This window comes from Myotis nattereri (genome assembly GCF_964212035.1).
Source record: "Myotis nattereri genome assembly, chromosome: 2".
In the NCBI taxonomy this organism is placed as follows: Eukaryota; Metazoa; Chordata; class Mammalia; order Chiroptera; family Vespertilionidae; genus Myotis; species Myotis nattereri.
This window is the reverse complement of record NC_138076.1, coordinates 135,156,209-135,228,297: the sequence shown is the minus strand read 5'-3', so window position 1 is coordinate 135,228,297 and position 72,089 is coordinate 135,156,209.

Here is a 72,089-nt window from a genome sequence, read left to right as displayed (position 1 = left end):
ATTAATGCACTTAGAATTTAATGGAAAACAAGTCCTAATTTGTATAAATTGATTCTCTAATTTTTAATTTTCTAAGAAATACAACAAAGTTAAAATATAAGTAAAATGCTTACTTTCTCTTCCTTGGTCGTATGCCTATCTCAAATTTCATGCCTCTTCCCTACCCTGTTGTTCCCTGGGAAGGGATATCCATTAGAATGGCACTCTTCCCTACTTAGCCTCTTCGTCATTCATTTCCACAAGGAAACAGTGTATTTTCTTCACTTCTCCTTGGGAGTGTGATGGTCTTCCAAGGTTTGGACTGAGTGTGTTTTTAGGGAGAACTCTAGCCAGCCCAACTGGCCACACACTTATGCAATCTATGTACTACAGCTAGCTTTCATCTGTAACAAACCTTCAACTTTGTCTCTGACTCTTTTCTATCTCTTGGTTCTAAACTCTGGCATAGAGCAGAGAAAGAAGTCTTATTTCTTAAAAACCCCCAAACTGCAGAATTGTATATCCCCTTACATTAAATGTGCATATGAGAGTCAGACCCAAGCAGCTTACTCTTTGAGTATATATCCTCTGCACCTTACCCTGGGCACCTCCCAGCTTTCAAAGAACATCTTAAAATAGACACATTCAGTTATTACTCAAAAGGTGAGAGTAAAATAAGAGAACCTGTAGAGGCCCAGGAGTCTGAAACCCCCTAGAAGACTCCAGTAGAGCATCACTCTCCATGCTTTCCTGGAATGATGCACTCACTCCTGCAGAGGCCTCAAAGGACCCTGCCATGCCAGGTCTACGGTAGAGATAATTATAGAGCTGAACATCCTCCAGTTGTTGTAGGTCTGTGATACTTTAAGCCATGTGCGTAACCAACGTGGCCCTCCACCTTCCTTCCTGAGGTCCAGCATTTTAGAAAGAACAATAGCTTCTCCTAACTCTTCACTTCTCTCCAGAAGCTTTCATGGTTGTTGGTTCAGAAGAATTCTGAAAGCCGTGAGAAATAGAAATGCTTTTCTTTTTGTGATCTTAGAAGAATTCTCAGTGATAGTTACCTTATATCCTTACTTTTCTCATTGAAAGTCTCATTCTTTCCCTCAATCCTGAGTGTGCTGTATGTACATCTATGAAAGAGTAAAAGAGTAGTTTAAAAACATTTCAGCTTTTTGTTACCTGTATAACAGTCTAAAATAGATTCTTTTTCTCTCCCTCTCCTCTTTTCTTCTCTTTGGAGGGGAATCTTTCTGTAAAGTTTTAGGATAAAAAACCCCACAAAAATAAATTTCAGTTATTTTTAAGAGACTATTTAAAAATAGAACCTCAAATTTATATAAAAAAAAAACCATTTAATTTTAACCAAGTCTTTCTAATGTCCTCCTGTACTTTGAAGAAAAGTCTTTATCAATTTATTGAAGTTCTCAGTATTGGAAAATTACTAAGAGGAAACATTATAAGGAGTTGACATTTCCTTTTGGGGATTTTGCTTGGAATTTAGTAAAATAAATGAGGCATGAGAGAAAACATTAATAAGTAGTGTCAGCACATTATAAAAATGTAACTATGACCCTGGCTAGTTTGCTCAGTGAATAGAGTGTGGCCTGGGGACTGAAGGGTCCCAGGTTTCATTCTGGTCAAGGGCATGTACCTTGGTTGCAGGCTCCATCCCTGAGTCTGGTTGGGTTGCATTCAGTAGGCAATCAATCGATGTGTCTCTCTCACATTGATGTTTCTCTCTCTGTCTTTCCCTCTTCCTGCCACTCTCTCTAAAAATCAGTGGAAAAATATCCTTGGGTGAGGAATAACAACAAAAAAAGTAACTCTGTATTATTGTCTAAAACTGTATAACAACATTTAAAAGGGGAGGATTTTAAAAGATGAAGGTCACTATAGCATAAAGAACAGTAAGAACTCATTATAAAACTTGAAGTATACTAATAAACCAGAGTGACATGAGTAATTCTCTCATGAAGGAAAAGTTGGTCAATTATTGCCAATCAGATCCACTTCTATGTCCCTCTATGGCCTTCTTTTCCCTTCCTCTCTCTGTCTATGGCACCTGGAGGGGAATTGGAGGACTAGATATATGTTTCCTTAGAGCCAGATCCTTGTTGAAACTCAGAACAAAGCTGCCTTGCCAGCAATTTCTGAGTTATTGATCATGTCCTTTCATCTGTCCTGCTTCTGTGAGATAACTTTAGAGGAGAATGGAACATGTGAGGGTATTTCTAGGCATCTGTGCCTCCTCCATTGTACTACACATTTTTGAGCCCAAAGGAAGAAAAGTAGGCTCTGTTAGTAAAATATAGAGCATTTTTTGTTGTTGTTGGATTCCTGAAAATTCAGTGTTCCCTATCTGAAATGTTCAAAACCAAGGCTGATAAATGTAGCATATTAATTAAAGTATTCTAGGAAAACACTATATACGCTTGTCCAGATTAATAAAATAAGAGGTTCCATAAGGATAATTTAATTCCCCAGGAACTGTTCATGTTATTTAAATATTGTTTTGATAAGAATGAAGATATTCTTTATGTGCACATCAGTGTAAGTAAAGTGAATCCCTTTAGAACTTATAGGGATTTTTAGTCTTATCAATCTGGAAAGCCTGGACTAAAAGTCAAGGTGTCATTGCATACAGAATTTTTTTTAAAAAAGACTTCTTTCATTTTTTACTGGTACAAAATACAAGTGACTGAAAACCTGCCGAAGAACTCTACTCATACAGCATAGTTCAGCCTGCCTGTCAGGGGAATATCTGAACATAAATTTTTAAAAAAATGCTTTAAGCCCATAGAAACATGTGTCTCACTCCCCACCCCCCATCCCTGCACCTACAAATGTCTAAAAAGCAGCCTGAGGACTACTATTGGATTAGTCTATTATGGTTTGGAGAATAGGATATAAGATCAAATTTTTTTTCTTTTAGAGTTTAAAAATGATTATCTCTCTTTTCCTGTTCCTCTTCACAGTTTATTTTCTTGCAAGCCTAGAGTATATTTTTATATTGTTTAGCTTACAGAATTGGCCACTTGATGACACAAATGATAAATCATAATATTAAATAGCTTTTTCTTGACCAATCAGAAAAAAAAGAAAGAGAATGGTTGCCTTTATTTTATTTTACCCCAGGAAGATAAAAATTAAATTCAATGAAGGTCCTAGCTCTACTAATAAATGGACATGATCAGACGCAGACTGCCTTGGAAAGTCAGAAGATAAAATTGATAAAAAGCACATTTTATTTTGAGGGAAATTTTATTCCTAAATGCTAATGAATTTTTTAAAAATGGTGAATTATAAAATACATAAATGTATAATAACTATATCACATAAGAATATTTTTAAAATTGTGTCTGAGTAGAGATGGAGGGACATCTCTCAAGGCAATTATAAAAATTCCCCAGTCAACTATGAGTATATGCAACAAAAATATGTGTTGCCTCTGTACTCTATGGACAGTGGATAAAAGATGGGGAACCATTAATTCAGAAAATAGACCATGAACTATCCTCCAATTAAAAGTCAACTAATTAAATGGACAGTGTCAGGAAATAGACCATTGCTTCTCCCCTGCACACCTCAACCATGTGCACGAATGAGCTCAGTGCACTGGAGATTGGAATTTACTCTTTTGGTAATTCAGGTCAGAGAAAGGACAAGGAATATACAATAGTACCTGAAGCACATAATTTTTTAGGGGAAAAAACAAAATACCCTCATGTACAGTCTAAAATAATGGTCTCCATTTGGAGAGATCATGACTTGAATATTTGCTAGGATTAAATTTTACTGAATTAAAGTTTTCATTATTCATATATTAATAAAGATTCACATATTAATAAAGATTAATAATTAGGCAATTTGCTATGACTAACATGCACTATGACTAACAGTGCTATTGCCTTCAAATTAAATATAAACACTAGGAGATACTCATCTAAATTGATGTAATCATAATTTAATTACTATAAACAAAGACACACCCATTACAAAGTTTAAGCCTGCGTTGGCCAAATAATAGATTAAAAATACAATGTGATCATACAAGACTGGGTAATAAATTTATTTGTTAGATGTTTAAGAAAATATTTTAGTAAAAACTTTTGGGTTACTTGTGATGAAGAGAAAAAAAAATCATTTTTCAAATTTAGAATCTCAGTTTTCCAGATTCCATTGTTTCTAGTTTGATGATCACTTCGTTCGGAACCAATTGCACTATTGGCCTTCAGAATACAAATAGAAGCTTATGACAACCTGTCCTGACTCCCATGGGTTCAACAACTGTATGTCTAGGTGCTCTCTTCTATTACATAAAAATAAACAGAAATTGAGCAAAATATTTTTACCCCTCAGTACTTTGAACAAGGAACATTTATGATGGGAAGTGCTCACTTAATTTTACATCATGGGGGAAATTTGCTCCCACCTTTTTAAGATCCCATCTCAATCCTTAAGAGAGTTACCTTACTAGTTAGAACAATTAAGTTGTAGGATAAGAGACCTCTCTTGTTAAGGTACAGACTTAAATAAATTTAAGTCTGGATGCTTTTAGCAAAAGTTATTTTTATTGTAAATTTGGTAAGAAACACTTTCGAGCTAAGCCCATTAAATTTCAATTTAATTCCACCAAGTTTTATAGAACATATAGTATTTCTTAAGCATAGTATTAGAGGTTAAAATTAGGTCCAGGCACCAACCTAGAGACCCACCAAGCTATAATCATTTGGTCAAAGTTCTCATCCTTAAAACAAAGCTTACTCTGTGAAGGTCACAATCCACAGAAGCTTAAGCAAAAAGGGATTTTTAGCATGCAAAGACAAGGACATGGATGCAATGTTCCATATGCTCTTTGTACACAATCTAAATGTCTTCCCTTTAAGTACAAGTTACTCCAGAACTTGGGGTCCCAATTATCCACATGTCTGCCCTGCAATATCTACACACCCCTCCCTCCTTCTTGTTCTTTATTGCCTTCAAGAATCATCCCTAAAATAACTAAACTAATCAGAACTTTTCATTACATGATTCATTCTATCTCACTTGTTAGCTGCAAAAGTCCTACTTCAATTTAAGACCAGATGAGGTAATTTATCCTTTGAAACCACTACCTCCATCAGGACATGTTGCCCCATTTCTCTAAATTTCCATTGTTTATTGCTGGTATCATTGCATGTGTGTTTACCACAATATGTTGCAATTCAAAAGTATACAAGTCTGTCTTTCTCTCAGAACAAGAACATTGTGTTATTTTTACGTTTTTGTACTCAGTAGAATATCAGGCATATATTGTTCAAAATATGGTGATGTTGACTGAGGATATTTTTCCCCTGGAGAAACTCATGCTCTAACTAATGCAGTGGTCGGCAAACTGCGGCTCGGCAAACTGCCGCTCATGAGCCACATGCGGCTCTTTGGCCCCTTCAGTGTGGCTTTTCCACAAAATACCGGCTCTTCCACAAAATACCGACTTCTACGCATGGGCCACGAATTTTCAATCGCACTGTATGTGCACGCCCACATGTGGTATTTTGTGGAAGAGCCACACTGAAGGGGCCAAAGAGCTGCATGTGGCTGGCAAGCTGCGGTTTGCCGACCACGGCTCTAATGGAAAAATAAACATGGAAACAAACAAGCCAGAAGACTGTAACAGAAGTAGCAAAGCTAAGTTTTATTAAGTCCTTACTCTATGCCAAATATTGTACTGAAATATTTTTAAGAATGTGTTATTATTCCCATTTTATCATCCCCCCTTTGGCACTTCTTGTATGATGATGACATTTCTTTCTTTCGTACCCATCTACTCATCTAGAATGTAAGTTCTTTGATGACATGGACTGTACCTGGCACTGTTTCATTCCCAGCATCTGATATGATCCCACCTGCCACCTACTAGATAATCAAAATGTTTGTTGATGCATTTGTTAGTGCATTTGTGCATTGATCAAAGGATTATTTTGCCCAGTATTTTAAAGATTAAGCACACATTTTATGCAGTGCTTATGCTATGCCAGATGCTGTTCTAAATGCTTCACAGATATGAGTTTAGCAAACCTTGTTACATCCTGTGAGCTAGCTTCTCTCACTGTTAACAGGTAATGTTTTACAGGTGAGGAAACTGAGGCACAGCTAGATAAAGCAATTTGGGCAAAGCTATATAGCCAGTTATCTATCTCAGATGCTTCTATTACTGTGACTTGAGATTAAAAACCTGAACTATAATATGTCAGCCATATGTAATATACTGACATGGTGATTCATGAGGACAGTTTTAAGTAGTTTGATGATCATGTCTCATCTTTCTGAAACGGGAAAGTTGGACTGGAACACATGGTGTTCCTCTGGGCAGGATGGTTCCAGGGCTCTTTTCTGGTGGAGTCAAAGAATGAAGCCATGGTCGAAAGGTGGTATAGTAAAAAGTGGAAATTTATTGAGAAATAAGCACAGATTCCCACTAAGTCCCTTTTTTCCACGGTTTATAAAGGCTGTAGTTCTTTGTGCCTTGACATCCCCTCTGATTGGTCACTATCCCCTTTGATTTGTTCACTATAGCAACTCCAGAGCTCAGACCTCACATTAGGTTCTCCTCTCCTTCTCCCTTAATGTTCTCCTATTTTCTCTGGGTTTTCCTCTTCCCTCTCTAAATGAGGGGCTTCCTTCCCTTTATTCTGTAAATGTATACCTTCTGCAGCTCCCAGCTCCCTTATTCTATGGAAATGTGCCTTCTACTATTTCCACCTCCCTTATTCTATGGAAATATATCCTTTGCAGGTCTGTAGCCCTGTGCTTTATTCCATGGACCCCTTAATTCCTAAAATTTCCTAAATTTGCCTAATCCGCCCCTAAAAACTTTTTTCATTTCTTACTTGGTAAAGCTCTTAGCCTACCCTGGTCATTTTTCTTTATTTTGGTTCAGCATCTCCAACCTGTATTGTCGACATAGCTCTAGCTCTTCTTTATTGATCCAAAGTTACTATGCTCTTTGAAAATTACTTTTTTTTCACAAGGCACATGATTTCTTCCTGATGCTGATCCTTAAAGAATAAGATCTTGCTTACAACTATCCAGAGTTCAGAGGCTATCCAGTGGGGCCTAGGTTCTTGAACTTCATTCATTCTGGAAGGCTGTTCAAGTAGTGATTTGTTTGAAATCAAGTCCCCTTTTCCCATTAGAAATAATGTAAGTTGAATTAATCCATTCCAGACCCCCAAGTGATTCCCTGTTTTAACCTTCCTTATATACAGTACATGTGTACTGTACTGTTTAATCTATAAACAAACACTTCTTTTCTTAAATTTATCAAGCCAACCTGCACTAGGCTTACAGGAATCACTTTCAGCACTGGTTCCAGGGGTGTCTTTTAGGTCAGGAGGCAGCATCTTTGCCTTTTCCCATATCATTGCTTCCAAAATGCTGTCACTGGTTAACTGCTTTCCTCACCAAATCAACAACAGTTTTTCTGCCTCTTCAGTTTCCCGTGGTCATTGTTTCTTTCACACCCTTAGCAACATTAGCACTCTTGATGGCCTCTTTTTGTTTTAAAATTGTGCTAACCTTTGATTTCCCCAGCAACAAAAGCATTCTCTCCTTTGTTTGTTTGTTGCCTGAGAGACACTTTTTGTCATGCTGAGGGATCAGCATAAATAGGTTGTCAGGCTGAAAACCAAAGTTTGGCTCCACAACCAAGACAGTTTTTTCTGGGAACAACTTGGTTGAGAACCAAGTTATTCGAGATGGGATACATTCGATGAATGAGGTTTGACTGTACTTCAATTATCTTTTCAATTTTGGTTCCTAATTACTATTCACAAATCTTTGTAGAGTAGAAATTGCAGGAAATGTAACCTTTCAAATGTAAATATAGCTGCTGTGATAATTAGGCTAGTGGGTTTTTAGATCATTGCTATTCTAAAAAGGGAAAAATAATCCATATACATTTTTCTCATTGTTGAACATTTCTTTCTCTAGTATAGTTGCTTCCTAATTGTTTCAAAAGTGTTCCCATTTCAAAGGAATTGCCTTCTCTTCTGTGTTTAGCCCAGTAGGTTGAAAAGTGTTGTTGTTTTTTTCTCTTTAATATATCCATCGATATTTCATGTGCATTAACACTTCTCTTTTATATAGTGTACATCTACTAGTATTTTGTGATTACATCGTTTTTATGCACATGGATCCATTTATTGAACAGCAATAATCATTTATTTATTATTGAAAAAGTTGGTTCTAATGGTTATTAATACTGTAGAGAGTGGTTTATTGGTGAGTTATAGCTGAATGCTAACGAGTTTTCCTACCCAATAAACATATAATTAATGTAGACATTTAATAACTCTCAAAGGTGTGTTACTAGAGAATAACATATTTTAATGAACATTTAAAACCCATCAATCTCAAAGATTAAAATATGTTGGACATACAAGAACATTATCCATTTTGTAATCTTGGAATTAATTTTTTACTCTAAAGAAGACTGAATGTACTATTGTAGCTCTTTAAATAGTCCTTGTGTCAATAAAAAATTAAAAAAAAATAGTCCTTGTGTTTGTTTTCTATTGCTAAATAATAAATTACCACAAAATTTGAAGCTTAAAACCACACTAATTTATCAGTTCATAGTTTTCTATATGAGAAATCCAATCCAGCAAGATGGAGCTAGGTAGCATCTCTGCTTAAGCACAAGGCTGAACTCAAGATGTCATCAAAGCTGAGTTCATTTGAATGGCCTGAGAAGAATCTGCTAGAGCTCATTCTGGTAGCTGGCAGCATTGAGCTCCTAGCAGTTGCAGCACTGAGATCCTGAAGTTTTGCTCTTCATGAGTTTGTATAGGACACTTGCAGGTCCTTTCCTCATGGCCTCCTTTCCTCACTGTCAAGCCAACAAGGGGATTCAAAATCATTGTTTTCTTTCAAATCTCTCACTCTCAGTTCTTTAATTACCCAAGGGAAACACTTTGCCTTTCTATAGGGCCCATGTGGCTAGGTCAGGACCACCTGGCTAATTTTACCATCTGAAGTGCAATTGTGCCATACAACATAACTTAATCATGGTTGTGAAATCCATCATATTCACTGTCTGGAGGATGATTCGGGTCATGTACACCAAGGGCTGGGGATCTTGAAGAAATTTTAGAATTCTGCGTAGCACAGTCCCCAAGTGGAAAAGGTCACCAGTGAATTTTAAAGCATACTTTCACTTGCCTGTGAATGACTGGAAAAATTTTTATATATCCTTTTTAATGATACTATATGGTAACATTCTGACAACTTTTAGAGTGCTAAAACTTTAGGGTTGGCTAGTGATAGATGGTATTTCTCTTCATAGTGTACATGTCTGTGTTGTTTTATGTATGTACACATAAGCATCAGAAGTACTGATAGCACTTTTAATAAATATTAATAATTAAAATCTGCTGATACCCTGACTACACAAACTATGAATAACTAGAGGCTTAAGGAAAGAATACAGTACATATGTATTACCAAAATCTATCATTGCTGGATTGATACGTAAAATATCTTACTATTCTGTACTAGTCAGCAAGCCAGCTAGTTAGAGAGGGAAGTAGGGGATCTGGAACACAGAGACCAATGTGAGAAAGTGATGGGCCTAAGCCAGGGCCTAAAGAAGGAAATTGCCCATATGAAACATCATGTAGTAAGCAATAGCTCATGAATTTCCATAAAATGGCATGTCTAGCATTGATTTAGGAGTTATTGCATTTTTTAATAATTCCATCACTTTCCCCAAGAGTTTCTGTAAAAGACAATTATATACAAAAACCTTGAGTTGGTGGTGATTTGCAGAAACTATCATAGATCTGGAATTGCAGTCAAGTGAGAGGAGTCCCAGGTTCAGAGTGATGGTATAAAAACATGGTGCCTGGTGAACTGACTGCTTCCTTTTCTCCAAATATAATTAGGAGAAAGTGGCCTTTGAGAAAGTGTGTGGGTATGGTTAGACCTTCTTATTGCAGAGGAATGGGGGTATTAAAGAGAAAGGAAAGGGTGTTACATCAAGGGAGAGTGGTAGTGTCATTGACAGGTCAGTGCATGTTCTGATATAGACACTATTTGATCTTTAAGAAAAGGGAGACATCAGTGTAGCTGTTGGACAAACAGTTGTCCAGAAAGTATGATTTACATAGTGAAAAAAGACTAAATAAAAATAAATTAAGTGAAGTATGGATATGAAGGCTGACTAGAAATAAATATGCATCAGCGTGGGGGTAATCATTGGTAAGGTGAGAGGAGAGTTGGTGAGGATATAAATCCAACTGGAGTGATAGATTCGTATTGTGAGTCACAAGGAGTAGAGAGCATTGGGCAATTATTCACCATGAAAGCATCAGCAAGGGAGCTTTTGTAGGCTTTTGAGCCAGCAAGACTTACCTGTTACAGGCAGTTAGGCAGACATGAGCAGAGCAAGGACAATGGGCCAGGGCCAGAAACTCACCAGGGCAGAAAGCCCCAGATGCCTGGCAAGGGGCAAAACTGGGAAAACAAGAACCCCCTCCCCACCCGAGTAACCTATCCTCCTATCCTCCCCTAGCATACCACTGGTCATTTGCTTTGGATCCCCTGACTTTTCATATTATTGCTAGTCCTGTGGCTTAGACCCCTCTTGAACGTCTCCTCCCTAAAGATAACATTTAGGCTTCAGTTATATTTCAGTTCCAGGCCCAGAAAAGCAGACAAGTGATGCCTTGGCCTTCTCAGGACTGGCTGGATTGACTAATGACTCCCTGCCCTGGGGCCAACCAATCAGTGGAGACCAGGACCCTGAAGAGCACACATGGACAGCTGATGAATATTCTATTGAGACCCTCCCCTGAACCTCCCCTAAGATTTCCACCTGCAAGAGAGATACATGTGCTCAGGATGGACCCAGTGAGTGCTCTCCCCCAGGGGACCCTACCAGCATATTCCCTTTCCCCTTCTTTCCTCTAGGGCAGTGGTCACAAACCGGGGCTCGCGAGCCACATGCGGCTTTTTGGCCCCTTGAGTGTGGCTCTTCCACAAAATACCACGTGCGGGCGCGCACGTACAGTGCAATTGAAACTTCGTGGCCCATGCACAGAAGTCGGTTTTCGGCCTGGGCGAGCCTATTTTGAAGAAGTGGTGTTAGAAGAAGTTGGGGGGGGGGGTGTCGTTTGGTGGGTTGGTTGGGCGATGGGAGATGCGGAGCAGGCCACGGGATACGCATCGCGGGGGAGGCGTGCGAGATTCATGCACGAGTTGAGTGAGCCTGTCAGTCAGCAGCCTCATTGTGCAATGGTTAGTGCCAGTCGCATCTGCAAATTGTGCGCTGGTGACAAAAGTACCTACTCGAAGCATAAAGTTACCTGTATTTTTCCAACCAGCTGCAAATCCTACAGGTATTTTTGCCATCAATTTAAGAATTGTAATTATTTTGTGTTGGTGGCTTTATTATTATAAAATGAAACTTACCTGCTTAGAGGGGTTTAAATACCTAACCTTGCTAAATAACTTCTCTCGCTTACTGTTTATTTCCTTCTTTAGCACACATGACAACTGCAGTTATTTGATGTGACTATTTATTTATTTAAAGTTGATCTTCCTCACTAGAATGTAAGTTCCAGAAGGATGTCATGTTATCTCCAGCCTTAGACACATAATAGGCATTCCATAAATATATTAGTGTATTGAACTCATGTTGTTAATACTAAGTACTCAATCCAAAATTATTAATTAAGTTAATAACAGTGTACCTACCTATATAGTTTAAGTTTAAAAAATTTGGCTCTCAAAAGGAATTTCAATCGTTGTACTGTTGATACTTGGCTCTGTTGACTAATGAGTTTGCCGACCACTGCTCTAAGGGACCCACTAGACTTGCAATCAGGGGAGCAATGGGCAGTGGCAGTTCCTCTGGGCTAATCCCTTGAATCTGTCTCCAATATCTCCTTTTCTCTGACTTCTCAGTGAGCCAAAGCAGCCCAACCTAGGCTCTCCTGTCACTTTTTCTATGCCTTTCCTTGTTTCACTGTCCTAAGTATATTTTGCTGTGGTCAATACATTCTTACTTACTTTGCTACACTTTGTTTTTTGATTGAAATCTTTCCTTCAAGAAGACAAGAACAGAGATCTCGGCATCTCACTGGCAACATATTTAATCACTAGAACCTATAACTAGCCCCTTCAAAATGTCTTTCAGATTTGCTATTTTCTTCTCATTTATTTGTCTAAAAAATTCCTTGTCATCATCAAATTCTACATTATTATGCTAAATTCTCTTAAAAATCCACTCCTAACCCTTATGCAAGTATTTCTCCTTTCTCTAATTCTTGTCATATACAATGTCAATTAATAAAGCTCCATTATCATGTTCTGTTAGTTATGTTGAGTTGAATCCAGGACTTAAGGGCCATAGTGAACCAGGGCCATAAAGCTGAGAAAAACCATGCTAATATCTTGAAACAATGAACATAACCTTAGGTGCTTCAAAAGTGTTTGCTACATGTAAGGTTTGGTGCTGAGGATTACTCAAATGCACTTGACTTTTAAATGCCTTGCTCACCAATTATGATATCTCTTGAAAAGTACTTTTTTTAAATTAAAAATAATTTATTGATTTGAAAGAGAGAGAGAAACATCAATTTATGGATTTATGCATTCATTGGTTGCTTCCTGTATGTGCCCTGACCGGGGATTAAACTCACAATATTGGCATATTGGGAGGATTCTCTAACCAACTGAGCAACTGTTCATCTTACATAAAAAGGCCAGTTTAAGAACTGTGGAGGGAAGAAAAGCACAGAATAGAAATAAGGACAGTAAGATGTAAAATTTTACTAACAAATACATCATTGCATCTAAAAAAAGTAGGAACACAAGATTAAAGTTTTTATATTGATTAGAACCATCTCAAGAAGTTATTTCTGTCAACTATTTTTGGAAGGCAATGGTGGGCAAGAAGTGAGGCATATTTGAAGATAATATATAATATATATGTGTATTGTATGTCTGTCCGTGCATCTGTCTATATATGTGTGTCTATTATATATTTTATAAGAATACCAAGCAATAATTAGAAGTGTATACATAGCAGTCTAAAGCCAGGTTCATATTTCTCTCAAGGTGCTAAGTATTTTCAGTGTTTGGTCCTGCAAGTAACATGTTTTCTAAAAATAGTATGTAAATAGAGTGGCTATAAATTTTAAGTCAATTTTTTTTCTGTATTTTTCTTTGATAGTTGGCTCAAATAAAAATCATTTTATACATTTAGAAATGATTTTAAATGAAGATTTTTCCCTTGAGAATATAATACTGTTGGAAATCAGCTCCAGTCACCTTCAATAGTTCTGTTGGGTGAGTGAAATTTTGTTCCTCATCTGTTGAAACACTTAGAGGTAAGTCACTGAGGGGAAGCAAGGTTTCCCACCTCAAAATAGGCCTTTTGCAATATTGACTATTTTAAGCTGGTTATTGTCCAGAAACAAAAGACTTAGGAAAAACTTATGGCCTTTTCCCCAACTGCCTAAAATAATTTAGGTAGAGAACCTGCTGTTCCAGGAAGGATAACTATAGTTTAATGTGAATGAAGTGTGACAGCAGGGAGAACCTAGCAAGGACCCTTTTATCAAAATGTCCTCTCTGGGTCCCAGTGTTGATGGCCCAGCAAACATTTATTTACGAAACATTTCTTTTTCATCTCCATGTGAATTGCCTTCCTTCCCTTTGAGGTCCCAAACCACCACCATCACCACCCACCTTCTTCTGAGCTCCAGATGGCCTAGAAGTCTTAACTGCCTGTTCTGTTCTCAGTTTCATATTCTTATGAAACCCCTGTGTGCACATCTGTAACAAATTTGGTTATTTTCTTCTCTCATTCTGTCTCATGTTAATTTGATTACTAATCCAAGCAGAGGAGTTTAGAAAGGTAGAAGGAAAATTACCTTGTCCTATCCTACATAAATATTAGTGTAGGCTTATATAATATCTTTGAAGGAAAAAACACTATTTAGAAATTCTACAATTTTATTGACTATTATTTTTTGAGGATGTTTGTCTATGAGGGTCTTTAAACAAAATACAAGCAAGTTTTACAGTTGGTTTTAATATATAAATTATGGTTTATTAGACCAAGAACACTTCAGTACATTATTTCCAAGCAGTTATTGTTTTTTAATATTTGTTTCCCAAAAAAACTAGAGTTGAGACTTGACTCAGCTTGGGGGGGTCCACTAATGTTCTTTTGAATCATCTACTTCTCCATAATTTTTATTCCTCTACATTAAAAAGCTTACTGCATATTGCCAATTTTACACTAATGATGCATGAAATGTAATGAGCTTCTGAGTGTCTAGATTATTATATGAATAGCCTTTAGACTAAAGTTTCAATGTGAATTCCAAACTCATATTCCATAATTGCAGAGAGATAATTTTTTTAAAAGTATAATCTCTCAACAAAATAGCATACTAAATTTTACTATCTTCTTTACCAATTTAGTTAATAAATTTTCATCAACATGTAAGCACAACCACTTTTTAGCTATATACCAACACAGGTGTTAGTGAGAAATAAAACCAACTGTCAATTAACATATCCTAATTATTCTGAAAAAAAAAATCAATACTGTCAATTAAAACAGAATACCTCAAAGCAGGTATATATTTTTGCACTTTCAATTTATTTCATATTACCTAATATTCTAATTTCCATTTTATTTTCTTTGTAACAATTAACTCTGAAATTACTGTATCTTGTTTGTTTATTGGCTATTGTCTATTTTCCTCACTTGAATGTAACATCTGTGATAAAAGAAGACCTCTTTGTCTTGTTTAGTGCTATATCATCATGGCATGGAAAGCAACTGTCAAATAGACTTCTAATAAATAGTCATTTGGCATCTTCTGCAATTGAATGCTAGATTTTAAAGCTATATTTAATCACACTAATAGTTCTTTTAAAAAATTATGAGAGCATTTTATTAATAAACAATAAACATGCTTGCTAAACTGTGAATATAGTAAGTCACATTTTTAGCTACCTGTGATTATCATGTGTCCATATTCTAATCATTTCTAAATCAAATGGAGACTTAATTATTTAATTAATATACAAACATTTTCTAAAAATTAGAGAGGACAGTATTTTCATCATGAGCTTAGGATAAGACACAGACCTCACAGAAAGAATGCTTTTCTAACAGAAAGATAATATTGAAGCATTGATAGTCATAAATTAAAGTAGATTGCAAGGAGTTAGAAATAAGCAGAACACATTTAAATCAGGAAACTATCAGTTACCTTTAGGACATTAAAAGACAAACTGAAACATATTAAAAATTAAGAGTTTATTTGAGCAAAAATTGACTTGCATAAAGGTAGCAGTCAATGGAGTCCTAAACTAGTTCTGAATTATGAACCCAGTGCTGACTTTTTTTATCAATTCACTAATTGGTCTAAAGAGGAAGCTCTTAGTGGAACTGTCGTTCACCCATCCTATTTGTGTCCCCTTTTTTTGAGACCCCTAAATAAAGGTAGTGGCATATAGAGACTCATCTTTGTGCCAAACGTTGCTTCTATAAAAGACACAAATTGAAAATTTTATCAATATTCTCATTTTGTTTTATACTGTCTATGTGGTAAACCTGGGGACATCAACAGTAAATGATCTGTTCCCACATTTCACTGCATTTTGCAAATGCACTTATTCGTGACCCATTAGGATGATCACAAATGTATGTGGTACCATGGAGTGGTATGATATGAAACTGACCTATAGCTCTCTTTCTCTTAAACCTTTTTCTAATCTGTCAGGTTTTTGTGTGTTTTTTTAATGTTATTTTTTATAGTGGCTAAGATGAAGGTAAGTCTCTCCAGGAAAACTACCTCCTTGGCCAATATGGTTCCTCTTTCCCTCCATCCTGCAATGGAAGAGGTCCAGCTGTGTTTTTAGCAGAGCTAGGATCAAAGCTACTGCCCAGAGTTTCTGTTTGATATCTCTGCATTGTCCAGTCAACCATCAGGCAGCTTAGCTCGTGTTCCCCGCTGCAGTCCGTCAGTTCATTGCATGTGGATTCCGTATGGCTGTAGGCCATGTGACTTCTAGGGCCCCATGGCTATAGAGGGAACACAGGTGGGTGTAAGGAAGTAGGAGCAAAGCCAGAGGAACAAGAGAGAGTGAATTCCTTTGTCTGGGAATTATGTATTCCCAAATTTTGCAGGTTTGTCTTGACTCCAGCCCCTCTAGCTAATCCATAACCTCCCAGGTTAGACTGCCTGTCATTATCCCTATGGCACCTGTACTTCATTGTGCATGTGTCCATCTCTACTTCGTCCAGTCCCTTTCCCCAGTGACCTGCAGGGAATAGACTGGTGGTTCCCTGGGGAGTGTGAAGTTGCAGTTTCCTGGTGAAGCTACCCAGATGACCATGCTTATAGTCTGGCCTTCCCTTTGCTCTTTTCTATTAATACTAGAGGCCCAGTGCATGACATTCGTGCACTGGAGGGTGTGGGGGTCCCTCAGCCCAACCTGCACCCTCTCCAATCTGGGAGCCCTCAGGGGAGCCCTCTCCAATCCGGGAGTTTCTGTCTGTCTTTGCAATCATATGAGTGAATTGTCTGAAACCTCAACTCAGTTTGGTTTGTTGCTCACAGAATAATAGAGGCTTTTTTTTTTCTTTGCTTCATTGGTGGAGATTTCCTGGAAGTTTTAGGATATCTTCCCTTTAATTTTCCCTAGACACTCTGATTTTACTTCTGTTTCTCACCTTTGCTTTCCCTTCATCCCCACTGCAACAGTAACTTGCTTCAGGCTCACTTTGCTCTAGTGCAGCAGTTCTCAACCTGTGGGTTGCGACCCCTTTGGGGGTCGAATGACCCTTTCACAGGGGTTGCCTAAGACCATCGGAAAACACATATATAATTACATATTGTTTTTGTTATTAATGACTATGCTTTGATTATGTTTAATTTGTAACAATGAAAATATGTCCTGCATATCAGATATTTACATTACGATTCATAACAGCAGCAAAATTACAGTTATGAAGTAGCAATGAAAATAATTTTATGGTTGGGGGTCACCACAACATGAAAACCATATTAAAGGGTCGCGGCATTAGGAAGGTTGAGAACCACTGGCTTAGGATATATACTTGGGTTGTGGGCTTAATCCACAATGTGAGGTATGAAGAACGCAGCTGATCAATGATTCTCTCTCACCATTGATGTTTCTATCTCTCTCCCTCTGCCTTTCTCTGAAATCAATAAAAATATATTTTAAAAAACCTATCTGGCCAAATATCTCTAGATAATTTATAATACCACTAGCAGTGTAAAAGTTTGTAGTTGTAGTGCAACATTACAAGAATTGTTTTTAAATTGTGTTAAGAAACAGAATTCAGCTGAATAAATTTGAATATCTAATTTACTTTATTAAGTGATTCAGGAGTTAGGCAGCATCCCTCTAGCAACTAAAAGGGTGCTCTGAGGGACTGTACAATTTCTTTTTATAAGAAACTAGAGGCCTGGTGCACGAAATTTATGCACTCAAGGCAGGGCATCCCTCAGCCAGGCCTGCACCTTCTCACAGTCCAGGAGCCCTTGGGGGATATCCAACTGATGGCTTAGGCCTGCTCCTCTCATGGACGGGGAGCTGGCCTAAGCCATCAGTTGGACATCCTTAGCACTGCCACGGAAGTGGGAGAGGCTCCCCCACCGCCGCTGCGCTCACCAGCTGTTAGCCTGCCTTCTGGCTGAGTGGTACTCCCTCTGTGGGAGCACACGACCACCAGGGGGCAGCTTCTGCATTGAGCATCTGCCCCCTGGTGGTCAGTGTGTCATAGCAACCGGTCGTCCCTCTGTTCGGTCGATTTGCATATTAACCTTGTATTATACAGTGGGGCCTTGACTTACGAGTTTAATTAGTTCTGTGATGGAGCTCGTAACTCAAATTACTCATATGTCAGATCAAAAGTGAACGAGTGAGACACGTGATGCTGGGCTGATGTTGTGGTATTCACTGTGACGTTCGCTGCACCAACTAGTGGTGGGGTATCTGAAGCTGGCTCATAACCCGAATTTTAGCTCGCAACTCAAAGCAAAAAATCGGCCGAGAGATGGCTTGTATCTCAAAAAACTCGTTAGTCGGGACCCTCGTAAGACAAGGCCCCACTATATAGGATAATGTTGGGCAAGGGAGCTATTGATAAAAGAAAATAAATTATGATTTTTAGAACAAAATATTTCTTTTAGGGGGGAAGGGGAGGGAAGTGTTTTTATCCTGCAGATTGCCTATTCTTTCTCTGGGGGATGGAAAGGGCCCATGTGACAGATTACCTCATTTGGGTTGATCAGAAAATTTTAGAGTGGTCAATTAAGATTATATTTCTCACAGAGTTAAAACAGCAAAATATCAGGTATTAAATCTAAGCTTGGTATCATGGGCTTTAGCACAAATGACATAATCTGGGACTTTGTTTTCCTTGTGTATCTCAGTTGAATTTATTATGTGATTGAAAGAGAAAAAACAGCATATATTAAATTCTATAAAGCATATTAACTTTAGATAAAAAGCATTGTCTTTAGAAATATAATTTTCAACATTTTTAAGTATGTGACTCCTTTCATAATTTCCTGCTCTATTCCATTTAACAAATGGTTTTATCAGAAACTCAATTATAAGCCTTTTAATATTTCCAAGTGATTTTAAGTTAATATAAGTAGTCATTTGCATAATGATTGTATCTAAGAGAATCACAATTTTTTCTTTTTCTCTTGTGGTGGCTCAGCAGTAGGTTGAGAGAAAATTGTAATAAGTGTTCAATCAGTTCGGACTCAAAAAAATTTTAGGGAGGAAACATCTTTTCATCTTTTTCTAACCATTGCTTGGCAGAGAACAGCAAGGAGATCTGACTGATAATGTATGTAAAATATTATCATTTCTTCCCCCACCCTTCTCTTTCTGGCAACCACCACACTGCTATTTGTGTTCAGAAGTTTCAGTTTTATGTTTCACATATGAGTGAAATCATATACCGTATTTTTCCATGTATAACACGCTATTTTTTTTCTAAAATTGTTAGACTGAAAATCAAGGGGCGTCTTATATAAAGAAGTCAGTCAAGAAGGGAGCCACACAGGTGCGTGCATAGCTGCCCACACCTTGTCAAACAGGCTTCCTCCAATCATGAGCCCTACTGTTACTGACATCAGCTGATGCCATAATTGGAGGTACAGGTGGAGATGGAGAGTGCACAGATGGGACCCTAGGGTTCTGAGCCCTAAAGATGTCAAAAAATAAAAAGATAAATACTGGTAAGTGATTGTCTTACTCTGCAAAATTCAAACTGAATGTAATCAGCTCTGCAAAAGAGCATGGAAATAGAGCTGCAGAGAGACAATTTGGACTTCCTCCCACTGAGTGTATGATCAGACAGTGGAGAAAACAGGAAGAACAACTTCTTAAGATGTCAAAGAAGAAGAAAGCCTTAAGAGGAAAACCAGAAAAATGGGCAAACTTGGGGCAGAAGCTTAAGACTTGGATTATGGAGCAGTGCCAGAGTGACTTATGTGTGTCAACCAAGTTTATTCAATCTCAGGCAAGAACATTTGCAAGTGAAATGAACGTTGTTGATTTTACAGGAAAGGCAAAATGGTGATTCAATTTCAGGGGAGAGGGGGCTTGGCCATGAGAACATGAAAAAAGTTAGCTCAGAAAATGCCACCAGTTTATGAGGATGATCTCACATATCTAGACAGTGACTCAGAAGACAGCAGTGATACAATAGAAGTTGAAGAAATTGATATGTCTGGAACTAATAGTGATGAAGAAGAGAGCAGTGATGCAACAGAAGCTGAATAAAGTGATATGCTGCATAATATAGTACTGGTATGTAAAAATTACCTGGGGTAATTGCTAAACAAAAATGTGTTCTGTTTTATGTTTAAAATATTGATTTCTTAATTTTGGGTTGGAAAAGTGGGGGGCGTCTTATACATGAAAAAATTTGGTAGTTCTTAGCTTTTTCTGTTTGACTTATTTCATTTCGCATAATGTTTTCAAGGTCCATCCATGTTGTTGTAAATGACGCTATTTCATTCTTTCTTATGTAGTACTCCATTGAGAATATATACCACATCTTCCTTATCCAGTCCTCTATCAAAGGACACTTTGGCTGTTTCTAAATCTTGGCCACCGTGAATAATGCTGCAACGGACATAGGGGTGCATATATCTTTGCAGATAAATGATTTAGAGTTTTTCGGGTATATACCCAGGAGTGGGATTATTGGTTCGTATGGTAGCTCTATTTTTAATTTTTTGAGGAATTGCCAAACTGCTTTCCGTAGTGACTGTACCAGTCTACATTCCCACCAGCAGTGAATGAGAATGTAACCACATTCCTGAGACACTGCTCAAGTAGTTGGGGTAGGTGCTAAATTAGAATGCTAGGGAGCTCAGTGTTTCAGGGGATGTGCCAATAGAATAGTTTGTTTAGCATCAATTATATGGAACTTCACAGAAAATTTTGAGTAGTTTAGATGGTCTAAACATCATTTTTTAAAAATATATTTTATTGATTTTTTTTTTTTTTTACAGAGAGGAAGGGAGAGGGATAGAGAGTTAGAAACATCGATGAGAGAGAAACATCTATCAGCGCCTCCTGCACACTCCTCACTGGGTATGCGCCCGCAACCAAGGTACATGCCCTTGACTGGAATCTAACCCGGGACCCTAGAGTCCCTCCGTCGATGCTCTATCCACTGAGCCAAACCAGCTAGGGCTAAACATCATCTTTAAGAAGTCATTAATTTATTAATTCATTCATCCATTCATGCATTTGGTGGATATTAGCATAAATTATGTGCCGGGAAATTTTTAAAACATGTGTTTTCTGAGAGAGAGAGAGAGAGAGAGAGAGAGAGAGAGAGAGAGAGAGAAAAGAGAAACACTGATCAGTTGCCTTCTGCATGGTACCGCAACTGGGGATCAAACCTGCAACCTAGGTATGTGCCCTGACTGGGAATTGAACCAGAGACCTTTCAGTGCATGGATGATGTTCAACCAAGGCGTACCAGGCAATTTTATGTTATTTTATCATTATTACTAAAGTCCCGGAGCATGCAATTCATGCACGGGGAGAGGATGTCCCTCAGCCCAGCCTGCACCCTCTCTAATCTGGGACCCCTCAGGGGATGTCTGCCGGGACTGGCTGCGCAGAGCCATGGGACCCCCCAGGCCTCACTATGCAGAGCAGCTGCCGGGCCCTCCTCGATTGTGTGTGAGGCCATCTTGTGGTGGTCATCTTGTGACAACATCATAGGTGAGGGCCACCTAGGCTTTTATTAGCATAGATTTTTAATCCTTGCCTGAAAATATGTTTATATTGATTTTTAAGGAGAGTGGAAGAGAGAGGGAAAGACAGAGAGAAACATCGATGTGAGAGAAACACATCAATTGGTTGCCTCCTGCATGAGGCCCGATGATGAGGGCCTGAGCTGGGGAGGAGCCTGCAACCAAGGTACATGCCCTTGACTGAAATAACACCCGGGACCTTTTGGTCCATAGGTGGATGCTCTATCCAGTGAGGCAAACCGGCTAGCTAGGGTGCACCAGGCAATTTTAGATGTGCATAAAATGTCCCTACTCTCATGGAGTTTACATTCTGGTGTGCAGAAAACAACTTTAAACTACTTTTTAAAATTATAGAATTTAAAGTATAGAATTTGCCAAATGGTAATACATTGGAGAAAAATAAAACTGAGTAAATAAGGGAAGGAATGAATGAGGGTAGAGGCAAAGCCAACCTATATAGTGCTGGCGATTATGAAAAGCCTCTCTAGTGAGATAATTGAGCTGCGTCTGAAATAAGTGAGGAATTCAGCTATGAAGGTATCTAGAGAGAGAGAGAGGACTTCCCAGGCAGAGGGAAGAGAAATTGCAAAGTATCGATGCAGACATGAGCTTGCCAACCTGAAAAAAAAAAAAAAAAGCAAGCCGGACATATGGCTGGACTGGAATGAACCAAAAGGAAAACAGTAGGAGACAGAATAAGAGAGACAGCTGAGGACCAGACCAAGAGCTTTGGAAGCCATTGAAAGCACTTTAGTCTGAGTGGGGTGGGAAGCCAGGGGAAGGTCTTGCTAGAGAAATGATGTAATCTGTTTAATGATTGGTGATTTTAAAAAGCTTTTGCTCCTGATTCCCTGGCGGTGGTATTGTTGGTGGTAGAAGCATAAAGCAGTAAAAGCCTCCATGAAAGAGGATGCAGTGGCTTGGATCAGGTCTTTAGTGGCAAAGGTGATAAGAAATAGTCAGATTCTAGGTATGTTCTGAAGGTATAATCTAAAGTGATTTACTGACAGACTGGATATGTGGGAGCAAGCCTGAGATAAAAAGCTAAGCCAAACCTCTAAGCTTTTGGACTTAAGCCCTTGGAGAAGGATGAAATTGGCATTTACTGAGATGGGGTTTTGGCAGGCAGGCATCAGGACAGAGAGTCTGACAGGGAAAGACAAATATTATATGATCTCATTTATATGTGAAATTTAAAAATAACTGAATTCATAGAAACAAAAGACAGATTGGTGGTTGTCAGAGTTGGGGAGGGTGGAGTGGGGAAAATGTGTGAAGGTGGTCAAAGGAAAAAGAAAGAGGAGAGTTTTGAGACGGAAGGCCTGGAAATTTTAATTTGGGAGATCAGAAAGATGGGTGGTGTTGGTGGAGAGAGAGCAAAGGGGATGGAAAGAAACACCAGTGAAATAAAAGGAAAAGATCGAGATAGAAGTGTCTCAGAAACCAAATTGAAAAAATGTGAGAGTCAGAGAAGAGGCCAGGGAGATAAGACAAAAGCTGAAAGGATGGTGAATCACAGTGGAGAAGAGGGAAGTGAAATGCTGCTGATGGTGAGAAAGAATCAAATAATGTCCACTGAATTTATCTACATGGAGGTCATAGATGATCTGTTTTATTGGAGGAGTAGTGATAAAGATTGTTTGGGATGGGGATCAAAGAAGAATTGGAAGTGTATTAATTTTCTAGTACTATATAATAAACTAGGATTCCAGTGCACGAATTCGTGCACCTTGAAAGAAACTGTGGGCCACAAGGCTGCAGTGGGCACGGGGGTGGGTCTGGGCCCATTCTCCATGCTGCCGCCTTGCCTTTCCCGCTGTGGCCATGGCCCCCTCTCTGCCAGCAGCCCCCGCTCCTGCCGCCACCACTCCCACGTGCTGATGGCACTGGCCCCGCTCACACCCACTGATGGCGCAGAGCAATTGGGGCTGGTGTCAGCAGCGGGTATGAGCAGCAGCTGCTGCCCTGATCACACCTCAGGAGCAGGGGGAGGTGGAGAAGCCCTTGAGAGGAGAATGGGGCCAGCAACCACTGCTTGCACCAGGTGTGAGCCACGGCTATGGTGCTGCAGCGGTGTGAGTGGGGCTAGCGTCGGCAGCAGGTGCAAGCGCCAGGCAGGACTGTGGTGCATAAGAGCAAAGAATTTTCAGTAACCACCAGAGGTTCACTCCGATGACAGCGACCGGCACCCCGCCTTGGTCTGGCACCCCCACTCACCTGCTCTACCACCCTGCCATCGCCGACAGCCTCCATGTTCCATGTGCGCCCCCTGGTGGCCAGCGCATGTCATAGTGACTGGTTGTTTGGTTGTTCTGCTGTTCAGTCTATTTGCATATTAGGGTTTTGTATATATAGATTACCACAGATTTAGTGGCTTAAAGCAACACCCATTTATCAGCCCAAAGTTCTCTAACTCAGAAGTCTGGTCCACATGAGCCTTGGTTCAGGATCTTACTGAGCTAACATCAAGGTGTCAACCAGTCTTGCTCTTATCTGATGCTCCTTTTAGTTATATGACAGAGATCCTGGTTTCCTTGCTGGCTATCAGCTGTCACTGTATTTGAAGGGCTAATGTAGTTATTTCTGACTTAACTGGAAAATCTTTTTTCTTTTTTTTTTATTAATCATCACCCAAACAAATTTTTCACCCACTGATTTTTAGAGAGAGTGGAAGGGAGGGAGGGAAGGTCATAAAGTGAGAGAGAGAGAGAGAGAGAGAGAGAGAGAGAGAGAGAGAGAGAGAAACAGCAATGTGAGAGAGACACACCCATCAGTTGCCTCCTACAGGAGCCCCTAGCAGGGCTGGGGAAAAACCCACAACCCAGGTATGTGCTCTTTACTGGGAATTGAACCTGAGACTCATTGCAGGGGCCAACCTTCTAACCAGTGAACTAGACCGGCCAGGACTGGAAAATTTATTTTAAAGTTCAGTGTGCCACATGACATACCTAAGCAAGAGAAATAAATTCATCATATATATAGTGCCAGGAATTATAAAGGTTATATACATCAATGGGCAGGTAATCTTGAAGGCCATTTTAGGATTCTCTTACCACAGGAAGAATAAAGTTGAAGACAGGCAGTTTAGACTGACTTTTGAAACGGTTGTTTTGCCTGTAAGAGGAGACCAGAACATTAACTAGTAGTAGAGTAGGGTTAAAAAAAATATTTTTAATATTCAGAAAAAAACAAAATGTCTGTTTTGATGAGACTAATCCAGAAAAGCGAGACAGCCAGTCTGATATTTCTGGAGAGGGCTGGGCTGCTTTTATGGCCTTCTTATGTAAGTCAGTCAGGATGGACTCTAGGATGTGAGCAAAGATGATGATTTAGTCAGTAGGCTGGAACAAACAGATCCTTCATAAAAAGGAAGGCTCTTAGTTAATTTGCGGTTGAAAATTTCCTTGTATTGTTTTTTTATTTTTCCCACAGTGAAATTAAAAGTTTTGTGAATGAGAATGAGAATGAGAAAGTGATGATAGAGAATATGCATAAGGCCTTGGAGATAAATGTATACAAGCCAGTATATAAGATAACCATGAAGATAATTTTACTAAGTATATTATTTTAACAAAGAGAAAAATCACTTTATGCTTGAATAGGTTTTATATCTCTAGATATCTTTTTTTTCTATTGATTTTTTAGAGAGAGTAGAAGAGAAAGGGAAAGACAGAGAGAAACATTGATGTGGGAGAAACACATCGATTGGTTGCCTCCTGCATGAGCCCTGACCAGGGCCCGGGCTGGGAAAGACCCTGAAACCAAGATACATGCCCTTGACAGGAATCGAACCCTGAACATTTCAGTCTGCAGGCTGACGCTCTGTCCACTGAGCCAAACCGACCAGGGAAGTTTTTATATATATTTTAAGAAAAACATGATAGAAGGAAAAGGAAGATGCTCTTAAAGACAAATTAGCATCAGTATAATAACAGGCATATTGCCCTGACTGGCTTGACTCAGTGGATAGCGTCAGCCTACGGACTGAAGGGTCCCAGGTTCGATTCCAGCCAAGGGCACATGCCTGTGTTGCTGGCTCCATCCCCAGTAGGGGGTGTTCAGAAGGCAGCCAATCAATGATTCTCTCTCATCATTAATGTTTCTATCTCTCCTTCTCCCTTCCTCTCTGAAATCAATAAAGAAATATATTTTAAAAAATTATGAAAAAAATAACAGGAATACTTCATTTTATTGCACTTTATGGTGCTTTGCCAATATTGTGTGTTTTGTTTTCAAATGGAAAGTTTGTGGCAACCCAGTGTTAAGAAAGTCTGTTGGCACCATTTCTCCAATGGCATTTGCTAACATTGTGTCTCTGTGTCACATTTTGCTCTTCCTGCACTATTTCAAAATTTTCATTATTATTTCATTTGTTATGGTAATTTTGATCAATGATCGTTGATGGTATTAGGGCAACATCCTCTGACAGTAAAAAGACTATGACTCAATGAGGGCTCAGATAATGGTTAGCATTTTTTTAGCAATAAAATATTTTTTCCTTAAGATATTAGTATATACAATATTTGTTAGACATAATGCTATTGCAAATTTAATAGACTACAGTGCAGTGTAAATGCAACTTTTGCATGCACTGAAAAAACAAAAATTGCTTTATTACTACATTTGCTTTATTGCATTGGTCTGGAACTTAACCTGCAATATATATTTAAATATTTAAATATAAATTAATTGATAACAAAAATGGAAACATAGATAAATCAATAGATTACACTAAGCTCTGACCAGCCATTTCTAGCTTTTAGAGACAGGGCTTCCACCCAAGTTCTTCTGCCACTGGCTGCCCAGGCATCTGACAAAACTTTCCTAAGCATTGAGAGTTCAGGCCTCTGGTCATATAATGGGCCCCTAGGATCAATTCTCTGTAGACCTTACAGCCAGATAAGTCTACAGTGAAAGGTTAGTGTTAGTGGTGTGTGGGCAGGTTAAATAGCCACCTCAGATGGTAATTTTTAAAAATTTGATTTGATTTAAGGAAAAGGGCCTGGGAGATGGGGATATCCAAAGGGAAGGGCTACGCAGAGAAAAGGGAGCCTGAAAAGAGTCAGGGCGTCAGCCTGGGATGAGATGCCATTATCCATTGCTCTCCTGCTTGCAAGTCTTTCTCATCTACCTGTGAATTGCAACTCTCCCTTTGAAATCCACCTCCTGGGTCCCTTAGAGGTTAAGGGATACATGCTGTGGAGGAGGGGAAAGGGAAAGGGAAAGGAAGTTGCACAGGCATGCTCCTTGGAGGGAGAGCGTGCACTGGGTCCTCTTTCCCAAGCATATTTATCTCTCTCTTGCAGGTGGAAATCTTAGAGGAGGTCTCAGGGAGGGTCTCAATGGAATATTCATCAGCTGTCCAGGTGTGCTCTTTCAGGGTCATGGTCTCCACTGATTGGTTGGCCGCAAGGTAGGGGATCATTAGTCAGTGCAGCTGGTCCTGAGAGAGCCAAGGCTGCTTTTCTGGGCCTGGAGCTGATATACAACTGAAGCCTAGATGTTATCTTTAGGGAGAGAAAGTTCAGGATATCTAAACCAAAAGACCAGTGATATGCTAGGGGAGGATAGGTTACCGTGGGGTAAACTTCTTCTTTTTCCAGTTTTGCCTCTTGTTAGATATCTGAGGCTCTCTGCCCTAGTGAGTTTCTGTACTCTGGGGATTTAACATAAAGCATCTGTTATTTTTAATTAATAACCATGATATAGATCATCCTGTTGAAGTCTCTTTAATATATAATAATCTTTATACGGCCCTGTGTTTTATTAACCCAACCATCTTCCCTTTTCCTCTCTTTCCAAAATCTTTCCACTTTGTTCTGTGGGATACCTGTTCCATAGTAATCAAACTTTCTTTTATCACGAGTTGTTTACTCAATATTACCTCTACTTTCACTAAACTTGGCTTTCAGTAAAGACATTGCATCCCCAGCATATCTATTTCAGTGTAATAAGGAAAGTTATATCCTTCTTTTTCCTAGTCCTGCTTCTCAACTTTCCTTCTTTATTATGATGTAAAATCCCTTTTTCTCTGGAAGCTTATGAAATTGAACTGAACTCTCTTCTTATGGGAATTGTTGGTATCTACTCAAACTCCCACCACTCTCATTCATGAAGAGCTTCTAGATCATGATCATTATGGATGCCTAGAATCTAGTATGAACAAGACAAACCATCTCATTCTTGACCTTGCCAAGACCTTCATATCCACCTCATTGTAGTTTTCCACTTCTGCCAAAAGTACACTCTAAAACTTGGCATCACAGAATTTCATTTCTGCAATAGGAAATTCATACATCCCTTCTTTCTGGCTGCAACCTCCTATCCTTCTGGCTGCCTTCTTTTGTTTCTTCCATCATACAATTTCTTTGATCGCATGGAGATCACCAGTCTCTTGACCACTCCATTTTTCTCCCAATAGTTACATCTTATCTCTACTGACTTTCCTAATCAATTTAATTCCAAGGATCACCACAAGACAATATTATCACTCAGTTTGCCTGGCTGGCTGTGCCTTCATTGTTCTCAGATATCAAAATGTTTACCCAGGATAAATCCTACTGAGTACAACCTCCACAGAACTATAAGGTAAGTGAGCACTGCTGGAGATGTTTGCACCTGTAAGGGCCACTACAAATTCTTGGTATCCAACCTCATATTTGTACATCAATACTCAAGGAAATCTCCTATAATTTTCAGCTGGCTCTCACTTCTACAGCCCTGATTTCTCTTTTGATTTGTAATTTTATTTGTTGACTGCTATTAAAGTAAAATTGATCTTACTGTATTTCCCATCTAAATCTAGTTTTGCTGCTTCTAGTACATATCTATAGACTCACACTTCCTTTATTGTAATGCTAGAGGCCCGGTGCATGAAATTTGTGTGTGTGTGCAGGGGGGTGGGGTTGGGGGGGGGGTGTCCCTTAGCCCAGCCTGCACCCCTTCCAATCTGGGATCCCTCTCACAATCCAGGACACCTGGCTCCCAATCACTCACCTGCCTGCCTGATTGCCCCTAACTGCTTCTGCCTGCCAGCCTGATCACACCCTAACCACTCCCCTGCCAACCTGATAGACACCTAACTGCTCTCCTGCTGGCCCGATCGCCCCTAACTGCCCTCCCCTACTGGCCTGGTCACCCCTAACTGCCCTCCCCTGCAGGCCTGGTTCCCCCCAACTGCCCTCCCCTGCAGGCCTGGTCCCCCCCAACTGCCCTCCTCTGAAGGCCATCTTGTATCCACAAGGGGACGGCCATTTTGTGTGTTGGAGTGATGGTCAATTTGCATATTACTCTTTTATTAGATAGGATGTTTCCTATACTGATACTGCCTATTTAGTTGGCTACATTTGTCTTTATCATGATGATTTTTGTAACAACAGAAAGAGACAAAACCATGTGAAGTAAAAATAATTCAGTCTGATTTTATTTTAGTAGCTATATGAATTGTGGCCCTACCGCATAGGCAAAATATGATAAAAATAGCATAACATAGGAACAAACAAAACAGACAAAATTACAGATTTGTGTATATTCAATTGAGGGGGTTAGAATCAAAAGATTATAAAGCAATTGCATGAAGGACTCTATTAAATAGCATTACAAAATCTTTAGACATAAAAAAAAAAGATTAAAAAAATGCAAACTCAGCAGTCAGGGGAGAAAGCAAAAATCTCAGTGCGAGTTCAGACTTCAATAACCAAAAATCAAAAGCATTAGAAAGATTTAGGTAACAATGTGGCTTATTAGGGCACAGATTTCTTTTTTTTAAGTTTTAGAGACAGTTTGTGTGACCAACAGTAATTGATTGAGCTCAGCATGTACCTTTAGAGTTTTAGTTAAAAAAACAAATTTTATAATGAGAACAGAATTTTTTATGGTTTATATAAAATCTCTACGCATTGGCATAGAAATTCTAGTTTTTATGGATTGGAGTATTATTTATGTAGTGAGTGTACATATTTTAAATCAATGATTAGAATAATTACAGAAATTAAAAATTAAATCATATCCCTAAAAATAATGTGTTTTACATTACTTATAGGAGTAATCTATATGTATTTGGCATTTTAAGTATAATTAATGTTTAGGATAATTTTGCATATTAGAGTAGCTAACAGATTTGTCCTGAGTTTACAGTTTAAAGTTTGTAACTTAGTGACTAGTTCTGGATTCTGATTTTAGAATGGAAGGCATAAAATTTTTTACTAGGTCTATAGCAATAAGATACTTGTTAGACTATTGAGATTTAATATAAATTTTTATATTAAAGTTATAATGTACTTGAATATTATTTAAAGCACAGACTTTGAATTATCTCTGTTAACCAAAACTACTTCAAGAACACCAGAGATATCAACTACTTGTTCTTTGAAATCAAAGACCTACATTTCTTACAATTAACCTAGCACTATAGGACATATAGGGGTTGCCACAGAACATTTCTAAAATGAGTGATTGTATAAAACTGTTAGAATTATGTTTGGTTTTAATATTCAATGGCATTAGAAATACTATGAAAGAAAGACAGAAAAAGAGCTCATATCAATATTTTTAAAGTGACCTTATTTCTATAAAGATTTAAGTTTTTATACGTATAGCTTGAAATATATATTGTGTATAATACATATGCTTTTAATGAGAACAATCTTCAGAACTTCCCCTAAGTTGCACTATGTTTTTAAGTTTTCTCTATCCTAAGAAGTGTGAATTATCTTTGGAAGAAACTTTTATGTGGGAAAAATATCTTTAAAAATGTCTCTTTAATTTTAGAAATAGAAAGCAAATACTTTTTATGATTCTAGAAAAAGTGACAAAATCCCCTTTTTGTCTTTTATTATGTAAATTATACGTGGTTGGGTCTGAAGATGAGTTTTTGGAGACTTTGCTTTATATGCAATAAGGAAGAAATTTTATTTTAATGGATCAACACAACATTGTGTCTGTAAAAGTAGTTTTTTTTCACTTGTGCACAGTGAGGGAGATTACTCAGAAGTCTGACTATGTACAGGATGTACAAATGGCACAAACCATGAGAAAGATCTGCAGGGCAAGAAAAATAATTTTCCTCCTAACTTTCTCAGGTCTTCTGGCTGGACTAACAATCAAGTTAACATGAGACAGATTAAATGAGAAAATTACCAAGTTTATTACATATATACATGTACAATTACGCCTATGAGACCTGAGGACACTTTGGACAGTGAAGGCTTATATGCAGTTTTGGAGGCAGAATTCTAGATTTCAAAGGGAGAGTTGCAATTCACAGGTATATGAGAAAGAGCAACTATGTGGTGAAGAAATTCTTGTTGGGCCACCCAGAAGTTATGGGACACAGAAGGGAGTCCAACAGATAGGCTTTGCTGGATTTCTTCCTATCTGCCACTCTCAATTCATAATACGTTGAGGTAAATATGCTAAACTGAGTATGCTAAGGTTCCCTTCCTGAAGCAGAGTTTCCTATCTGAATTCCTTGAGGCAGGTAAATAGAGAGGGTTAGAGATTCTTTCTGAGTCTTTTCTTTCTTAAAAATAACCAGCTTAGAATAATAAATATCCCCAAAGGCATATTTTTGGGTAGCAAACTCTGGTCTTCCTCCAACCCAGTGAGGCTATCTGTGCTGCTCAATCTGGAACTGAGGTGTCCAGAACAAGTCTCAAGGTTATGTAAATCTGAGTGACCTATATGTGCCTGGTTGATTATTATATTTTAACTAGAGGCTTGGTGAACAAAAATTTGTGCCGGGGGGGGGGGGGGGGAGGGGGCGTCGCTCAGCCCGGCCTGTGCCCTCTTGAAGTCTGGGACCCCTCGGGAGATAAGGACCTGCTGGTTTAGGCCTGCTCCCAGGTGGCAGAGGGCAGGCCCAATCCCTAGGTGCAGCCCCTGGTTGGGCTCAGAGCAGGGCTGATTGGGGAGTTAGGGCGCCGCCCCTGTCAAGCACAGAGCAGGGCGGAGCAGGAGGTTGCTATGCCACCCTCAGTCAAGCTCAGGGTAGGGCCGATTGGGGGGTTGGGGCACCGTCCCCTGTCACACTCAAGGCAGGGTTGATGGGGAGGTTGCGGCGCCACCCCTGTCATGCCCAGAGCAGGGCCAATCAGGGGGTTGGAGTACTGCCCCCTGTCATGCATAGAGCAGGGCCCATCAGGGGGGTTGGGGCTCTGTCCTCTGTCACGCACAGAGCAGGGCCAATCAGGGGGTTGGGGCGCTGCCCCCTGTCACTCACAGAGCAGGGCCCATCAGGGGGTTGGGGCGCTGCCACTCTCACACTCAGGGCAGGGCCAATGGGGAGCTTATGGCTCTACCCCATCACACACAAAGCAGGGCCCGTGGGGTGGGGGGCGTTGGGGCACCGCACCCTGTCACACACAGAGTCGCAGGGCGATCAGGGGGTTTGGGCACTGCCCCCTGTCACGCTGATCCTGGTGCCAGGAGGCCTTGCAGCTCCGCTGATCCCGGTGCTAGGAGGCATATTACCCTTTTACTATATAGGATAGAAGCCTGGTGAACGGGTGGGGGCTGGCTGGTTTGCCCTGAAGGGTGTCCTGGATCAGGGTGGGGGTCCCCACTGGGGTGCCTGGCCAGTCTGGGTGAGGGGCTGAGGGCTGTTTTCAGGTTGGGGGGTGACTGAAGCTCCCAAAACCGCTCCTTTTTTTTCTATTTTTTTTTTTTTTATTCTGGGCCAGCTTTAGCTCTGAGGCTTGGCTCCAGCTCTTAGGCCTCCACTGCTGAAAGCAGGTATCTGGTTTATTTGGGTTCTATAATCGAAACACTGTTTCAACTCCAGCTCTGAGATCCCAGCTGGCTGAAAGCAGGTTTCTGGGGTTTTGTTTAGCTTCTAGATTTGTAATAATGTTTCAAACTGCAAGCTCAGAGGCCGGCAGCGGCAGGTGGGGAATGTTGGAGTCCTCAGTCACTGAAGCAAGCAAGCCTCATGTTCGCTTCAAGCTGCTTGGCTGCCGGCCGCCATCTTGGCTGGCAGTTAATTTGCATATCACCCTGATTAGCCAATGGGAAGGGTAGCGGATGTACAGCTAATTACCATGTTTCTCTTTCATTAGATAGGATATTAATCATTGTGATGGAGCCAAAGCCAAAGGTCCTGTGGTTCACCCTGAAGGAACTAAGCATTTAGATTTAGTAATCCTGGGGAAGGGAAAGAAATGGGAGTTACAGAAGATAAACTTTAACTAGATGGTAGGTCGTATTGCTGGGGTTAAGGAGACAATAATTACGGGAATTATGCTTGGATCACTCTGGTGGTAGTGGTAGAGAAAGGGGATGGTAGAAGGTAGCTTAAATTTTCTCATTCAGTAAGTATGCCTCAAGTGGAGTTTAGAATCCATCCTCTATAATAAAAGGGTAATATGCAAATAGGCCAAACAGCCAAACAACCAAATAACCAAATAAAGTGTAATATGCTAATGATATGCTAACGCTGGTCAACTTCTCACTATGACGTGCACTGACCACCAGGGGGCAGACAGTCAACTGGTAGAGCTTGCTGCTCGTGTCTGGCCTATGGGAACTGAGCGAGATGGGCAGGACTCGCCCTCGCACCCTCCCTAGGTCCCTCCCTGGCCCAATCATGCAGCAGTGAGGTCCCTCAGGCTGGCCTGCGCCCTCTCACAATCTAGGACCCCTCAGGGGATGTCGGAGAGCTGGTTTCAGCCCAGTCTCACAGGCCACTCCCCTTGGGAGGGCGCCAGATGCAGGGCTTATGGCTGACAAGGTCTACTGTGGTAGCACGAGCCTCTCCCAATCAGGACTGATTGGGCGCGAGCCAACAGCAGGCACAGTGGGGCTGGGATGAGCGGAAGTGGCAGGCAGGAGCTGCAGGCGGCATTGGACTGCAGGTTTTGGCCCAATCCCAGCAGGCCACCCAGAGGGACCCCACCCATGCACAAATTCATACACTGGGCCTCTAGTAGTCATATAAAACCCTCACCCTCTCCATCCATTACCTTGTGATTCTGAATAAGCTAGCCTGCATATTAAGATATACTAAATTTTAAGAATATAAAATTTAGCATAAAAAACCAAACACATAATTAGACAATAAAAATACCTTTTAAAATGTATCATTTTGTCATGTTCAAATGTCTACCTGTTTTCCATGCCAAAGCTATACACCAAAATCTGATAGGGATACATCTAATCAAAATAATATAAGATTGCACTCTTCCATTTGAAATAGCTGCCATGGCATTTAATAAATGTGGCTAATGTGAACTCCTTGTTTCAATAAAATTAGGATGCTTGTTATCTCTTTCATGTGCACAGGTTTTTCTTCTTTCTCTACACCTCTCTTGCCTTCTCAGATGGCTGGTCTATTCTGCTTACTCAGAGCTTCTATTTTTCATAAATTAGTTTGCCATGGCTGTAAATTCAAGTCCAGTTCTACATTAAGTTTCAACTTTAGAGCCAATGAGCATCAGACAGAGAGAGAGAGAGAGAGAGAGAGAGAGAGAGAGAGAGAGAGAGAGAGAATACAAACCTAGAACTTGGAATCCAAAACCCAGAACCCAGAACCCAGATCTGGCTTCATAGAAGTGGACTCTGTTTAATAACCCAGGGCCCTACACAGCAGGGCCCTCACTTGGTTTAACATACTGTTGTCACCCTTGAAATTCTTTATTGTTTTGAACAAGGAATCTTGCATTTTCATTTTCCACTGTACCTTACAAATTATCAACTGATTCTACCTGTTCCCTTATAATGTCTACTCTACAGAGCAGCCAGAGTAATTTTTAAGCTATAAATCAAATCATATATCCCCCTACATAAAACTCTCTATTTTCTGCCAGCCTCCCCCCCAAACTTTAGCATAAAATTCATCATCTTTCTGACTTTCTCCTTAGAGATCTTACATTATTTGACTCCTGCCTAACTGCCTCACTGTCCTGCTGGTCTCCTCCTCACTCTTGCTATGTTGGCCTTTTAATGCTCTTTCCACAATATGACTTTCCTAGGGTCTCTGTATTTTCTTATCTCCTACCCAGGAAACCTTTCCTCCAGCTCTCCTCATACCTGACTTTAAAAAATAATTCAAGTCTAACTTTCACATTTCCTCATTAGTGAGACATACTCTAAAGAGTACCTTTTAGTAACTATCGATTCCACTTACTTTATTATGTGCATTTATTTGTTATTTTATTTGTTACTAGAGGCCTGGTGCATGAAATTTGTACAGGGGAGGGGTGTCCCTCAGTCCGGCCTGTGCACTCTTGCAATCTGGGACCCCTCGGGGGATCAGGCCTAAACCAGCAGTCGGATATCCCTCTCACAATCTGGACCGCTGGCTTCTAACTGCTAGCCTGGCTGCCTGCCTGCCTGATCTCCCCTAACTACTCTGCCTGCCTGCCTGATTGCCCCTAACCATTCTTCCTGCCTGCCTGATCTCCCTTAAACGTTCTGCCTGCCTGCCTGATTGCCCCTAACCACTCGCCTGCCTGCCTGCTGTGTGTGTGTCATAGTGATCAGTCATTCCACTGTACGGTCAATTTGCATATTACATTTTTATTATATAAGATAAGTTTTGGTCTGTCTTCTCAGCCAGACTACTCTAAATCACCCTACCCAATGTTATTTCTTTGAGGGGAGGGATGTTATTTGCTGGTTTTCCATTGTAGCTGTCCTACCTCAAGCAGATTGTAGAATATGGTAATTACAATTATTTCTTGAAAAGTGATCAAAAGAAATTAGACATCTTAGAGAGAGGAAAAACAGTTTTGACTCAGTTCAGTGTCCAAGGTGTTTGTTAATATTTGCCCCAATAAAAGTGCCATAAAATTGTTCAGTAGTCAAAGGTTAAGACAAAAGTATAAAACAGAATATATATACTAACCTATCTCATTTTAGATAATGTTTATCAATAAAGAATATAGTTAAGAAATTACAGTTCTGATATCATTCATTTATCCAAGATGATCAGATAAAACTTATTTATTTTGATTAAATAAGTCATTGTATTTTTCTCTTATACTATGTGTGAACATCTGAGAGCAATACAAATCAGAGATAGTGCATGTGTTTATGCTTTGGGTATTTCTCATGATGAGTAATCTATTGTTACTTCTGTGTACACACTTGTGCAATAGCAAAATGTGATTCAAAATATAGTAATGTTCTAAGAATGTCATTAACATACTTTTTCATGTCATCAGCACATTTTCACTGAGCTAGGAACACCGCAAAGGGAGTGGATATTAAAATGTGTTCTAACACTCCATGTTCAGTGTTTTTTTATGACAACACATGATTAAACCAGTGTTTTCCAACTGGTTTGTTACAAAACTTAAATGGACTGCCTCAACAGGCATATCTGCTATGGTTGAACAGAAGTTCACTCTTCTTTCCTGGAGTTATTAATTAATCATTAGATCTAAGAGAGAGAGAGGAAAAACTAATATTAAATAATTGATAACATATATGAGTGCTTACTATGTATTCAATCTCACAACAATCTTATGGGGTCATTTCTCTATCTTTATTACATAGAGTGCAGTGTAGGACAGGGCTCAACAAAAATCAGATTACATAAATCTTCACACTCTATGAGTTCATATTATTCTCATTTTAAAAATAAGGAGAATGAGGTTTCAGGGTAGTAAAGAATTTTCCAAATACATATAACTCAACTGTGGAAAAACAAATCTGTCTGACTCCAACACAGAGTACTGCTACAGCCTAATGATTCTCAGAAAAATGTTTTTTCAAACTTAGATTCCCCTGAGGGTTAATTGGTTCTATTAGCTTTTCCTATACTGTCTCTTTTGCATGTTCTTTATGATTCTCAAAACCAACTTTCCTATTATGGGCAGTTGATGATATAGTCAAGGTAGCTTCATTAGTATTACCTACTTCGCTATCACCACCTAGAAAAATCAATTATTCGCTTTTCAGGCCAAGTCTTTCACTGCCCATGTCTGTGTTAGGTATGGTGCCTATCCTTAAACTTTTCCATTAATTCTTAGAGTAGCTGAAAAACCATGGCCCCCCCCCTCCAACTCTGTACTTGTTTCCTAGCACTACCCCAGCAAATTATTACAAACAAACTTACTTAAAGGAACAGAATTTTTTCTCTCTCACAGGTGATGAGGCAGGAAGTCTGATTTCAAGGTATAAATAGGTGGGTTTCTTTTGGAATCTCAGCAGGAGGACTTGTTCAATGCCTCCTTCAGGTGGTATTTCATGGCTTATGGCTGCGTCACTCCAATCTCTGTGTCTGTTTTCACATGCTGCTGTCTTTCCTATGTCTCTGTGTGTCCTCTCCTCTTCTTATGGGGACACCAGTCATTGGATTTCGGGCCAACTCTTATATAGTGTGACTTCATTTTAACTTAAATAATTACCTCTACAAAGATCCTATTTCTAGGTCACATTCTGAGGTGTTCTTGGTGGGCATGAATTTTTGGAGGACACTGTTCAATCAACTATACTCCCTGATAGCTCAGTAGATGCCATGAAAGAAATATATTTTCTTGTCCCTTTCATGAGGCAAGATGAGTTTGTCAAACATATCTTTGATTCAAACTGTTCCTTGTGGATGATCATCATTTTGTTACATTAACTCAATGGCTTCCATTTTTACAACTTTGTCTAGCGCTTCTGACACTATCCCTTCTTCTCAATCAAAGACACTCCCGCTTTCATCATGGCTTGGTAGCTTACCCATATCTTTCTTTCATTCTCATTTTCTGTCATTAACAGGATGTCGACATCAGCATTGATTAACTCTCTGACTCAAAGTTGTTCCTTGACCCCAGTCCACAGACTTCCATTTTCTCTATTCCTGTAGCTTTATTTACAGGCTCTACTTTATACCATTTTTTTTCCATTTTTCTTCTTTTCTTTTTTTTTTTTAGTTTATCTTTATTGTTGAAAGTATTACAGATGTACCCTTTTTCTCCTCTATTGACCCTCTCCCCCCGGCCTCCACCTCCCAGGTCTTCACCACACTATTGTCTGTTGAGTTATGTATATGTTAGAGGCTCGGTGCACAAAAATTTGTGTACTCAGGAGAGTCCCGCAGCCCGGACTGTGCCCTCTCACAGTCTGGGACCCCTCCAGTAATGACCACCTGCTGGCTTAGGCCCACTCCCTGGGGGATTGGGCCTAAGCTGGCAGTCAGACATCCCTCTGGCAGCCCGGGAGCCCTTGGGGGATGTCCACTTGCCAGCGGGGAGTAGGCCTAGCTGTAGTCGGAGATCCTTAGTGCTGCTGAGGAGGCAGAAGAGGCTCCTACCACCACTGCTGTACTGGCAGCCGTCAGCCTGGCTTGTGGCTGATCTGAGCTCCCCCTGTGGGAGCACACTGACCACCAGGGGGCAGCTCCTGCATTAAGCATCTGCCCCCTGGTGGTCAGTGTGTGTTGTAGTGACCAGTCATTCCCAGTCGCTCTGCTGTTAGGGTCAATTTGCGTATTACCCTTTTATTATATAGGATAGAGGCCTGGTGCATGGGTGGGGGCTAGCTGGTTGGCTCTGAAACGTGCCCCGGATCAGGGTGGGGGTCCTGGTGGGGTGCCTGGCCAGCCTGGGTGAAGGGCTGATGGCTGTTTGCAGGCTGGCCACAGCCCCCAGCCACCCAAGCTCCCAGTGGAGGCTAGCTGGAAGCAGGTATCTAGGATTTATTTGTCTTCTATAATTGAAACTTTGTTGCCTTTTGCGGAGGCCATAGTTGGCCAGAGTAGAGGGGAAGCTTGGCTTCCTCCATCGCCGGGGCAACCAAGCCTCCTGCTTGCTGCAGCTCCGTGGCTGCAGGCCACCATCTTGGTTGGGTTAATTTGCATATAGTCGCTCTGATTGACTGGTGGACGTAGCTTGGGCATAGCGAATGTATGGTAAATTAGCATCTTTGTCTTTTATTAGTGTAGATGTATATAAATTATTTGGTTAATCTCTTCCCTCTTCCCTCCCCACTTCCCTCTGAGATTTGTTAGTCTGTCCCATGTTTCCATGTCTCTGGAACTATTTGTTCATCAGTTTTTTTGCAGGAAGTTTCTGCTAGGATCTTAAATTCCAAAGTCTGATTAGATCTTTAACCTGGTTATTTTTTATGTTGCTTCACTCCAATACTATGTTTTTCATCCTTAGTATGGCTCTTATTTTTTCATCCACTCACCCTCCACCACCTTAGTCCTTTTAGTTATTTATTTTTCTGACTTTTTATTATTTTTTTTATTTTAAAATATGTTTTTATTTATTTCAGAGGGGAAAGGAGAGGAAGAGAGTGATAGAAACATCAATGATGAGATAGAATCATTAATTGGCTGCCTCCTGCACTCTCCATTCTGGGGATTAAGCCAGGAACCCAGGCATGTGCTTGAAAATATGTCCAGTTTTCTTCCCAAATCCCTCTAGCCATCTGAAACCTTGTGTTAAAAAATACACAAACAAAAAAATCCGCATCTCCTTAAATTAGCATTTCTTTATAATCACGTAATAAAATGTATTTTTCTATCAAATGAATAAAATTATTTTCCCAAGATTATATCAAATATTTTGTTTGAATTTTGTGCCCAGTAAAAATTAATTGATGAAAGATTTCTTTTTCCCCCCCAATAATTAGTAAGCTTATGTCATTCTTTGTCATATTTTTCTTTTACAGATTTGATTATGAGAATGTATCTTTCAAAAAGGGTTTTAATAAAATATGTCTTTTACAAGAAGCAATTTTTATGTATAATTTAACACCCACTTACCTCTCAAAAAGAATAAAAAACCCATTTAGGATCATCATTAAACTGCTCATCTTCAAATATGACTAATTAGTTTAACATTATACTTCAGGTTTTCCTTTATATGACTATGAAAAAGACCTTAATTAAGCATTTTCCAACCAAGTGAACTGAAAAATAAACAATGTAAACTAGCAGTGAGCATAATAAAATCATTTTGTTGATAATTTGACCTCACTACTGATAAGGAAGAGACATCTATTTTTGCTTTTCTTTTTTCTTTCTGTCACTAGGACTACAATTATACATCTAAAAATAATTTCCTAAAAGGGTACTAGCCTTTTATTGCTAAGCTTTCTGAAAGATAACTTAATTGTGGACTGGGACCCTGAAAATTTATTAGATCCTAAGAACTAAATTTTTCAGTGAAGAGTGAAACCAGAGATCATTTAACCACATTTAATCTTTTCAGAAGGAGGGATGCTTGGTCCTGGGAGCTTTTCCCTGGAGGGGCGTCAATTAAGAGTAGGCACAGATTCCAAGTTCCTGATCTCTTGTCAAATTGTAACCTGGTGATTATCCATGGATCCCATCTCCTGTAGGAGTCTGGTGGCGAGAGTGTCCTTTCTGATTAAAGGATGTTCTGTCCTTTTATAAATTGCACTACTGGACCTGGCAGCTATTCTGCTTTCTGAGTGGCTGATGCACTTATACCTTCTGACTCACAGCTCTGTCTGCCCTGATCACAGGGCCATGTTCCCTGAAAATGTAAAATGGTTGAAAGGACTGTGCCTGGTTGAAAGGGTAGGGCAAGCTTAGGGTCCTTCTCAGACTGTAACCTCAGCCTTTCTCATCCTGCTGTAGCTCCTTGCTATAGCCCTGGCCTCACATCCAAGGAACCCAGGTACAATGAGTGTCATAGCATGGAAACCACTGAATATGTTCTCTGCCTTTTATTTCTTTTCTTGTATTCTCGAAATTATTTCCAAAGCATACGTGAAATTCCCACCTCTTCTCCAGGGAATGTTGTTTTCAAAGAGCAACGTTTGCAGCTACATAAAAGAAAACAAATTATAATATAGAACAGAAATAATGCAAATATCATATATTCATTCCCTTTTCCTAAAGTTTCTCTACCATGATCCACATGACTCATTCATAGGCTTTAATGTTTTCATATGGTTGTTTTTTTTGTTAATCCTCACCTCAGGATATTTTTTCCATTGCTTTGCAGAGAGAGTGGAAAGGAGGGAGGTAAAAAGGAGGGTGGGGGAGAGAGAGAGAGAGAGAGAGAGAGAGAGAGAGAGAGAGAGAGAGAGAAAGGGAGAGAGAGAGAGAGAGAGAGAGAGAGAGAGAGAGAGAGAGGAGAGTGACACATCAACTGGTTGCCTCCCACATCTGCCTTGAATGGGCACATGCCCTTGACCAAGAATCGAACCTGCTACCCTTCAGTGCATGGAGCAACACTCTAACCACTGAACAAACTGTGCAGGGCAGATTTAATGGCTTTAATTAGACAGGTAACACCCGAGTTGGGTCCTAGGTCTTTATTCTTGTGAAATGTTTTAAATAAAAAGAAATCCACAGCAGTGTATAAGTTGTCACACTTCATGCACATATGATAAATCTTGTGTGAATCGTACAGTGTAGGGACCTGTTTAACCCAGCACAATTAACAGTGACCTCTACAGAATAGCAGTTAAGAGAGTTTACACTGGAGATAGATTTTCTGCCTATAAAGGTTTGGGAAAATAGTTTAAAGTCTCTGTGTTCACTTGCCCTATCTATAACAGAGAGACAATAATATCCACTTAAAAGAATCATTAGGGCTCAGTTACTACTCAGCTGGCATATAGAAAAGGCTCTATAAAAATACTTGTTAATAATATTACAGACAAGCATGGAAGATATTAGGTATAATGGAGAATGGAGAATAAGAGTTCTTATTTGAGGGAAGTTTCTGCAAGCAAACATAGTTGAAATTATAAATCGATGCATATGTAAGAAGCACTGGGCTGCCCTAGCCAATTTGGATCAATGGATAGAGCATCGGCCTGCAGACTGAAGGGTCTCAGGTTCGATTCCGGTCCAGGGCACATGCCCGGGTTGCCAGCTCAATCCCTAGTGGGACCATGCAGGAGGCAGCCGATCAATGATTCTCTCTCATCATTGATGTTTCTATCTCTCTCTCTTCCTTTCCTCTCTGAAATCAATAAAAATATATTTTTTTTAAAAAAAGAAGCACTGGGCTGCCACTTACTGTGTAGTTGTGTTCATTTTTCATCTGTCCTTGACCATTGAAAAGTGATATTCTATCCTGGGCTAGTGCACAGAAGAGAAGGGAAAACACTCTAACATTATTAAACTCTGAAGGCTGAGATGAAACAGAGCATCTTTTAGTTTCCAGGAATCAGAAAAATGAATTGTAGTTTAAAGTTTGTTTTAAATGAAAATAGTTTGTTGAAATTACTTCTCCCTTCTAAGGCTCCATTAACAGTGGTACAAGTAGTATGAGATCATTCACTGTCTAGTATATCAGTGTTTGACATTTCATTACAGCTAGCTTACCCTAATATTATTTTCTCCTTATTTCTCATGTCATTACCTTTGAAGAGAGATCAATTGACAATTTAATGCCTTACAAATTGTCTTAGATATATGGAGTCTGTTACTCAGCAATCATTTCTAATATTTTATTCAATTATTAAAAACATGATTCTTTTATTTTACTGTCCATGGACAGAAGATAAACAGTTTGTTATCCTCAGTGAACCCACAAAAATCCTCCATTCCACCCTTTCCCACAACCCTATACTAACTTATTCCCAGCAATCCATGTGGTTGTGTGCTGGGGTCCAACCCCAGCGGGTCCAGGGGTCCCCAAAGGTGTGGACGGAGTCGGCGAAGAAGGAATGACACGGAGACAGCGTTCAGTTGATCAGCAGCCTAGCCAGGATCTCCAGCCAGGTTCTGTGTCCATGTTCTCTTGCTAGGTTCTCCAGATTCTCCAGCCAGGTTCTGTAGCCATGTTCCCTCGCTAGGTTCTCCAGCCAGGTTCTGTCCAGGTTCTCCAGCCAGGTTCAGTCACCAGGTTCTAGTCAGGTTCTCTTGCCAATTTCTGTAGTCAGGTTTAGTCCAGGATCTTTTGCCATGTTCTCTCCAGCGAAGTTCTTCTGTCTCTAGAGAGCCTAGGTTCTGTCTCTCTTCTGTCTCTTGCTGTCTTGTTACCTCTGTATTTATACCAGTTGATTCAATCCTATCAATCTCTATTACAAAGGTTAGGGCGTTTCTTATCTCCATTCCAGGGAGTAAAGATTATGTAGCTTAAGCATGATTGTTCATAGTTTAAGTGATTAATAATTTACCCACCTGGCACTTAGTTAAGAGGTTTTATTCCCTCCCTAACTTCAGGGGAAAATCCCTACCTGGGAAACAACCTTTCTCAGAGAGGAGACCTTGGTTAAAACACATAGTGCCAAGAAGGTGAGCAAATATATTAAGAACAGTATGCCATATATGCCAGGTCCCTTGAAACAGCAAGGATGGACCGGCTCCCGGCAGTTGTGGTCCAAGGCCCATTCTCTTGTGCCTGTGGGGGCTGCAAACCTCCTCAGGCCTATATCCACCAAAGTTACCTGTAGTACAAGACTCAGGAGCTTCCAAAAGAAAGAACCACTTGGGCCTGTCCCCCTGCCTCATTGCTAGCAGGACAGCTGTCTGATGATGCTGCCTCTGGGACATGCTCACTTGACTTCCCCAGCCTTTCTTCCTTCTGGTCAGCCAGCTCTGCTGCCACCTCTGAAGGGCGCATCTCCACCAAATCCTGATTGCCACAGTGAATTACTACAGCCACACGGACCCCTCCTTTCAAAGCAACGTGACCTAGGTTAGTGGGATTTGTGCTACATAATTCAGTGACCGGATCTTCCTAATGTTCAAAATCACTTCTTAATTGTTCTTTAACAACTGTACTCAACCTTACTTTCTATTTGGCCCAAGGCTTAGGTATAAAATATAAGTTTATATTTTAGAAATATTGTCCTAGCATTAGCAAGATGTTGTACTACTGATAGCACCTAGGTATTTTCAATAAATTTGTTTATGTCTCTAAAATGTTAAGCTAGATCATGTAATGCTGTCCAATATATCTTAGATATTGACTAATCTAAAGTTTGGTAATATAAAACATTAATAACCACATATTTTTTGGGCCAGGTATTCTCTCAGGACCCAGTTGAGAGGGGGATGACTTGCTTTAGTTCCTCAATGTCTTGGAATTTAGCCAGGAAGACTTGTGTAGCTGGGGACACTAAAGATTTCTGGAATCTTATAGGAGCATTTTAGCCCATATATCTGATGCTAAGATAGGATGACTTTAGCAGGGTTCAACTTGGAATGTCAATCAGGGTCCTTATATGTGGCCTGGCCTCTTCTTGAGGCTCAGGGTCCCTGCAGTATGGTGGCTGGTGTCTGAGAGGGAGTGTCTCAAATGGAAGCATCTGGAGAGCAAGTATACCAGTCAACCAGGGGGAAGCTGCATGGCCCTTTGTGACTCAGCTTTGGAAGTAATAGAGCATCATTTCCTTTATACTCTATGGGTCAAGTACAAGCCTGTCATAGGGGAAGGGACAGAAATAACACTACACAATGGGAAGACTATCAACTAATTTGCAGACCTTTTTTTTTAAAAAAATTCCACAATCTGTACCCTGCTACAAAGGATTTATATTCCTCTTAAGTGCCTAACCTCCAAAGACCCACCAAAAGCCTCATTCCATTTTGACATCAGGCTCAGGCTTGAAGTTCAGAATTTTATTATTTAAGCTAAATCAGGGAGCAGATAAAATACCCCAGAGTCAATTATTTGGGTTCATTTTTTTGGAGGAGGTCAATCTGAAGACCTATTAGTCACCCCACAAATACACAATAAATGTGGTTAAGTAGGCCCTGAAAAGCTTCTATGAAGACTTCCATTCAAAAAGAAAGGAAAAGGGAGATACTCAGCAAACATGGACCCAGAGCATTTCTGAAATTCAGTCGGGTACATGTTGTCATCTTATTGATTATAGGCAACTGATATTCTCCAGGACTGAGTTCCCCTAGCTCTTGGCTGCATCTCTTGATGCATCTTCCTTCTACGTCATTGTTTTTAGCAGAATATTTTTCTCAATCTTATCCCACCCATCACAGTTTAGGGATCTAAAGCCTCTTTTAATTTTGTACTGTTTCTGACATTTTCAGTACAATCAGGCATATAATTCCTTTATAGCTTGTGTGGGCTTCAGTGTACATCTTATTGTAATGCATTGCACTAAACAAAGCCCATCCCACAAATCTCTTTGAGATGAATTCTCTGCATTGGGCAATGGGACAATACCCTTCATAATTATTAGAAATTTCATTGCTTAACACAGAGAATGTGTGAGGCACATTGTTACTATTCTTAGAAGTACTTTAGTATGTTAAATACATCTATGAAGTTCTACATGCAACTATCCTGAAATCTTAACAAAGGCTTCAGAGTCATATTCTAGGATTCATCTTTACCCTGAGCCAGGATAGGTGAAATGTCTTTATTTTGAACTTACAAAGCAACTCCTGGGTCTTTCACGTTTCCCTTAAATTCTGCTTGAAAATTGAATAATTCACATTTTATCCCATCTCTCTATATTTGTACCTTAGAGTAATATATAATGTCTTAGTCTGCTTGGGCTGCCATAACAAAATATCATAGACTGCTTAGCTTAAACATCAAAAAGCTATTTTCTCACAGCTTTGGAGTTTGGAAGGCCCAGGTCACTGCCTGACAAAGTTTGGTTTCTGGTGAGAAGCCTCTTCCTGGTTTGTAGACAGGAGCTTGGTTTTTCATATGGATTTTCCTTTGGGTGGGTGCAAGTGGGTGGGAAGAAAAAGAGATACCCCCCTTTATCAAAATTAAGGTCCCACCCTTATGACCTCATTTAACATTAATTATCTCCTATAGGTTCTGTCTCCAAATACAGTCACATTGGGTGGAGCTTAAGGCTTCAGCATATGAATTTGGGGAGGACACAACTCAGTACATAGCACATTGTCCAAAGAAACCACTCAACACTGTTGATCTGGCATAAATCTCTTTTGCAGATCTTTTACACTGAGATCCATTTTCTTAAGTACATCTGTTTTCCTTGACTCTGCAGATAATAGCTTTTCTAAACTTTCTGCTACTGCATAATAAGGTAAACTTTTCTTCAGCATTTAATTACTTCCCTTATATGGCTTTGTGCTACTACTGTTAGCTTTCTCAAGGCCTGTCAGGTGTCCACATACTGTCTTCTCAGGCCATTTTAACTTCTACTTGTCACTTTATCCCTAAACCAAAATCGAATAGTTCAGGTTTTTCGTATAGCAGCATCCCCTTTAGAATACCGCATCCTATTCCAGTATCTACTGCTGCATACAAATCTCCCCCAAACCTAGTGATATTAAAAAAAAGTCACTTTATTAGGTTCAAATTCTTTGTAAATCTGTAATTTGAACAGGACATAGAGGATTGGGCTTATCTCTTCTCTATACCATGTGGGGCCTCACCTGGGGAGACTTGAATCGTTTGGGGTGACTTGAATAGTTGGGAGCTAGAATCATCTGGGTATTTCTTTACTCACACATCTGGCACCTGTGCTGAAATACCTCAAAGCTAAGCTTAGCAGGAATTGTCAACCTGAACCTCTTTTTGTGGCCTCTCTACATAATCTGATCTTTTCATAGCAAGGTGGCTTGAATCCATGAAGTAGAAATCCAGAAAATGAGTATTTCAACAGAACCAGACGAAAGCTCCCATGCCCATTTATAATGTACCTTTGGAATTAATGTGTCACTTATACCATACTGTATAAACCAAAGCAATTATAAGTCTATTTTTATTCAAGGGGAGATAATCTAGAGCCCACCTCTGCATGGAGAAATATCAAAGAACTTGAAAACTTTAAAAACAACAACAGCTCCACTCTATATGGTTTTTCCTTCCTCTTGTCTAACCAGTGACCTCTCTGACTTCATCCAGGACTCGCATCTTGCTCACTTGATTATACTGAAATGGCTTCTTCATTTTTCATCATGAACACCACATAGACTCCTGTCTTAAGAATTTTGCATTTGCAATTCCCTTTGACTAGAATGCTCTTCACCAAGATAGCAGTGTGTCTCATACCCTCGCCTCCTTCAGGTTTTTGCTCATGTTTTGCTTTTACTAGAATATAAGCTGGATGAGAATATTAGATGGTGGTGTTTACTTTTGATCCACTAGCCCTTAGACCACCAACTAACACATACTACATGGCAATGTATGTTGAATGTACTGAATGAATTAGCCTCGAATGTCCACATTAATTATCTTATTATTTTTCCCATTTTTATTTATGAGGTCCCACTCATTGTAAAATTGAGAGTCTGAACATAGAAGAATGGCAAATTAAGAATGGGTGATAGAAAATAAGAAACATTAATCTAAACAAAGGAATTTCATTAAATTAAAATTTTCTTCTACAAATTCTACTTCTACTTCTGACTTATAGATCTACTACAAACAATGAACTTACTCCACACATTAGTGAAGCGTGAAAATTGAACTGGAATGTGTGGTTTTTCCTCTGGGCAGGATGCAAAGGTGGCTTCCCAGGTTCTTGCCAGGTTGATTCAAAGAATGAAGCCACAGAGAAAAGATGGTATAAGAAAAGGTGGGAATTTATTGGGAAACAAGCACAGACTCCCACATGGGGAGGGGGAGAGACCCTTGAGTCCCTCTTTCCTAAGGTTTATAAAGACTGCAATTATTTGTGTTCTGATATCCCCTGTGATTGGTCAATATAGCAGCTTCAGAGCTCATACTCCACGTGGGGTTCCTTTCTTCTTCTCCCATTTGTTTTTTCACTCCCTGTGGACTTCCCCTTTATGCTGTGAATAATTGGATTCCTCTCCCTTTTTTCTGTAAAGGTATCCCTTCTGGCAGCTCCTAGCACCCTTATTCTGTGAATGTATGCCTTCTGGCAGCTCCCAGCTTTGCAGCCCTGCAGTTCTCCCCCATAGGCCCCCTAATCCCTAAAACTCCCTAAACTTGCCTATTTTGCCCCTAAAAACTCCTTTCAATAGTCTTAAAACTATAAGTTGACTTATATCTTATATTAAATGATTAAATATTTGAGAACTATGGTTGCTGGGGGAAAGCCCCAAAAGTCTAAATTCAGGGTTGATTCCAAAGAACTGACACATAGCTTTATTCAAAGTCAAAAGAGCTTTAATAGGAGAAACTTACACACATGGGCAAAGCAGCTGCTGCCAGTGGTGGCCAGCTGGGGAGAAATCCACTCTCCTCCCAGGACAGGGTCTCTTTTTAAATGGGGTTAATAGTAAAGCCATATAGTGGGCAGTCACGCAGACCACCAGAAAGAACAATGCATTTCTAAGTTAACAAATAATATCCGACAGTTACCCACACGCTATACATTTATTCACCTCCTTCATGGGGACATGACATTGATCTTTGGGCAGCATTCCAGCTTTCTGAGTAGTCAGCCAAACCTGAGGCTACAGAGAGTTAAATGGTCACAGAAGGTTAGGGAGTCTGACATGGCCCAGATGCCTTTGCTGCTGGCGCCATACTGCACCTCTGACTTAGTTCCCCTACAATGGTTGAGTGATTATAGAACTTTGAGAGTAAAGTCCTAAAATCTAATCAAATTAAAGCATGTCCTTGTTAGAGTTTTGAATTACAATGATGCCTCATAAAATTCATAATTAATCAAGGCTTAATTCACAAATTGATGAATCCTTACTTTGACTTATGAAAAATAGAACGATATATAGTTTGCATTTATTTTTTCTTTCACATTTGCGCTCCTAACATTATATATATCAATATCCTTTACAAAAGTCTAATACTTGATTTTCCTTGAGGGCACCCTGGCTCTGAAGTTAATAAAATGCCTTTATCTACTATACTGGATGCTGAAGTATGGTAGGTCCTGTGATTCAATTTAACATTGAACCAATTTACCATTAATAAGAGAACATCACTAGAAATGAAAGGACTGATGGCTTTTACAATGAATAGGTTTTTTAATATCACTGTAGTGTATATAATTGTATTTTTATTGGAATTTCACATAATAATGAAAGAAATAAAACACATGCTTATCTTGGAAGGAATGCACACCACAGCCTCCTAACTGACTTCTTTTTAAATTCTGTGTCTGGTTTTATTTTACTTTATTTTTCTTGTTGTATCTTAAAAGCAACAAGTCCATGACCCTGGAAAATAAATATTAATGCTATTTTGACTAACCATATAAATTGTTGCCAAAATGCTGAAACTGATTAATAGAAGGATGGAATAAAAATAGTTTACCACTGAGTCAAAATCATGCTCTATATTTATAAATTAAGCTTGATGGGAGTTTATGGCTCAGCAGATGGCTAATTATCCTCAAGTATCTTTTTCTAACATATTAGGAACTCCAAATTTGTGTCAGTGGGTAATGACAAAAAGTTGCCCTGTTATTGAATGATGCCACTAAGGAGAATCATCAGTGACAATCACTGTGAAAGGTCAGCTTTTGTTAGTGCGTTACCTGAGAAGTAAGAATGTCAGGTGCTTTGAGAACAGGTGACACTTTCAGATTCAGTTCATATTGTCTTAGAATGGTGAATGAAGTCATGTTACTGCTGGCCGCTTACCATTTACAGTTTTTACTACTAAAATATACAACTTTACCTTTTCTAACATTTCCAGCTTTTTAATGGTTAAAATAACTTTAATCAAACACTTTAATAAGAAATGTAAAGATTTTCTATTTTCTATTAAAATTAAGAGACAAAACTGTTCTGAGAGTCTAAGTGCTGATTCAGCCACTCATCCTAAAAGATAAAAGTAACTAGGCCACAAGACAGAGCAGCAATTATTGTAATGACATGGCTCTTCCCTCATTCTCTGAACTGCTCTTTCTGACTCCTGAAATCCCTACCAAGAATTTTATCAATCCAGTCTCATCTAGTTCATTCTTGTAAGGTAATTGTATTTCTCTACTTGTGGAATTTTAGCTTCCTGAAGACAAGGGCCATTTCTTTCTTTTCTTATATCAATTTTTGTGCACCCACAATCTTTCCCTCTCTCTGCTCTTAACAATAAAATGGCAAAACATTTTAAGAAAAATTTCCTGTTGTAACATGTCCTTATTATTAGTTATGTTATTACTTCTTCTGATTACCTGAACTTTAGACCTATGCATTTCTTTATTTTATTTATTGCAACAGCTTGTCTTCTAACAGTATGAGAAAGAGTACTTTGGGTGAAAGAATGGGCAGCTAAATCACCAGAGCAGGAAGAAATTGCATGATTATTAATGTTGATTCTTGTTATTTATTTTTAAAAGTTAGGTATATAAATTGAATGTTGTTTAATTTAATCAAATTATATTTATCCAATTTTATTGATATTTTAAAGTGCTAAAAATAATTGAAAGGTAAATGTTTTCATAGAATCATCTGATTAAAGGGACCTCAACAATTTTATATATCTCTTTTCATGCAAATGGTTTAATCTAAGCCACCCCAAATATTTACACACTAATAGATATAACATGTGAACATATTTAGATGTATGTGTTTATGTAAATATCTACTATATTTAAGAAACAAACTATAACATTTTATAATTCCAGTCACAATACATTAAAATTTAAGTTTATTTCAATTAAAATTTTCATACAACACTCAAAGGAGACTAAATTAATTTAATGATTATGATCTTATGGACATGATAGTAGAATGGAAAGTAATTTTGTTCCAAGGTTAAAACATCTAGTAGTAATTACAAAAATCCTTTTAAAATTCAGACAACAGAGCATTTACATATAAACTAATAATGATTTCATAATACTTTCCCTTAATAGCTGAGTTTTATGCATGTCATTTTGCAATAAGGTAACTACATTTTTAAAGATAATCTTTTAATAACATAGTTCATTATTTTATGAATATTATGTGACCCTGAAAATATTACCAAACTCCTCAAATATTATATTTTTGAACCTAAAAAATGTTAATCATAAAATTTCAATTTAAAATTTTTAGTAATGCTGACAACTAGATAATTCTAATTCTCTCCCATAGCACATGGTGGGATTGCACTTTCCAGTCCCCTTTAACTTAGGTGGGACATGTGTCTTACTTTGGTCAATAAGTAGAAGTGGTGTGTGGCACTTCCATTTGAAAGCCTTAGGATCCTGTGTGCAACTGAGTCTTTAATTTTATTAATATAGTAGAGGCCTGGTGCATGAATTCATTCACCCAGTGGGGTCCCTTGGCCTGGCCTGCAGGATTGGGCTGAAACCAGCTCTCTGACATACCCCGAGGGGTCCTGGATTGCAAGAGGTTGCAGGCCAGGCCGAGGGACCCCACTGGTGCATGATCGGGGCCAGGGAGGGACATGGGAGGTTGGCCAGCGGAGGAGAGACCACAGGAGGGCTCCAGGGCATGACTAGCTTGTCTTGCTCAGTCCTGATGGGCCAGACCCCAGCAGCAAGCTAACCTACCAGTAGGAGTGTCTGCCCCCTGGTGGTCAGTGCACATCAGAGTGAGTGGTTGAGCGGCCTTAGCATATCATTGGCATATTAAGCTTTGCTTGGTTGAATGGCCGACCGGCCAATTGGACACAGTATATTAGGCTTTTATTATATAGGACTAGAAGCCCAGTGGACCAAATTCATGCACTTGGGGGGGGGGGCGGGTCCCCTCAGCCCAGCCTGTGCCCTCTTAGTCTGGGAGCCCCGCAATCGATTGCCCCCAAGAGGTAGGCCCTGCCCACCTGGCTGGGGCTTCGTGATAAATCGCCCCCACAGAGGGAGGTCTTGCCAACTGCCACAGCCTGCTGGTTGGTGGCCTGCGCCTTCCTCTTTGGGGCGATTGTGGAGCCCCTAATTGATCGCCCTGCCAGCCAGTGACCTGGGCCTCCTTCTGTGGGGTGATCATGGGGCAATGACCAGGCCCCTGACCAATCCCATTGCACCTGCCTTGGCTGGCCTGGCGCCAGTGGGTGTCATAGTGTGGTTGTTCTGCTATTCAGCCGTTCGGTTGATTTGTATATTACACTTTATTATTATAGATAGTTTATGATTAATAGTAGTGAATTGTAACTAGTATAATAGTTAATATAGTTATTATAAAATTATAAGTAACAAGGGAAAAACAATTTTTTTAAGAGAGTATTACATGCAAAGATACTGCACGCCCCCCACTGGGGATGGACCTGCAACCTGGGAATGTGCCCTGACCAGGAATGAAACTGTGACCTTGTTCATAGGTCAAGGCTCAACCACTGAGCCACACCAGCTGGGCTTGAATGGTGTTCTCTAAAGCCACTCTGAGCTCTCTCATCAGAGCCTGAGTGATCTTTTCAAACTGCAACTATGAATGTGTTTCATATTTTTGCTTAACACACCAATGACTTCCAATTGCTCTTAAGATACAGAACGACTCTTTCTCCTTAACATGATTTAGGAGGCTCTGCATGGTGAAGCCACAGTACCATCTTATATCACTGTGTACACTCTGGTCCACTTTCACTTTTTAACACTCACATAGTCCATTTATTCATAGAACCTTTGCACATGTTCTTTCTCCTGCCGTGTAACCACGCTTACTGCACCCATTCCCACACTACTCAATTTTAGTCCTTCTTCAAATCTTAGCTAAAGGGAAGCTAACTCTGCCACACCAGCTCCAATCATGATCCTTTATCATATGCTCTTAAAGAACCAAATTTATTTGAATTATCTTTCTCTCTCTCTCCCTCACTCTCTCTTTTTCTACCCAACATCTAGCTTCTCTGAATACCAAGCTGAATGAGAAAGTGACTGCACAGGTTTTGACTCAGTATTACAAGTCCCCTAACTAATATAGTGACTGACAAGTTGTAAGGAGTTAACATTATTTGTTATATGGCCCACTGGTCACTTATATAAGCAACAGTGAAAACTTTCTCAGTCGTTTTTTAAAGTTATAAGCTCTTTACTGCTTTGTTTCTTGTTATACCCTCTTTTCTACTCTTAATTGCTATCATGGTTTCATACAATAAGGAGATAGCAGATTCCTTTACGTGAAGTGGGCTGTAGCCTGGAATGCCTTCTGTGGCTTAAGACTTGCTGGACCACTGTGAACTGAAGGAGTAGAAATATTATCTTCCACATTTAATGTTGATTGTAATTTTTCTCTCTTCTCAAGTACTTTACATTTTTGGTCATTTTTTTCTGTTATCTATTCTTTGAAAAATAAATAACTACTGATCTCCTGTAGATATATTTAGCCAATTAAACTGATTTTAGTATTTACATTTTTTTAAATGTATTTTATTGATTTTTTACAGAGAGCTAGAAACATCGATAGGAGAGAAACATCGATCAGCTGCCTCCTGAACACTCCCCACTGGGGATGTGCCCGCAACCAAGGTACATGCCCTTGACCGGAATTGAACCTGGGACCTTTCAGTCTGCAGGTCAACGCTCTATCCACTGAGCCAAACCGGTTATGGCTGTATTTACATTTTTAAGATAATTATATGTAGGCAACTATGTTTCCATGGAGAGAATTTTTTTTACATTCACCTAAAAACCATACTTGGTGTCATTGTCAAAAGCAGAATGCTATGTTCTGTGAACTAAGAATTTGCTGCTTTGTAAATTCTGAAATAAATAAAGCACAAGGCTAAAGGCAGTAGGTGATTAATGAAGATTTGCTTAATAGAAGAAAATTATATCCTGTTTGAAGAGGAAAGACAAGTAGAAGTCACGTCAGTGATGCTTGAGGGCTTGTGGGTTTGTTTTGGTGGGCGAAAGATTTATGAGGTTATACAATTGCCTCTTTATTTTTAGGTGGGAAAAAAAGCACAGTATAAAGAGATATTTAATTGTCCAAGATAGTAGTATAAATTTTAAGTATTTTGTGGTGAAGGCTTGGGGTGGGTAGTGGGGGCAGGCTAGAAGGGGTCAATGGGGAAGAAGGGGGGCATATGTAATACTATCAACAATAACTATTTTTAAAAATTACATTATTCCTGACTGCTCCATATGGCTATTCCACATCAAGACTGACTCAGAAAAAAAGCAGTCTCAATGTTTTCTGTGTTAATAATTAGCAATCAATCTTTCTTTTTATTTCTGGGACAAATATGAATTAATTTTGATTAGGTAAAATTGTTCCCACTTTGGTAATAAAACTAAATTATGTTATGTCAAGATTTTCTTTTAAATTTCAAATTGAACAAATTACAAAAGAAATGACAAGGTTACCCTTGTTTGACAGATATGCTATTTTGACATGAATAGATGAAAAAGATCAAAGAGACAGAGATAAATTTCTACATTTTCTTGACTTCTTCATCAAATTGGAGTAGAGTTTCACAAAGCTCAAACACATTTCATAAATTTGAGCTGACAATTCTGATACATGTCAAGGTAAATGCAACTTGCTGCTTAGCTTTTCTTGTATGAATAATCCAATGAGGCATTTTTCAGATTAAAGAAAAATGCTAAAAATCAGCTGTAAAATGAAGAGAGAGTAGTGGAGAGATAGTTCCAAAATGACTGCTAGAACCTGTTATGTGTGCTGCTTTAATTCTCTGGAGATCCCAGTACTTACCCTACAGACAGATTTCATTCTTTGGAATGTTCTTAGTGTTACAATTTTATGACAAATGCTCAATGGTGTTCATGTATATGATACTTCTTCCTTTTAGAAAGATGCTAGGATAAAACAACCTAAAGATTAACACATAACTCTCTAGATACATATAAAATCACATTTCACCGGTGAATAAATGTGGACTAGCCTTATGTTTGATAAAATTAAATTAATTATAGCCCAGCTGTTGTGGCTCAGTGGTTTAGCATCAACCTATGAACCAGAAGGTCACAGTTCGATTCCTGGTCAGGGCATATGCCTGGGTTGCAGTTTAGTTCCCAGTGTGGGGCATGCAGGGGGCAGCTTATCAATAATTCTCTCTCATCATTGATGTTTCTATCTCTCTTCCTCTCCCTCTCTAAAATCAAATATATATACTAGAGGCCCGTTGCACAAAAATTTGTGCACTCGGGGGGGGGGGGTCCCTCAACCTGGCCTGTGCCCTCTCACAGTCTGGGACCCCTCGGGAGATAATGACCTGCTGGCTTAGGCCTGCTCCCGGGTGGCAGAGGGCAGGCCCAATCCCTAGGTGCAGCCCCTGGTCAGGCTCAGAGCAGGGCCAATTGGGGAGTTGGGGCACCGCCCCCTGTCATGCACAGAGCAGGGTCGATCAGGGGGTTGGGGAGCTCCCCCCTGTCATGCACAGAGTGGGGCCAATAAGGGGGTTGAGGAACTCCCCCCTGTCACTCACAGAGTAGGGCCGATATGGGAGTTGGGGCGCTGCCCACTATCACCCACAGAGCAGGGCTGATCAGGGGGTTGGGGCATCGCCACTGTCACACTCACGGCAGAGCTGATGGGGAGGTTATGGCTCTACCCCATCACACACAGAGCAGGGCCCTTGGGGGGTGGGTGGTTAGGGTGCCTCACCCTGTCACACACAGAGCCGCAGGGTGATCAGGGGGTTGGGGAGCTCCCCCCTATCAGGCACAGAGCAGGGCTGATCAGGGGGTTGGAGCGCCTTCCCCTGTCATGAACAGAGCAGGGTGGATAGGGAGGTTGTGGCCACGCCCCCTGTCACACACAGAGCAGCAGGGCGATCAGGGGGTTTGGTCGCTGCCTGTTTTCACGCTGATCCCTGTGCCGGGAGGCCTCGCGGCTCCGCTGATCCCGGTGCTGGGAGGGATATTACCCTTTTACTAAATAGGATAGAGGCCTGGTGCATGGGTTGGGGCCAGCTGGTTTGCCCTGAAGGGTGTCCTGGATCAGGGTGGGGGTCCCCACTGGGGTGCCTGGCCAGTCTGGGTGAGGGGCTGAGGGCTGTTTTCAGGCTGGCGGGTGACCGAAGCTCCCAACCGCTCCTTTTTTTCTTTTTTTTAAAAAAATTCTGGGCCAGCTTTAGCTCTGAGGCTGCTGAAAGCAGGTATCTGTTTTTTTTTTGGTTCTATAATTGAAACACTGTTTCAACTCCAGCTCTGAGATCCCGGCTTGCTGAAAGCAGGTTTCTGGAGTTTGTTTAGATTCTATATTTGTAACAATGTTTCAAATTGCAAGCTCAGAGGCCCGCAGCGGCAGGCGGGGAATGTTAGCTTCCTCCATCACTGAAGCAAGCAAGTCTTATGTTTGCTTTAAGCTGCCTGGCTGCCGGCCGCCATCTTGGCTGGCAGTTAATTTGCATATCACCCTGATTAGCCAATGGGAAGGGTAGCGGAGGTATGGCTAATTACCATGTTTCTCTTTTATTAGATAGGATATATGTTAATATATTAGAGGCCTGGTGCACGAAATTCATGCATGGGAGGGGGTTTCTCAGCCCAGCCTGCACCCTCTCTAATCCAGGACCCTTGGGGGATGTCTGACTGCCTCTAGCAATTTGGGACCACTGGCTCCTAACCGCTCGCCTGCCTGCTTGCCTGATTGCCCCTAACCACCTCTGCCTGCCTGCCTGATTCCTCCTAGCTGCTCCCCTACTGGCCTGATTGCCCCTAACTGCTATCCTGCTGACCTGATTGCCCCTAACCACCTCTGCCTTGTCCCACACCCGTTACCCAGGATTCCTTCCTCTGGCCAGTCACAGGCACCCAGGACCTGGGCTTCCCTCCCTCTGGCCAGCCGCAGGCACCCAGGATCCGGACTAGCTTCACCTGGGCCAGCCGCAGTTGCAAGGGACCGTAGATGGGCAGCTTTGCTCAGGCCGCAGCCGCAGGTTTGGGCTCCTGGGACCGTGGGGCAGGCGGCTTGTCCCTCTCCAGGGCCACAGCCTGGCTGGTCCCCATTCCTCTCTGGAGAGCTCATTTGTGCATGGCTGGTCCCCATTTCTCTCTCCCCAGTTTTGAGTGTCTGAGCTGTGATGGTGTGATGACCATTTGCATATTAGCCCCTTATTATATAGGATATTAAAATTAATTATATTTGATTTACTACTTAAGAGTGAAACAGAAATATTTTTTAAATTGTTATTGTTCTTGATTACTGGACTAAATTATAAGTGAGACAAAGGTAGATGAGCAGTTAGATGCCTATTTATTTATTCATTTTTATCAGATGGATAATGAGAACAAATTTTTTCATCTTTGAGCATCAAAATCCATATAATTAAAAAGATATGAGGCCTTTCTCCCTAGAAAATGTGAACTGGTGCTTCATGGTCTTTATCTTGCCTTCACAGAGAACTATAATTTTTTTTCTGGCAGAGTCACATAATTTAGTTTTAAAGATCATCACCAAATATTTATTAGGTAAGCACCTATTATATCTTAGACATTTTTCTGGGCACTGATGTTTCAGGAAGAAATAACACATGGTCTCTGCTATTGAAGAGTTTGTTTTAGAAAATCTGTAACACATAGTTACCATGCAATGTAGTAAGTCCATAAATAGTGGCATATGTAAAGACAGTCCTGTTGGGTATTGGAGGATAATAATCCCATTCTTCCTGGTGAGCATGTGAAGGGCATCATACGAAAGCAGATGTCAGAGTGATGCCATTGCTGGAAGGGAGCCAGGAACCGAGGAAAGTGGTTGGCTCATACACCACATACACTCTGGAAGAGGCAAGGGAGGTCTCTCCTGGAGCTTCCAGAAGGAGCCAGACCTGCCAACACCTTGACTTTAGTCCAATGAGACTGAACTTGGACGTCTGACCTACAGAACTATATAATAATACATTTATATCGTTTTAAGTTACTAAGTTTGTTATTGTGGCAGCAATAGGAAACTAATACAACTACCATAAATGGAGGTATACCTTTGTATGGTAGTATATAAACATCTTCTGGGAAATGAGCCATGCATAGTTTGGAAAATAATTCAGATTATTGTCATATTCCTTTCTAAGGAGGCTTGTTGGTACCTACTCCTCTTCCAACTCTAATGGGAGTGAGAGTTAGAGATAAACAGAGATGGAGAGTATAAGCTTCAAACTCAGTGCTTTACCTAATGCTCTTGTTGCATCAAGGTTGTCATGAAAATGACTTAGGAGCCTCGGAGAACTACCAGGGCTTGAAGCTACCACCATTTTCACTCTACCAAGTATTGTTCTCTAACAGGACGCTCTATGACTGCCAGTCAAAATACTTGAAATTAGTTAAAATCTATAGACTTTACACTTAAAGTTGGATAATGTAGTTGGGGTTAAATTTAGGCATTAATGTTATATTTGAAATGAAGACTTGCCGGGAGCCGGTACATGCTTGCTGTTTCAAGGGACCTGGCATATATGGCATACTGTTCTTAATATGTTTGCTCACCTTCTTGGCACTATGTGTTTTAACCAAGGTCACCTCTCTGAGAAAGGTTGTTTCCCCAGGTAGGGATTTTCCCCTGAAGTTAGGGAGGGAATAAAACCTCTTAACTAAGTGCCAGGTGGGTAAATTATTAATCACTTTAACTATGAACAATCATGCTTAAGCTACATAATCTTTACTCCCTGGAATGGAGATAAGAAACGCCCTAACCTTTGGAATAGAGATTGATAGGATTGGAATCAACTGGTATAAATACAGATGTAACAAGACAGAACTTAGAAGATAGAACTTAGAAGACAGAACCTACACAGAACCTAGAGACAGAAGAACTTCGCTGGAGAGAACATGGCAAAAGATCCTGGACTGAACCTGACTACAGAAATTGGCAAGAGAACCTGACTAGAACCTGGTGACTGAACCTGGCTGGAGAACCTGGAGAACCTGGCTGGAGAACCTAGCAAGAGAACATGGACACAGAACCTGGCTGGAGATCCTAACCAGAACTTTGCTGGAGATCCTGACCAGAACTTCGCTGGAGATCCAGACCAGAACTTGGCTGGAGATCCTGGCTAGAGATCCTGGCTAGGCTGCTGATCAACTGAACGCTATCTCCGTGTCATTCCTTCCTCGCCGACTCCGTCCACACCTTTGGGGACCCCTGGACCTGCTGGGGTTGGACCCCAGCAAAGACTTATGATTAATGGGTTACGGTATCCCCGAACAACCCAACACCTGAATTCATGAACACTCTGAGGAGAACAAAACTCACAAATGGGTAGGCCCTATGAAAATCACTCCAGGATAGCCTGAGGCAATAGAAATGTTATTTATCCCCTTATTGAACAACGAGGATATTAAAATTCTTTTCAGCCCTAACCGGTTTGGCTCAGTGGATAGAGCGTCGGCCTGTGGACTGAAAGGTCCCAGGTTTGATTCCGGTCAAGGGCATGTACCTGGGTTGTGGTCACATCCTCAGTGGGGAGTGGGAAGGAGGCAGTTGATCAATGTTTCTCTCTCATCAATGTTTCTAACTCTCTATCCCTCTCCCTTCCTCTCTGTGAAAAATCAATAAAATATATTTAGAAAAAAAATTCTTTTCAACACACATGCTTTTTAAACATCCCCACCCCCTTCTTTTTCTCCACTGTCAGCGCATGCTCTATTATGCCTGAAATACTTAGTCACCATGACACTTAACTTTCTCTTTGGCTATGGATCCTCCAAATTGATTAAATATTAAATCTAATATTTAATGCTACCTCTTATCTTCAGATCAAGGTAAAAACAAAAAATATAATCTAAGATGCAAATAATAATGTTTATTTTTAAAGACAGTAAAAACATCAGGAGAGATAAGAACCTTATTGTCACAGGGTTTTTCACCCACCGAATCCTATGAAGAAGGAAGAGACTTGGTATGGCAAAAATAGCCAATGTATAAAAACAAACAAAAATACATAAGGAAAGAAATAATTCTGAAATGAAGTACTTTGAAAATAGACACGATTTTAAATAATAACATCAGGAGATAGAATTGAATAACTTGACAACATAAAATTTAGACTATAGCCCTTGAGATTGAACTGAATGGAAAAAAAATCGGAAGTTGTGCTTGGATGAACAAAGATATGACAACCATATGGAAGCAACTAAGTTTTCTCAATTCAAAATAACTAGGGACATTTTATTGTTCAATGGAAATGCATAATAAGTTGTGCTTCAGTGGATCCTATCAGGCCAGACCGAAAACAACATGATTCTCAACACCAATCTTAAAAAACACATATCTGAAAATAAGTTTCTACTGCTACCAACTAAAAGATCCAGAAGTATTTATTCTTCAGTGACTATGGACTCAAAACACTTGGGAAACTTTCTTTAATCATCAGAAAGGACTTGTCTGATACTTTTGATGCCAATGATATCAACTACATCACTGTACTTGCTGTAGCATTTTAAAGAAAACAATATTGTGAATACAAGTCAGGATCTAAATTATATACAGAATAGAGGCCCAGTGCATGAAATTCATGCACGGGTAGGGTCCCTAGGCCTGGCTGGCGATAGGGGCCGATCAGGGCCTTCCGGCTGCCAGCTGGGGCCTTCCTTCTGGCTGCCGGCCAGGGCCTCACTTCCCTGGTTGCTGGCTGGGGCCTCTCTTTCTCGGCTGCCCGTTGCTGGCCAGAGCCTTCCTTTGTTCCGTGCCACCCCCCTGGTGGTCAGTGCATGTCGTAGCAAAAAATTGAACTCCCGGTCTTCTGCTTGAATTCCCAGGGGGACAATTTGCATATTAGGCTTTTATATATCTAGAGTAGAGTGTGTGTGTGTATGTGGGAGTGGTATAGTACTCAAATTGAACTCCATTAGCATAAATATGGTTCACTCTTTTCCAGGTCATTTTTAACCTTTCAGTAAAAATAAAGATCCTCTTGTGATATAATTTGAGACATCAATCAGCCTTCTTTGTAAGTTCTCTTACTTTCTAAAATGCATTTAATTATTATAAATAAATTATCTTGGCTACTGAAGAAATAGGGTTGTGTTATCTCCAAGACTTGGAACTCATTCCTGGCTTTAGTTTACTATACATCACATTGAAGTTACACAAATCCAACTTTGCCCTGGGCCCCTGGCTTCTGATCACAGACATGTTTTGAGTAGGGTGCATTTTTGTCCTGGGCTTAGAGTGCTCTGTTTAATAATTCTGAATGACTTTCCTTCTTTAGTACCTTTTTCATGTCCTTCCCTCACGTATATGTGCCTTGACTTAACGGTCTTTTTTAAAATTTGATTTTCCATTTTTATACATGCTTTTCTCAACGTGACCAGGGTTATTCTTGGTGGACCCACCTCTTCAACCTGCACCTTCTAATTATGAAAGTGGCAAAGATGAATGAAGGGGAAAATCAGAATTTTTTTTAAAAAGGAAGATTATTTTAAGTGTACTTTCAGAAGACATATCTTCTAAACAGAAACCTGGAAAGAAAGGAGACCAGAGGGATTCCTTGTAGTAGGATTTAATTTTTAAAAAGAAAAGGTTACGATAGGACCCATGAAAGATGAAATTTACACTAGGGTGTGGGTGTGGGGGCATTTGCTGTATGTGTCACTGGATGAGTAAGGTCTGTACCAAGAAAGAGAAAATACTAAAAGGAAACCCTGTAATGTCATTGGTCTTGGGACAAATTTGAGTTATCACCATTTGCAGTAAAAAAAATGTTGAGATATGTATAATTTCTTTGGTTAAAAAAAAAAGACTTAATTTGCAAAGCAAAAGTCATGTACCCAAATGTAGCCTTATGAAAAAAAAAAGAGAATAGTCTCCCCCAAAAATGAGAATTTAGGGAAGGGAATTTAGAATAAATGTACAGAATGAAATGTAATCAAAGTAGAAAACTTTCTTATACTTAAAATATGTCATGTATTACATTGAGCAAGTGATATGGAATCTTAGAGTTCTAACCAAATAACTAAGACCTATGTTGTAATCAAAGATCATAAAAAGGGGTCAGTATGTAGCATAATAAAAAAACTTGAGCCCTAGCTGGTTTGGTTCAGTGGATAGAGGTTGGCCTGTGGACTGAAGGATCCTGGGTTGATTCTGGTCAAGGGCACATGCCTGTGCTGCGGCTCAATCCCCAGTAGGGGGCATACAGGAGGCAGCTGATCAATGATTCACTCTCATCATTGATGTTTCTCTCTATCCCTCTCCCTTCTTCTCTGAAACCAATAAAACACACACACACACACACACACACACAACACACACACACACACACAAAACAAACAAACAAACAAAACAAACAAAAAACTTGATCATGCCTGATTCTTTATCATTAGCAAAAATTACTATATCATTTTGAGAAGGAATTTGTGATTAGTAAGGAAATATCTGTGTTACATGTATTAGAATTAATTATATTTGTGTACCAGAATCCTAGTGGGAAACAGATTTCACTTCAGATGACTGAAATGAAAAGATTTTTAAAGAGAATCATTTAAATCCATGTAGTTTGTTAGTTTAGAAAATAAACAAAGAATTATGTGATACTCAGAGACTAGCAACAATGGGCAGCTGTGTCATCCCCAGAGGCAACTAAAACTATGCAGGCACACCCACTTAAAGAGAACCAAAGTGGAGAAGAGGTGAAGCTATTGACAGAGATATAATAGAGTCAAGAAGGGCCCTAACTGGTTTGGCTCAGTGGATAGAGCATCTGCTTACGGACTGAAAGGTCCCAGGTTTGACTCTGGGCAAGGGCATGTTTCTCGCTCATCGATGTTTCTAACTCTGTCCCTCTCCCTTCCTCTCTGTAAAAAATCAATCAAACTATATTGAAAAAAAATAGTAAAGCAGGAAAGAAATGTCCCAAGTTTCATTTCTTGCATCCTCCAGTCTTCTGCCAGAATCCCTTCTTGGCCAGTTCCACCCTGGAGCTGGTGAGCAGATAAACCCTATTACATAGGTAGTCCTTAGATTTAAGCCTCTTGGAGCACAGGACATATCAAGGCAGGGTGAATAACAGGTCTGCATAGAGGAAACACCTAGTACAATAGATAGCTTACTTGACTTCTTAGGAAATGTGTGTTATGGATTGAATTATTACCCCTCATTTTACACTCCCCTGTAGTTGTCTTAGAAATCCATGTTCAAGTTCAACTTCCAACTCTTTGACTTTAAGCTTGGCCATGTGATTTACTTTGGCTCATGTGAGCAGATGTGACACAGAGGTTTACACTTTCTTGCAAACTTTGGCTTTCCCTCTTGTACTGTTGCCAGGAAAAGATATTCCAATAATCCTTCAGCTTGGATCCACTCCCACCCTCCCCCCAAATGGTCCATGAGCAGAGTTCCCCCAAGCAACCAGCAGACCTGCAGCCTGAAGCAGAGCTTCTCCAATTGACCTGTGTGAGAATACATGATTGCAATGCGGGACCTCTGAAGATAATTGTCTCATGTTCACTTATAAGAAAAATGCAGAGTTCACAAAAAGATTTAGCAATAGTTTTTTACCTGATGAAAATGAGGTTGACATTATAATCCCTCAATAGATCCATTTTTTTAATAGTATCATTTATGTGTATATGCATTAATTCCCAAGTTCAGTTCCTGGATTTTGCAGTGGTTTGTTACACAGCAATACTGTGCCCCTGAAGGATATAGCATGCGTGATGCTTATTACACCTACCACCCTTTAAAAGTTACACCTACCAGCCTGGGTGGTGTGGCTTAGTGGTTGAGCATTGACCTATGAACCAAGAAGTCACAGTTTGATTCCTAGTCAGGGCACATGCCCAGGTTAGGGGCTTGATCCCAAGTATGGGGAGTGCAGGAGGCAGCCAATTAATGATTCTCTCTCATCATTGATGCTTCTGTCTCTCTCTCTTCCCTCTTCCTTCCTCTCTGAAATAAATAAAAAATATATTAACAAATAAATAAATAAAAGTTATATAGCACTTCAGATAAAATGAAAGATAAAATATCCAATTGATACCATGGTAATTATGTAGTACTATCCTTGTATTCACTGGTAAGTACTAATTTTAATTTATTAAATGAGATATTGGGTGTTATAAAATCAAGCTCAGTTTTTAAAACAAAAGGCACTCGCCCTGACCGGTTTGGTTCAGTGGATAGAGCATCGGCCTGCGGACTCAGGGTCCCAGGTTCTATTCTGGTCAGGGGCATATACCTTGGTTGCGGGCACATCCCCAATAGGGAGTGTGCAGGAGGCAGCTGATCCATGTTTCTCGCTCATCGATGTTTCTAACTCCCTATCCCTCTCCCTTCCTCTCTGTAAAAAATCAATAAAATACATTAAAAACAAGAGACAATGAGCTGCCACAGAATTTACCCCACAAAAGTATGTTTGAGGAGGGCAAAATCTCCCTATAGAAATCAACTAATAATAATTCTGAAGCAAACATTTGGCATGAGATAATGCATAAAAACTTTCTGTGATTAACAAAAAGAGTCCTTGAATAAGAAATGGCTCTCCTAACCGTGGCAGTTTGGGGCAAAGCAATGTGGGACCTCTGAAGATAATTGTTTCATGTTCACTTATAAGAAAAATGCAGGGTTCACAAAAAGGTTTAGCAATAGTTTGTTTGTTTTTTGCCTGATGAAAATGAGGTTGACGTTATAATCCCTCAATAGATCCTTTTTTTAAAATAGTATCATTTATGTGTATATGCATTAATTCTCAAGTTCAGTCACTGTCAGAAACACTTTAGCCACCTTTACAAACCTCCAAGAAACAAAACAAACGGCTGCAGATATCAAAACATATAGGTACATGGATGCACTGGGTGAAAACACCCTGATTATTAGAGCTGGAGTTCGGGTGCTCGTGGCGGGCACACTTAGGTAAGTACCTCTTCTTACATGGTACCATGCCTGTGCCTGTGCAGCTTAATTCTCCCCACATATGACAACATTGTTACATAGTTAATCAGGAGCAGATGCTAAAGAGCTTCAAGCCATTGGTTTAGTTCTCTTTATTTCACATTTTGCTTCCTAAGTGCCTATTCAATGGTTAACAACATCTGCTAAAAATACAATATTGAGACTCTGCTCCTAGAGCTATGTCCATTTAACTCAGGTAGCTTGAATGGCCACCATGCTAATTGCAGTCACTTCCCATGAGAAAAGTGTACTTTAACCCAACCAGCTGTCTCTAAACCTTCTGCTGTTGGTCACAACATAGATGGAGTGAGAGATTATGAACGGATGAGAGCACACCCACAATCGTTAAAGGTAAACCAGCTCTTGTGCAAGTTATATTGCTGTTAGACAATCTGTATCATCTTTGCATCCAGAGTTGTGGGCTACGTTATATGACATCCTTGCCAAGGACAAACAAAAGTCTTAACTATATAAGGGATGATTATGCCAAGGATGCTGTTTAGTGCCAGCCATCTGGAGATGAGTTTCAATTTTAGCTGGTGGGATTTAGGTTGCTCATGATCATTGCTATTGATGAAACATTCCTGGAACATGGATCAGTGGATGGGATGTTTGACATGTTGACATGGGATTAGGACCACTGGCATTATAACAGGCTTCTAAGGCAGACTCGTAGATCTTTCCGGGAAATTGTTGACAGACGCCTTATAACCTCCTGTAGTAAAATCTGTCCTGACTCAATTAAAACTGATGATCTAATGTCCTGAGGTCCCTTCTAAGCCTATGACAGAGAACTAAATTGCAGACAATACAAAGAACAAAGAACCTGTCAAATAAAATTTTTGTATCCTTCTTACAGCTTCTCTATTACTTGTAGTAACAGATGAATCTGAGCACCAGTTGTATCAACAAAATAAATAATCTCACTATTAATTTGGGTGTATGTTGCATGTAGTTAACCTGGCAGCTATTATTGTTATCATTTAATAATAAATTAAACAAATTTAAAGAGAGAAAAAAAAACAGACCAGGTAGTAAAAATCTTTTTATACCAATTACAATGGCTTTCTACCGGTCATCATGGCATGAGGGTGATGATTTTACAAGATAAAATACTATGTTTGGGAAGCTCTTGGCACATGTAAGCACATGAGACTTCTCTAATAAAGCTCTCCATTCCCTGTACTTGATTTAATAGGAGTGTCTGGTTCTATTCTATTTTGGCTTCACATTTCACCCACTACAGAAATTTAACAGCAGCCCTTTTAAAGGACCACTCACACCCCAGCTTCTTTGCTTTCCTACCGCTCCCACATCAACTCAGAACTTTCATTGTTTCCTTTCCTTTGACTACTTTGGTTCAAGGGTTGTTTTTATCACCTGGAAAACATGTTAAATGGTTTTGAAAACAGGTCCCATGCTGACTTCACTTCTGCTGAAATATGCTTTATGGCACTCACGCCATAAGCTCTTCAACAAGACACAATGTTATGAAATCATCTCCTCTCTCACCGTTTCAAACCAACCTTTGCAGCTACAGATCAAGACTTTTAAAATTCACTTCCTGATTTGCAGCTTAAAACATGCTTTTGCAAAGGAAAGGTGGAGCTTTTAATGTTTGAAAAGCAGCAGGGATTCACGTCTCTAATGGGAAAAATTCAAATTTGCCATCCCACGCTGGCAGTGTGGGGTGTCACACTTCCTCCAGTCTGTTGTGAGGCCTGCAGGTACCAGCCCTGCCACGTGTCTAAAGGACTCCGGAGCACAACTGCTCGCCCTGCATGCTGTGGAGTTAAAAGTCTATCTCCCCCTGTCATTTGCTCTCAACGAATAGTTTTCAGAAATCCATTTAGAAGGAGGCCCTGTAATCCAGCATTTCTGCTTTGTTCTCTTTCTCACTGTCAATCTCTTTTTATCCTTGACCATTAATAGGTAGACTAAGCATCTTTTCCATGCATTTAATAAAACTGCATCACATTAAACACAGGCCAGAAATCAAATCTCAGCTTTCAAAGGAACACTGGAGATATAGTTTCTTTTGATTCACTACCTCATGCTTTAGCTTTTTTCTAAGTTTATACAGGAGATAGTAAGGCAGCAGTTATCCAAACAGGATGTTTAGAATCAGAAGACCAAGAGCAGCAATAGCTTGGTCAACTGCTTTTTTTGTATAATCCTGTCTAGGCCTCCTTAAAGCTTTTATACTCATCCTATCTAATAAAAGAGAAACATGGTAATTAGCCATACATCCACTACCCTTCCCATTGGCTAATCAGGGCAATATGCAAATTAACTGCCAGCCAAGATGGCGGCCGGCAGCCAGACTACTGACACGAACAGGAGGCTTGCTTGCTTCAGTGATGGAGGACTCCAACATTCTCCGCCTGCCGCTGCGGGGCTCTGAGCTGCTAAGAAACATTGTTACAAATATAGAAGCTAAACAAAACCCCAGAAACCTGTTTTCAGTCAGCCGGGATCTCAGAGCTGGAGTCACAACAAAGTTTCAAATACAGAAAGTAAACAAAGCCAGAAACCTGCTTTCAGCAGCCAGGTCTCACAGCTAAAGCTGACTCTCAGCTCCAGTGACAGCCATAAATCCAAGAATAAAAAGGAAAAAAGGAGCGGTTGGGAGCTTCAGTCACCCGCCAGCCTGAAAACAGCCCTCAGCCCCTCACCCAGACTGGCCAGGCACCCTAGTGGGGACCCCCACCCTGAAGGGTGTGTGACCAGCTGCAAACAGCCATCATCGCCTCATCCAGGCTGTCCAGGCACCCCAGTGGGGACCCCCCCTGATCCAGGACACCCTTCAGGGCAAACAAGCTGGCCCCCACCCATGCATCAGGCCTCTATCCTATATAGTAAAAGGGTAATATGCCTCCCAGCACCAGGATCAGCGAAGCCACAAGGCCTCCTGGCACCGGGATCAGTGTGACAGGGGACAGCGCCCAAACCCCCTGATCACCCTGCGGCTCTGTTCGTGACAGGGGAAGGCGCCCCAACCCCCTGATCGGCCCTGCTCTGTGTGTGACAGGGTGGAGCCGCAACCTCCCCATCAGCCCTGCCCTGAGTGTGATGGGGGGAGCTCCCCAACCCCCTGATCGGCCCTGCTCTGTGCATGACAGGGGGAGCTCCCCAACCCCCTGATTGGCCCTGCTCTGGGTGTGACAGGGTATGGAGCCCCAACCCCCCTGATGGGCTCTGCTCTGTGCGTTACAGGGGGCAGTGCCCCAACTGCCTGATCAGCCGGCTCTGTATGTGACAGGGGTGGCACCACAACCCCCTGATCTGCCCTGCTCTGTGTATGACAGGGGGTGGCACCGCAACCTCCCCATCGACCCTGCATTGAGTGTGACAGGGGGCGGCACCCCAACCCCCCAATCGGCCCTACCCTGAGTGTGACTGAGCGTGGCATCACAACCTCCTGATCCGCCCTGCTCTGTGCATGACAGGGGGCGGCGCCCCAACTCCCCAATCGGCCCTGCTCTGAGCCTGACCAGGGGCTGTGGGGCAGGCACCTAGGGATTGGGGTTGCCCTCTGCCACCCAGGAGCGGGCCTAAGCCAGCAGGTCGTTATCTCCCGAGGGGTCCCAGATTGTGAGAGGGCACAAGTGGGGTTGAGGGACACCCCCCTGCCCCGGCCAGTGCACAAATTTTTGTGCACTGTGCCTCTAGTCTGTATAATAAAGGCCTAATATGCAAATCAAACGGTGGAAGGACTTGTGGAACAACTGGTCGCTATGACATGCACTGACCACCAGGGGGCAGACACTCAATGCAGGAACTTCCCCCAGCCTGCAGGCCCCAGGCCAGCCAAGGCTGGTGCCAGAGGGGGCTCCCTGATTGCCCCACTGGTCACCCCTCAGAGGGAGGGACCAGCGGCAGTGGCAGGGGGCAGGGCTGGCAAGTGGGAGGCACCAGGATGGCCAAAGTGGATGCCAGCGGGAGGCCCCCCTGATTGCCCTGCCAGTCACCCCACAGATCAGCCCTGATCTCCGGCCAGGCCTAGGGACCCTACCCATGCATAAATTTCATGGATTGAGCCTCTAGTCCAGGGGTGGGCAAACTCTTTGACTCAAGGGCCACAATGGGTTCTTAAACTGGACCAGAGGGCCAGAACGAAAGCATGGATGGAGTGTTTGTGTGAACTAATATAAATTCAAAGTAAACATCATTACATAAAAGGGTACGGTCTTTTATTTTTTTATTTTTATTCATTTCAAACGGGCCGGATCTGGCCTGCGGGCCCTAGTTTGCCCACGGCTGCTCTAGTCTCTCAATAAAGGGGAAATTGTGTTAGTGTAAAAAATAAATGCGATTATGTCATCTAACTATACAATGAGCAACTTTACCAGCTTTTCTCAAGGACCAATTTATTTTATTGATCAGAATAAGGAGTATGACAATAAATAGCACAACATACTGAAAAAACACTATGCTAATCATAACACATTATACTTTTATCAGATGTTGCTGTTACAACCTAAGTTGAGAGTTCTGAACTAGCTAAGCAACCAAGAGAGAGTATTAGCAATCTTATTATTTGTAATCAAAGACAATAAGTATGCAATGATGTAGGCACTAGAAAGTATAAAATTTGAAGTTGAATGGCTCAATATTAGAAATCCTGGAAAAATTTGAAGAAAAAAAAAAAGATTTTTCTTTTTTTCAATCCTGAAAGATATAAAAAAAAATTGTGGGTCAAAATATTTTTTATAATGGCAGAATTACAAAATTGTTTTATTTTCAATCCTGCTACATACATGATTATAAAACTGCCTAAATTTATCAATAAATAGAAAAATATGTCTTCAATTTTTAATTGCATAAAAATATTTAATGTAATGTCATTATTTTTTTTTCTTCACAATGAAGGTGTAGCTTATAAAAATCAGGGTAAAATTATTATTTTTAAATTAAATTTATTGGGATAACACTAGCAATTAGGTAAATGCAAGTCAATATAATTTAAAAACAGTTTAGTCCAGCCTGTGCTAGGCCTTGTAGGAGATGTTAAAGATAAATTTTATTTTTAGATTGTTTACAATGAGTTTGAGAGAAATAGACTTAACATATAAAAAAAAAAACTGAAGTATTATGTTATCTATTGGGATAGAACACAAACTTTACTAGATTGAAAGCTCTAAAATACTTACACAATAAAAAAAAATGATAATTGTAAGATAGAAATTGCATGGAAAATTTCTCTGAAGGATATAGTTTATTAGCAACCCACAAACCTGGCAAATGTTTTAGTCTGCCTTTGTATCTCCCTAGTACTCAGAATAGAATCAGACCTTTATATGTACTGGGTAAATGGGGAATAAAATGTAGTGTCACTTATTGAACACATGTAAATTGACTTACTTGCTATGAATTAGATTATGAAGATACCAAGACAATGAAGTTGCAGCCCAGGTGGGAAGAAAGACACATAAACAGATTATTGTGGCAGAGCTGTGGACAGGCTGTCAGAGTAGTGGTATGTACAAGAAATAGCAATGATGCAAAAGAGAAAAGGACCACCTCTGTTCTGCACAGGATCTTCACAGAAGAGATCTTGTGAGACAAGGGGTTGCTCCTGGAGTTTCGGGAACAGAGCATTTAAGTAAACAAACAAGCAGATAAGAGGCCCAGAAATGTGAAATCCTATCTAATAAAAGAGTAATATGCAAATTAACTGTCATTCCAATACAAAGATGGTAGCGCCCAGTCCTCAGCCCCTCTGGAGTCCTCCAGTCCTGGGAGTGGCCAAGCAGGCCCCACAGACAGAAGAGAACCATGGAAAGTGGGCCTAAGCCATCAGTAGGACATCCCCTGAGGGCTCCCAGATTGGAGAAGGTGCAGGTCTGGCTGCACCTTCATCCCCCATGCATGAATTTTGTGCACTGGGCCTTTAGTACTGTAATAATGTTACATTTGGGGGATGTAAGTAACTCTATATGGCTGGGGTACTAAGCAAGTTTACTATATTTCAGGATGAGCCCCAAGGTTCAGCAAAGGTTTTAAATTGATTGTACATCTACAAGAAAATATTTCATGCCAGGAAACAATGTGGGTAAAACGTGGGTGGTCATTAAGAGGAGTGGGAGTGAAATGGGAATAGGGAAGTGTCTGGATAGACCAGGTACACCCAAGATAAACTTCAGTGTGCATCAAGATCTCCTTGTTTAAACAGATGTTGTTTCTTTCTCATCCCCAAAGTTTCTAATAGAATAGGTCTGGGGGACCCTGTTACTTGCATTTCTAAGAAGTTTCCAGGTGCTTCTGATGCTACTGGTCCAGGAACTACACACTGAGAACCACTGATATAAAAATATAAAATTGTATAAGCAATGTAGAACCAGCTGATGAAAGCCTTTAAATCTGTAATCAAGTGCATAGACTGAATCTTAAAAATGTTAATAAGCCATATGCCTTCTTAAATTCCTCAGAATATATTACAGAATTAAAATGTGAAAATATAAGGCAAGAATAACTTTACATTTCAAAAACAATTGTAAAAAATATAAAAGCCCATATCTTCTAATTTTAGAGAAGATATGGAAAAATGGAAACTTTTATACACTGCCATCAGAAATGTAATTGACATTATATTTTGGAAAGAGATTTGGCATTATCTAGGAAACTTGAATATGCTCATATCTTAAGATCAGGAATTCTACTCCTACACATATTCTCCAGAGAAACTCTCACAACTGTACACATGAAGACCTGTGCAAGAAAATCCATTATACTGTGGTATTAATTATCTGTCTATCATCTGTCTATAATCTATCTATCGATCTGAGTAAAGCTATCATATATCACATATATGTACACATACAGATAAGCAAATGAATTATTACAAAGAAGATTCCACTGAATTAATTTTAGTTAAGATGAATTAAAGGTTTGTATATTAGCATAAATAAATCTCAAAAACAAATGTTAAATAACATGTAAAATATGATGCCTTCTTATAACATAAATTTGTAAATAAATTATATGTATTATTGGTGAATGCATATGCATGTAGTCAGTGTATAAAGCTATATGGAATGGCATATGCCAAATTGAGAAGAGTGATTACCCTCTTGTCAGTAAGGAATGAAATTGGAGGCAAGTTTACATTTTGTTAGTAACTATTTTTTCTTCGGTTACTTGGTAGATACATGTTTTGTTTTGTTTTTGTTTGTGTTTTTTTAATATTGCCATCTATATTTATATGTAAGAATTTGTTTATAATTCCAATAATGAAAATGCCAAAATAAAAGTGATGGTAAAAAATAATAATATATTAAGTTGAACCAGTTATAAAGAATGGATTGAGTGGGAGTGATAGGCTAAGAGATGGCCAATAAAGATGCATGCTGGGAGGTAACTGTTCAGATTTCCTTTATAGTCACTGGATTTCTTCTTATTTCTATGACCTTTATAAACAATGTTTAGCACAGTACTACACTTTAAATTAATTATCAATAGAGTATTTTTCCAACAGCTTATGTGAAGTTAACAGTCATTGATTTATTAATACTTAGCTCCATTCTATTGAAATTGTGTTTGCTGTACCTGATAAAACAAGCATTGCTTAATATCTGAACTGGGATGGGTGTAGGGGTGAGGGAGAAACTCAATCACAGTTGATTCTGTAAAGTTATTTGCAGGTAATAGATTAAATATTCCTTTAAACATTCAATAGTTGCATAGGCACATCTGACCAACATTGTCAACAATGGCTTCATTTATAAAATTGATTTTATTCTTAATTTTTGGATTATATTAATATCCTGACAACTGTTTGATAAAATAAGCAAGATGCAAGAATCTCTAGGAAGAAATGAAAAAAATATTCCAGTCAATGAAATACTGAAGTGTAATTTTTCAGATGTTTCTGCTATTATTATTTTCACTTTTATCATTATTTCCACTTTTCAATAGTTTTTGTATATTACTAGTTACATTAAGACTGGTAACTACTATGTAGTCAATTATCAGAATTTAATGGTTTAAGCCATGCCAGCATTAAGGAATAATGAAGTCAAATGGAGGAATAATTCTTAAGTAACTGTTTTATATTCTGGGTGATGCCACCAAGGCTTTCTTATCAATATCAACCTTTCTGGTATAAGCCAACTTCCACATTAGGGAAAACAACTTTCTCTTTTTATTAGCTATTGTTGAGGTGGGTAGACATGTAATTTTTAGTTCAAGCTTATCAAATGGAACACAAGAAAAATAAAATTTCATGTTACATACTCACATAATGTTTTTCAACATCTAACATAAGTTACCTTGGAACTATTAGCTCTTTGGGAGTAATTGCA